This window comes from Ambystoma mexicanum, chromosome 4p (assembly GCF_040938575.1).
Source record: "Ambystoma mexicanum isolate Mex_15411 chromosome 4p, UKY_AmexF1_1, whole genome shotgun sequence".
In the NCBI taxonomy this organism is placed as follows: Eukaryota; Metazoa; Chordata; class Amphibia; order Caudata; family Ambystomatidae; genus Ambystoma; species Ambystoma mexicanum.
In genome coordinates, this window is record NC_090927.1 from 385,645,009 (window position 1) to 385,717,097 (window position 72,089).

The following is a 72,089-nucleotide window of genomic DNA, read 5'->3' on the forward strand; positions in this document are numbered from 1 at the left end:
ACGCAGAAGTGACAAAGCGTGTAATTGGAGGAAATGTCCCTACACGCAGAAGTGACAAAGCGTGTAATTGGAAATGGCCCTAGCGCGTACACGCCGTGTAAGTGACGCTGGACGTGTGGGCCTGTATAAAAGGTACGCGTAGAACACCACTTCCTTGTACGTGCTTTTCGTGGAGAGCGAGTGGGTGAATTCTGTACTTCTTGTCGTTTCACACGCGATTTACTTCACGGCGTTTCAAGTTCGTATTCCCTGTTACCTCTGACAGCTTTTTCTCTTCTTTCGCTTTTACTGGTTTACCTGGGCCTGTTCCCTCAAACAGTGTTCCCTTCTACTGTTGTCCTGTCTCCTCAGACAGCGTACAAATCTTCTTTTGGCGGGGGTGTTGCCAACCAAACGTGCTCCTTTTACACGCTTGTTTACCAGGCAGACGGTGAGTCACGCACGTATCTAACATCTTTGCTTGCCCCGTGTGTAGCCTACCCCTTCAGAGGTCATTCTAGGCTGCGTGTGACACGCATACGTTCATTCTTGTGTTTCTGGGTGCCACAGCGTAGTGCAGGTTTTTCTTTCTGCACACGTGGTCTAGGAGGGGTTGCGTGCACGTCATCTCCCTTTTTTGGGCCTCCTGTGCGTTGCGTGACCCGTCATCTTTCCCCAGGGGTTACATTCAGCCTTGCTAGAGCACTAGGGTACAATTACCATCTGGTACCCAACCCCTTTGACCCCCAATTGGCCAGGACAATAGTCTACATCCACTCCCATACGCACATTAACATCAGTGCCATGGCTGGGAGGCGAGGATTCCGTAAGGGTGGCAAAGGTGGAAGAGCCACAAGTGGTGGCCGTGGTGGATCCGGTAGGGGACGTGGTCGTAACTTGCAGGGTGAGCCTGTCCCCCCATGTGTGGAGGACCAGTCACGGGCACCCATAATCCCCCCTCCCTCCCCCCCTCCCATTGAGGCTGATGTGGCTGACACCATCCATGCTCAGCCCTTGTTGGACCAGCCCATTGTGGCACCAGACCTGGCTGACTCCATGGTTGACTTCCAGGTCAGCAGGGCTACGACACGTGCGCTGGTGCACGTTGATGCCATCATGCCACGTGGATCTGGGGCAGCAAGGTCATCTGCTGCACCAAGGAGGCAGGGCGGAGAGGCTGCAGGGGCAGCTGCGGCTCCATCCACCCCAGCCCTCACACACCCAGCCAGGACAGTGTCGGTCCTAGTCCATGCTGCTGACATTCCCCCTGACACCATCACACTAGAGCCAATGCCTGCACCAACTCCCATGCTGAGTGTGCAATCCCACACTCCTGATACAGAGTCCACCAGGGCTCCTGCCCCTAGTGTCCAGAGCGGCGCAGGACACTCAGGATCACCACCACCTTCCAAGCGGAAGAGGAAGAGTGCTCGTCCGGCACAGGCTGATGCCCCAGACACGGCTACACAGTCCGGCCCGTCCAGGAAGCCCAGCTTCACGGATGACGAACTGAATGCACTTGTCGAGTATGTGTCCGGACATGACAACGAGATGGTCATTGTTGCAGGATCCAAGACCACACCTGCACAACGCCAGGCACACTGGCAGACCGTTGCGGACATCGTAAGTGCCCTTGGAATTGTGAGGCGCACAGCCAATGATTGCTATAAGCGCTGGAATGACCTAAAGCGCAGGGCAAAGAGTAAGCTGGCCTCAAGTCATGTCGCAACTCTAGTGACTGGAGGTGGGTCTCCAGTAGTAGACATGGAACTCACTCCACATGAGTCAGTCGCTGGGACCTACGTCACGGAGGAACAGATCCAAGGCGTGGGAGATCTGGCTGATTACGAGGCATTGTCCGGTGAGTGCACATGCATGTGTGTGTCATCCATGTGCATGGTGTGTGTGTGAGGGCTTCTGTTTGTGTGCCAGGTGAGAGTGTGTGCGCCTGAGTCGTATGGGTCAGCCATGTGCTTCATGCAATACTTCCTGCGCAGCTGCATTTGGCCATAGCAGTATCCCTTCTGCCAACAGTAGACATCTAGCCCAACTGCACGCCAGTTGCCCTTGAAGTGTCACCTTGCCACAACATATTTGCTTATTTTTCACTGTTCATTCAGTCAGTTTGTTTGCATTCCACCACTTTCACTAGGCATGTCGCTGTCCACTAGTCACATGTCTGACATGGGTATGGTAAAGTGGAGTGACTTTGTTACCTGGATATCATTTGTACACACATGTCCCTGTGCAATTGGACCATTTCAGACTGGCAGCTCCAGGTGAAAAATCTGACCTGTTAGAATTAGAAAAGCAATTACATGGGGGAACTGGACTGAATGAATAGGTGCTGCCCTCCTCTCCATCTTCACTCAATAGCAATGGTACATGCCATCTGTGTGATGGCATGTGTGTTTCACCTGGCAATCACAGGCCAATGTGTGATGCCACTGCCAGGCAGCATGCAGAAAATGTGTTCATCTTCCATCTTGGTGTCATCAGTGTGTGCCATTTGCCTGCACTTCATACGCAGTGAGGGTGCATGCATGGGAGGGTTTTAGTCATGTGGGACATGTGTCAATCAAGTACTGGTTCTCTTGCTTCTCAGCCCTCATTGTGTGCCATGGTGCTAATGCCTGTTTCCATTTCTTTGTTTTCATGTCTTTGCAGGGGAAGACGCACCTGATACTGCTGGGGTTGTGGAGATGGTGCAGACCCAGGAGGGGTCCGAGGGCCGACCAACCACCAGTGAGGGACGTGGTGTGGTGGTGGGGGAGAACCCACAAGTGCTGCAGGTCGTGCTCTCAAGGGGTGTCTCTGGCTGCACCTCCCCCGAGCTGTACTCAGGTGTTGATTCGGATGAGACCTACGTGCCGTCGCAGGTGAGTGTTCCAGGGAGGGATTCTGTTCTGTCTCACCCACCTGCACCAGGGTCAGAACCCTCCATGGGGATGTCAGTGTTGGCAGCTACGCCTTCGGTGGTTACGGATGCAGGGTCACACTCCGCGACATCTGATCCTGTTCCTGGGCCAGCAGATCAGAGGGGGAATGCAGTCCTGCAGCCTCAGGCAGTGCCGGCACAGCAAGGCGCAGTTCGCCTTGCCCCAGACAGGTGTGGTGCCCGCCGACGTGGTGGCCGTACGCCACCCGGCAATACCGCATGGGAGCAATCCATTTACGGTATGTCAACCCAACAGGCTGCATCATCCGAGATGATGGCTCAGGCCATGGATAGGGTGGCCACTTCCATTGTCCCCCCAGAAAGGCTGATGGAGCGACTAGAGCAGGCAACCGACTCCATCTGCCAGTCACACAGGGAGGACATGTTGGGGTCCAACAGGGACAGGCGGGCGGCACTGGCGACTCTGCAGGAGGCCATCTCCATTGAGTCCCAGGGCCACAGGGAAGCCCTGAGGCAGGAGCTCCTTCACCTCAGGACGACTCTTGTTGAGCTTGAGGCTTCAACACACCAAAGGACAGAACAGCAGCTGGAGCGTCTCACCCGTACGCTCTCAGCTGAGATGCAGGCAACGAGGGCGGAGGTCCGGGCATCCCGTGAGTTGTTTCATGGGGACCTCCGCACACTCATCCTCCAGAACCAGACCTACCACACCCGCATGCTTGCAGCCATGGAGGAGCAGACTAGGGCCTTGCGTGGGCTGCCTCCCATAGTGCAACCACCTCCGGATGCAGCTGCACAGGGTGATAATAGCGACAGCAGTGATACTCCCACAATAGGGTAGCCGTGTGGGCCATGAGCCCATGGAGGTGTTTTATCTTCCCAGGATCCACGCAGGTGGGTTCTGGTGTGCATCCTGTCCTCGGACCTCCTGGGTGGCCTCCCCAACCCCCCCGGGCCCATCAATGGCCATTTTTGATTGTTTCTTATTTTTATTTTTATTTTGATTTCTTTTATTCCCAATTTTTTTGGGACGATCTGTTGGCTTCCGTGGTTCCTGTGGGCATACGCTGCATTGTGGCTGGGCACATGCAGGCTTGTAATGTATTTGGTTCAGATGCTTGGGTTTGAGTCACACACACCCCTCCTGCTTCCCGTTTCCATGGGCTTGCAAAGGGTGTGCCCAAGTGACAGTGAATTACACAGTGACGTTGGACTCCCATGAGCTGTGTGGGCAGTCTGTAGTCAATACTGTGTATACATTCCTAGTGCATATTGCTGTTGTGTTGTACACTGCATGTTGCATTGATGTGTAACTCTTCTTCTGTGTCTACCTCCCAATTTGCAGGTCCCTTCCTCATGTCCACACAAGGACCTCTAGTCTGGAGATGGGGTCCATGTTGGCAGCAGTGCACCTACAACTCTACATGGCGACAACACTGCACAGTTGGTAGTGGTGGGAGTGCAGGCATTTCCAGGTGGTGAGACTACTAATATGTAACATTTGTGATGTCATGTTAATGGTAGTACGTGCTCAAGTATGTTGTTGGTCCGGCATTGCTGTGAGCATTTCAGGTGTTGCAGGTTTCTAATAGTGCCACTGTACATAGTGAGACTGATGTCATGTTGTGGGGATTACTTTGTTTACCTGCAATTAGCATGACATGGCACGGTGTGTCGTGTGGCGGTGCTGGGGTTGGGTTGGCTGACATGGCACTGTCCTCTTGTTGCATTTTGCAAGTGGGTATTCATTTTAGCTGCTTCAATGTGTAACTTCACAAAACTGCATTGGTGGTGTCTGTGTGGGTAGGGATGCACACATTGTGACACTTCCAGGTGAACAATCTCAGGCTGACATGGTATTCCCGGTTCATTCTCCAGACATTCAGGATCAGTGTCAGGTTGAGTCATCATTGATTGTCAGATGGAATGTGCCAGGGCAGTGTGCACTGCACAGGGGTTTGATTTCTATGTGAAGTAATTAGCCACTAGCTGTGTACGGGCTGCCTCCCCCCGTGCCCTTTCCCCTCCCATGCGCAGCGGCTGTGCATGTGGTTGGGGATGTGGGGCCACCACCATGTCCACGGCCAGGCCCCGGCGTGTTGCAACGTTGTGCAGGACACATGCTGCCACTATGATCCTGCACACTACTGGGGGAGCGTATAACAGCTGCCCGCCAGAACGGTCAAGGGAGCGAAAGCGTGACTTTAGCACTCCGAATGTGCGCTCCACTATGCCCCTGGTTGTAATGTGGGCTGTGTTATATCTTACCTGGGGTGGCGTGGTGGGGTTCCGAATTGGCGTCATCATGTGTGGGCTGAGAGGGTAGGCACTGTCCCCTGTGGAGGTGGTGATTGGTATCATTGGTGGGGTTGTGACCTTGCTCAGTATCCAACATGCATGCATGTGCAGTGGCATACATACTCACCAAGCAGCCATGTATCGCCATGCCGCCCAGCTTCTAGGTCCCGGCTTAGGGTGGACATTCGGTAAATGAAGCTGTCGTGGGTGGAGCCGGGATAGTTGGCATATACTGAGGTGATGATTCCCTTGGCATTACATGCTACCTGCACGTTGATGGAATGCCAGTGCTTGCGGTTCCTATAGATGTGCTCAGATGCCCTGGGGGGACGTAGAGCTACATGGGTGCAGTCGATGGCACCTAGCACTTTGGGGAATCGTGCGACAGCGTAAAAATCCAGGGCGGCAGCATGCCTTTCTGCAGGTGTTCTGGGCAGGTATATGTGCCTGCGGACTGATGGGCGTGCAGTGATGATGTTCAAGACCTGGTGTAGGCAGCGTGACTGGGTGGCCTGTGACACCCCACCCACTATGGCACTTGTCCGCTGAAATGATCCAGTGGCTAAGAAGTGCAATACATTGAGGACCTTCTCCAGGGGGCTGAGTGCTTGGGAGCACAGGGTGGGTGATGTGAGGTCATCCTCCCACTCACTCACCAGGTCCAGTATAATGTGTGGTGGAAACCTGTACCTCCCATACACCTGGTCATCAGGCATCCCGAAAAGGCTGGTTCTGGGTGTGAATATTCTGGCCCTGACTATCCTCCTCCTCCTCCTTTGGTAGCCCACTGCCACTGCTGCTAGGAACGGTATGTTCATCCTGGCGTCTGAGCTTGTTATTGTTAAAGTCCGCAAATTTATGCTTTGCGCGTGTTCTAGGCGAGCGTGTGACCCGCGCACCCCTGGAATCCAGTTCCCAGTCCAATAGCGTGTGGAAATTCACACGCACCACGGGATACAGCGTGTGACCCGCGCACCCCTGGAATCCAGTTCCCAGTCCAATAGCGTGTGGAAATTCACACGCACCACGGGATACAGGTTCGCTGACGTACTTGCGTGTGTAAGTGCCCGCGCACCCATTAAATACACGTACATAGGCCAATCGCGTGTACGCGCACTTTTGTCCAATTACACGCGATGACACTCTGACGTGCAGTATTTCCACGTGTGCCCCGTCATCACGTGCTGAGTGGGGAACACCCGTGCGGGTCACGTCACAGACGCGCTTACGCGCTGAGGGACTCTGGTCCAATAGAATCGCGTATGCGTGCTGACGGGCTTACGCGCTAAGGGCCTTTCCTCGGATTTCACGCTGACGTGCAGGATTTTCACGTGCCAAGTCACTCCGTATCAAGCTGGCCACGCGAAAACACACGGAAGACCACGCTCCTGCCCAGAAGGCCGAGTTACTGCCCCCCAGTGCCCCGAGCAGCCTCCCACGTGCCATCTGCTGCTGCCTGCCTGCCTGCCTGCTGCCACCGTGCCCTGCCATTTGGTGCCTGCACATCAGCCATCTGCAGGGGTCCAGTTGCTGTGTCCACCCCTGCTGGAACTGAAGACTCCCGACTGGGATTACATCGCTCCACAGCCCAGCCCCAGGACCCAGTTGCCCACCCACACCTGCCTCTGGGGTTGCCATGTCGGGCACTTCCACATCTGGCACCAGTGGCAACCCCAGGCCAGAGGGGCAGAGGGGCACCAGCTTCACTGTCACCAAAGTTGGTGTCCTGGTGGAGCATGTCCTGGGGCAGTATGATGCCCTCTTTGGATCGTCCCGCGCCAGCAAGGAAGGACGGCAGAGGATCTGGGCCGACTGTGTGGTTGCCATCAACGCGGAGGGGGTGGCAACCCGCGACGTCCTGAAGATCAAGAAGCGCTGGGAGGACTTGAGGTCCAGGACCCTTGTGAAGGCCCGGCGCCTCGTGGAGGGGGGCCGGGGCCGCATGAGTTCCATCCAGATGAGGGTCCTGGAACGCGTACGCCCAGCGCTCCACGCCCAGATCCTTGAGAGGGAGGCCCGTCTGGAGTTGAGCGGTAAGTGTCCAAGCATTACTGTGTGAGACAGGGCATGTTGCGGTGTGCTGGTTCTATGATACTTGCCTGTATGTGTGCCATAGGCCATGTATGCATGTATGTGTGCAGGGACATCATGGTAATGCATGTGCGACCAGTGATGGTTGTTGCATGTGTTGAAATGCCGCATGGGGAGCCCTATGCAGATTTTGAACATGAGAGCATGCCAGTCTCTGTACCTGGACATGGGTGGGGGTGAGGGATGGGTGCTGATGCCAGGTACATATATGGTAGCCATGTCTGTGTGCCTGACCTGCGTGTCTGTGACTTGTGCATGCCATGGATGCATGACACATGTGTGTGACAATGCACAGATTCAGTGAAGCAGCCAAACTACCCTTGTATCCGCTGTGTTTGGTGTGTTTGGGGCCAGATGGATGTGACTGAGGTGAAGTGTGTGCATGTGATAGGCATGAGCCATGATGCATGTGAGTTACATATCATTGAATGTTTCAAGAGTCCATTGGACATGCATGGAAATGTCCATGGCATGCACCATGCCTGTTACTGTGTGTGATTTGCCTGGACTGACCCATGTGTTGTGGAGGGACATGATGGAAGTGTACTTTGACAGTGGTGCTCATCTGCTATTGCTTCCTGTCTAGGGGACCATTGTACAGTGCCCTGATGCTTGTGTTCTTTGTCTCCCTCTACGCAGCGGCTAGTGAAGAAGAGGGCGGAGACGGCGCTGTGGAGCAAGGCGGCGGGGATGCCCCCACGGCTGCAGCGGAAGGGGTGGGTGAGCCCCCACAGGGGCCTGCTACGGTGGGAGACGGTGAGGAGCCATCCAGGTTGGTGGTTTGCACAGAGGAGGAGGAGGCCGCCACTGGGGCACACATGGGGCCTGGTGGGGGCATCCCTGCTGGTGCAAGTGGTGCAGTCCAGGGCCAGGGGCAGGAGGCAGCACAGGTCACCGTGGAGGGGCCTGTGCATGTCGCTGTCCCTGACCCTGTGAGTGCACCACCATGCACCAGCAGGGATGCCCCGTCCCAGGCCTGTCCGCAGGTAGAGGGGATGTCCATGTCACCTGACTCCCCTCCACCTGCGGACGTGGGAACCCCTGGCCGTGCGGAGAAGGTCCTGATTGGGGTCGCGATGCGCACGGCTGTGATTCGTGATGCCGTGCGTGCTTCCCGGGAGGAGCACGCACGTCATCACGAAGTGCATCGTGCCGACGTGGCCCAATTGGGATCGGCCATGTTCGGGGGTTTCCTGCATGTGTTGGCCAATGTGGCGGCCCTCTCCTCCTCTGTGCAGGCTATCCACCAGTCGTTCCCCTTGCCGTCTTCCAGCCCAGATGCCACCAGGGCCCCCTGTGGACCTGCCCCGACCAATGCAGCCAGCTCGGTGGGGATCCCATCCCTGCCACAGTTGGGAGTCGGAGGTCCAGCAGGGGTGGACAACACAGCAACTGGACCCCAGCAGATGGAAGATGTGACAGCATCATCAGGCAGGGCACGTGCACGACGGCGTCGGTGGTTTCCATCAACCTGGATGCCGTTGTGCTGGCAGAGGCAGTGGCGTCGGAGGCAGCAGCGGGCTCGACGTGGGAGGCATCATGGCTCGGGGCCATCAAGATCAGAGGGGCAGGCATTGGCCGGAGGGCAGGGCAACCCTGGGATGGTGGTGTCTTCCGTGTGGGAGCAGTTGGTCCAGCGGATAGGTGCGGAGCGGCAGCGGGCGGAAGAGGAGCGGCTCGCCATGGTCAGGGCGGAGTTCTCCATGCGTCGGGCGTTGAGGCGGGCTGAGTGCCTCGAGGAAGCTCGCAGGGAGTTTGAGCTGAACATGGGGTTATCCCTGCGAGACCTCGGGGCCAGGACAGAGTCCCGCCTCCAGGACATCGACATGGAGTTCGATGATGCCCTGGCCAGCAACATCAACAAGTGAGCCGCAGGACTTGCCCGCTGCCTTTGTATATAGTTATATAGTTAGTTAGTGTTAGGTTTCCTTTATTTGTTTTTATTATTTTGGACCGCTCGGACAATGGCCACTTTTTTGTATATATTTTTTTCATTAGGTAGTAGTAGGTTTCCTTTATGGTGTTGGGCTCATGGACCCTGGTACATTCCTGTATTTAGTTAGTTTTTTGAAGGAAAATTTTCTTTTTTTCATTATTGTGTTCACCATGTGGAAATGGTTTTTCATTCTTTTGCTTCTACTTGATATTGCTTTGGTCAACATTTGTTTTTGTATTCCTTTTTCGTTTTTTGATTTTTACTTTTGTTCTCCAACATGGACCATTTATTTTATTATCCACATAGTTGTATGTTTGATTTGTTTACTTATTTTTAATCTTTAATACATTTTTTATTTTTACTTCCACTTGTCTTATTTTGTCTTTGGTTTCATACATGTCATGATATGGGTTTTGACATTCACTTGCAGCCATTGTGTATGTGTGTGTGACGGACATGTGTTCATTTACATACTTGCCATTGGGGTTGTGTCATGTAATTGCATTCACTATGTGGGTGGATGCAATCCTTGCCTGGGTGTTTGTGCTGGGTATGCTGCCCATTACTGCCATGATTGTGTATCGTCAGGACCTGGGGGCAGGGGGACATGGGTGGGGGCCTGGTGGAGGGTGACCCTGCACTGCTGGGGTGTGGGGGTGGTGGGTGACATGAGTGGGGGCCTGGTGGAGGGTGACCCTGCACTGCTGGGGTGTGGGGGTGGTGGGAGACATGAGTTGGACATGGGTGGGGGCCTGCTGGCAGGTGCCCCACAGTGCTGGGGGGTGGGGGTGGTGGGTGACATGAGTGGGGGCCTGGTGGAGGCTGCCCCTGCACTGCTGGGGTGTGGGGGTGGTGGGAGACATGAGTGGGGGCCTGGTGGAGGGTGCCCCTGGTGGCTGGGGTGTGGGGGTGGTGGGAGACATGAGTGGGGGCCTGGTGGAGGGTGCCCCTGGTGGCTGGGGGGTGGGGGTGGTGGGAGACATGAGTGGGGGCCTGGTGGAGGGTGCCCCTGGTGGCTGGGGTGTGGGGGTGGTGGGAGACATGAGTTGGACATGGGTGGGGGCCTGCTGGCAGGTGCCCCACAGTGCTGGGGGGTGGGGGTGGTGGGTGACATGAGTGGGGGCCTGGTGGAGGCTGCCCCTGCACTGCTGGGGTGTGGGGGTGGTGGGAGACATGAGTGGGGGCCTGGTGGAGGGTGACCCTGCACTGCTGGGGTGTGGGGGTGGTGGGAGACATGAGTTGGACATGGGTGGGGGCCTGCTGGCAGGTGCCCCACAGTGCTGGGGGGTGGGTGACATGAGTGGGGGCCTGGTGGAGGCTGCCCCTGCACTGCTGGGGTGTGGGGGTGGTGGGAGACATGAGTGGGGGCCTGGTGGAGGGTGACCCTGCACTGCTGGGGTGTGGGGGTGGTGGGAGACATGAGTGGGGGCCTGGTGGAGGGTGACCCTGCACTGCTGGGGTGTGGGGGTGGTGGGGGACATGAGTGGGGGCCTGGTGGAGGGTGCCCCTGCACTGCTGGGGTGTGGGGGTGGTGGGAGACATGAGTGGGGGCCTGGTGGAGGGTGCCCCTGGTGGCTGGGGTGTGGGGGTGGTGGGAGACATGAGTGGGGGCCTGGTGGAGGCTGCCCCTGCACTGCTGGGGTGTGGGGGTGGTGGGAGACATGAGTTGGACATGGGTGGGGGCCTGCTGGCAGGTGCCCCACAGTGCTGGGGGGTGGGGGTGGTGGGTGACATGAGTGGGGGCCTGGTGGAGGCTGCCCCTGCACTGCTGGGGTGTGGGGGTGGTGGGAGACATGAGTTGGACATGGGTGGGGGCCTGCTGGCAGGTGCCCCACAGTGCTGGGGGGTGGGGGTGGTGGGTGACATGAGTGGGGGCCTGGTGGAAGCTGCCCCTGCACTGCTGGGGTGTGGGGTGGTGGGAGACATGAGTGGGGGCCTGGTGGAGGGTGACCCTGCACTGCTGGGGTGTGGGGGTGGTGGGAGACATGAGTGGGGGCCTGGTGGAGGGTGACCCTGCACTGCTGGGGTGTGGGGGTGGTGGGAGACATGAGTGGGGGCCTGGTGGAGGGTGCCCCTGCACTGCTGGGGTGTGGGGGTGGTGGGAGACATGAGTGGGGGCCTGGTGGAGGGTGCCCCTGGTGGCTGGGGTGTGGGGGTGGTGGGAGACATGAGTGGGGGCCTGGTGGAGGGTCCCCCTGGTGGCTGGGGTGTGGGGGTGGTGGGAGACATGAGTGGGGGCCTGGTGGAGGGTGCCCCTGGTGGCTGGGGGTGGTGGGTGACATGAGTGGGGGCCTGGTGGAGGCTGCCCCTGCACTGCTGGGGTGTGGGGGTGGTGGGAGACATGAGTGGGGGCCTGGTGGAGGGTGACCCTGCACTGCTGGGGTGTGGGGGTGGTGGGAGACATGAGTGGGGGCCTGGTGGAGGGTGCCCCTGGTGGCTGGGGGGTGGGGGTGGTGGGTGACATGAGTGGGGGCCTGGTGGAGGGTGCCCCTGCACTGCTGGGGTGTGGGGGTGGTGGGAGACATGAGTGGGGGCCTGGTGGAGGGTGCCCCTGGTGGCTGGGGTGTGGGGGTGGTGGGAGACATGAGTTGGACATGGGTGGGGGCCTGCTGGCAGGTGCCCCACAGTGCTGGACGGTGGGGGTGGTGGGTGACATGAGTGGGGGCCTGGTGGAGGCTGCCCCTGCACTGCTGGGGTGTGGGGGTGGTGGGAGACATGAGTTGGACATGGGTGGGGGCCTGCTGGCAGGTGCCCCACAGTGCTGGGGGGTGGGGGTGGTGGGTGACATGAGTGGGGGCCTGGTGGAGGCTGCCCCTGCACTGCTGGGGTGTGGGGGTGGTGGGAGACATGAGTTGGACATGGGTGGGGGCCTGCTGGCAGGTGCCCCACAGTGCTGGGGGGTGGGGGTGGTGGGTGACATGAGTGGGGGCCTGGTGGAGGCTGCCCGTGCACTGCTGGGGTGTGGGGGTGGTGGGAGACATGAGTGGGGGCCTGGTGGAGGGTGACCCTGCACTGCTGGTGTGTGGGGGTGGTGGGAGACATGAGTGGGGGCCTGGTGGAGGGTGACCCTGCACTGCTGGGTTGTGGGGGTGGTGGGAGACATGAGTGGGGGCCTGGTGGACGGTGCCCCTGCACTGCTGGGGTGTGGGGGTGGTGGGAGACATGAGTGGGGGCCTGGTGGAGGGTGCCCCTGGTGGCTGGGGTGTGGGGGTGGTGGGAGACATGAGTGGGGGCCTGGTGGAGGGTGCCCCTGGTGGCTGGGGTGTGGGGGTGGTGGGAGACATGAGTGGGGGCCTGGTGGAGGGTGCCCCTGGTGGCTGGGGGGTGGGGGTGGTGGGTGACATGAGTGGGGGCCTGGTGGAGGCTGCCCCTGCACTGCTGGGGTGTGGGGGTGGTGGGAGACATGAGTGGGGGCCTGGTGGAGGGTGACCCTGCACTGCTGGGGTGTGGGGGTGGTGGGAGACATGAGTGGGGGCCTGGTGGAGGGTGCCCCTGGTGGCTGGGGGGTGGGGGTGGTGGGTGACATGAGTGGGGGCCTGGTGGAGGGTGCCCCTGCACTGCTGGGGTGTGGGGGTGGTGGGAGACATGAGTGGGGGCATGGTGTAGGGTGCCCCTGGTGGCTGGGGTGTGGGGGTGGTGGGAGACATGAGTTGGACATGGGTGGGGGCCTGCTGGCAGGTGCCCCACAGTGCTGGGGGGTGGGGGTGGTGGGTGACATGAGTGGGGGCCTGGTGGAGGCTGCCCCTGCAATGTTGGGGTGTGGGGGTGGTGGGAGACATGAGTTGGACATGGGTGGGGGCCTGCTGGCAGGTGCCCCACAGTGCTGGGGGGTGGGGGTGGTGGGTGACATGAGTGGGGGCCTGGTGGAGGCTGCCCCTGCACTGCTGGGGTGTGGGGGGGGTGGGGGCCTGCTGGCAGGTGCCCCACAGTGCTGGGGGGTGGGGGTGGTGGGTGACATGAGTGGGGGCCTGGTGGAGGCTGCCCCTGCACTGCTGGGGTGTGGGGGTGGTGGGAGACATGAGTGGGGGCCTGGTGGAGGGTGACCCTGCACTGCTGGGGTGTGGGGGTGGTGGGAGACATGAGTGGGGGCCTGGTGGAGGCTGCCCCTGCACTGCTGGGGTGTGGGGGTGGTGGGAGACATGAGTGGGGGCCTGGTGGAGGGTGCCCCTGGTGGCTGGGGTGTGGGGGTGGTGGGAGACATGAGTGGGGGCCTGGTGGAGGGTGACCCTGCACTGCTGGGGTGTGGGGGTGGTGGGAGACATGTGTGGGGGCCTGGTGGACGGTGCCCCTGCACTGCTGGGGTGTGGGGGTGGTGGGAGACATGAGTGGGGGCCTGGTGGAGGGTGCCCCTGGTGGCTGGGGTGTGGGGGTGGTGGGAGACATGAGTGGGGGCCTGGTGGAGGGTGCCCCTGGTGGCTGGGGGGTGGGGGTGGTGGGTGACATGAGTGGGGGCCTGGTGGAGGCTGCCCCTGCACTGCTGGGGTGTGGGGGTGGTGGGAGACATGAGTGGGGGCCTGGTGGAGGGTGACCCTGCACTGCTGGGGTGTGGGGGTGGTGGGAGACATGAGTGGGGGCCTGGTGGAGGGTGCCCCTGGTGGCTGGGGGGTGGGGGTGGTGGGTGACATGAGTGGGGGCCTAGTGGAGGGTGCCCCTGCACTGCTGGGGTGTGGGGGTGGTGGGAGACATGAGTGGGGGCCTGGTGGAGGGTGCCCCTGGTGGCTGGGGTGTGGGGGTGGTGGGAGACATGAGTTGGACATGGGTGGGGGCCTGCTGGCAGGTGCCCCACAGTGCTGGGGGGTGGGGGTGGTGGGTGACATGAGTGGGGGCCTGGTGGAGGCTGCCCCTGCACTGCTGGGGTGTGGGGGTGGTGGGAGACATGAGTTGGACATGGGTGGGGGCCTGCTGGCAGGTGCCCCACAGTGCTGGGGGGTGGGGGTGGTGGGTGACATGAGTGGGGGCCTGGTGGAGGCTGCCCCTGCACTGCTGGGGTGTGGGGGTGGTGGGAGACATGAGTTGGACATGGGTGGGGGCCTGCTGGCAGGTGCCCCACAGTGCTGGGGGGTGGGGGTGGTGGGTGACATGAGTGGGGGCCTGGTGGAGGCTGCCCCTGCACTGCTGGGGTGTGGGGGTGGTGGGAGACATGAGTGGGGGCCTGGTGGAGGGTGACCCTGCACTGCTGGGGTGTGGGGGTGGTGGGAGACATGAGTGGGGGCCTGGTGGAGGCTGCCCCTGCACTGCTGGGGTGTGGGGGTGGTGGGAGACATGAGTGGGGGCCTGGTGGAGGGTGCCCCTGGTGGCTGGGGTGTGGGGGTGGTGGGAGACATGAGTTGGACATGGGTGGGGGCCTGCTGGCAGGTGCCCCACAGTGCTGGGGTGTGGGGGTGGTGGGTGACATGAGTGGGGGCCTGGTGGAGGCTGCCCCTGCACTGCTGGGGTGTGGGGGTGGTGGGAGACATGAGTTGGACATGGGTGGGGGCCTGCTGGCAGGTGCCCCACTGTGCTGGGGGGTGGGGGTGGTGGGTGACATGAGTGGGGGCCTGGTGGAGGCTGCCCCTGCACTGCTGGGGTGTGGGGGTGGTGGGAGACATGAGTGGGGGCCTGGTGGAGGGTGACCCTGCACTGCTGGGGTGTGGGGGTGGTGGGAGACATGAGTTGGACATGGGTGGGGGCCTGCTGGCAGGTGCCCCACAGTGCTGGGGGGTGGGGGTGGTGGGTGACATGAGTGGGGGCCTGGTGGAGGCTGCCCCTGCACTGCTGGGGTGTGGGGGTGGTGGTAGACATGAGTGGGGGCCTGGTGGAGGGTGCCCCTGGTGGCTGGGGTGTGGGGGTGGTGGGAGACATGAGTGGGGGCCTGGTGGAGGGTGCCCCTGGTGGCTGGGGGGTGGGGGTGGTGGGAGACATGAGTGGGGGCCTGGTGGAGGGTGCCCCTGGTGGCTGGGGTGTGGGGGTGGTGGGAGACATGAGTTGGACATGGGTGGGGGCCTGCTGGCAGGTGCCCCAACAGTGCTGGGGGGTGGGGGTGGTGGGTGACATGAGTGGGGGCCTGGTGGAGGCTGCCCCTGCACTGCTGGGGTGTGGGGGTGGTGGGAGACATGAGTTGGACATGGGTGGGGGCCTGCTGGCAGGTGCCCCACAATGCTGGGGGGTGGGGGTGGTGGGTGACATGAGTGGGGGCCTGGTGGAGGCTGCCCCTGCACTGCTGGGGTGTGGGGGTGGTGGGAGACATGAGTGGGGGCCTGGTGGAGGGTGATCCTGCACTGCTGGGGTGTGGGGGTGGTGGGAGACATGAGTTGGACATGGGTGGGGGCCTGCTGGCAGGTGCCCCACAGTGCTGGGGGGTGGGGGTGGTGGGTGACATGAGTGGGGGCCTGGTGGAGGCTGCCCCTGCACTGCTGGGGTGTGGGGGTGGTGGGAGACATGAGTTGGACATGGGTGGGGGCCTGCTGGCAGGTGCCCCACAGTGCTGGGGGGTGGGGGTGGTGGGTGACATGAGTGGGGGCCTGGTGGAGGCTGCCCCTGCACTGCTGGGGTGTGGGGGTGGTGGGAGACATGAGTTGGACATGGGTGGGGGCCTGCTGGCAGGTGCCCCACAGTGCTGGTGGGTGGGGGTGGTGGGTGACATGAGTGGGGGCCTGGTGGAGGCTGCCCCTGCACTGCTGGGGTGTGGGGGTGGTGGGAGACATGAGTGGGGGCCTGGTGGAGGGTGACCCTGCACTGCTGGGGTGTGGGGGTGGTGGGAGACATGAGTGGGGGCCTGGTGGAGGGTGACCCTGCACTGCTGGGGTGTGGGGGTGGTGGGAGACATGAGTGGGGGCCTGGTGGACGGTGCCCCTGCACTGCTGGGGTGTGGGGGTGGTGGGAGACATGGGTGGGGGCCTGGTGGAGGGTGCCCCTGGTGGCTGGGGTGTGGGGGTGGTGGGAGACATGAGTGGGGGCCTGGTGGAGGGTGCCCCTGGTGGCTGGGGTGTGGGGGTGGTGGGAGACATGAGTGGGGGCCTGGTGGAGGGTGCCCCTGGTGGCTGGGGGGTGGGGGTGGTGGGTGACATGAGTGGGGGCCTGGTGGAGGCTGCCCCTGCACTGCTGGGGTGTGGGGGTGGTGGGAGACATGAGTGGGGGCCTGGTGGAGGGTGACCCTGCACTGCTGTGGTGTGGGGGTGGTGGGAGACATGAGTGGGGGCCTGGTGGAGGGTGCCCCTGGTGGCTGGGGTGTGGGGGTAGTGGGTGACATGAGTGGGGGCCTGGTGGAGGGTGCCCCTGCACTGCTGGGGTGTGGGGGTGGTGGGAGACATGAGTGGGGGCCTGGTGGAGGGTGCCCCTGGTGGCTGGGGTGTGGGGGTGGTGGGAGACATGAGTTGGACATGGGTGGGGGCCTGCTGGCAGGTGCCCCACAGTGCTGGGGGGTGGGGGTGGTGGGTGACATGAGTGGGGGCCTGGTGGAGGCTGCCCCTGCACTGCTGGGGTGTGGGGGTGGTGGGAGACATGAGTTGGACATGGGTGGGGGCCTGCTGGCAGGTGCCCCACAGTGCTGGGGGGTGGGGGTGGTGGGTGACATGAGTGGGGGCCTGGTGGAGGCTGCCCCTGCACTGCTGGGGTGTGGGGGTGGTGGGAGACATGAGTTGGACATGGGTGGGGGCCTGCTGGCAGGTGCCCCACAGTGCTGGGGGGTGGGGGTGGTGGGTGACATGAGTGGGGGCCTGGTGGAGGCTGCCCCTGGACTGCTGGGGTGTGGGGGTGGTGGGAGACATGAGTGGGGGCCTGGTGGAGGGTGACCCTGCACTGCTGGGGTGTGGGGGTGGTGGGAGACATGAGTGGGGGCCTGGTGGAGGGTGACCCTGCACTGCTGGGGTGTGGGGGTGGTGGGTGACATGAGTGGGGGCCTGGTGGACGGTGCCCCTGCACTGCTGGGGTGTGGGGGTGGTGGGAGACATGAGTGGGGGCCTGGTGGAGGGTGCCCCTGGTGGCTGGGGTGTGGGGGTGGTGGGAGACATGAGTGGGGGCCTGGTGGAGGGTGCCCCTGGTGGCTGGGGTGTGGGGGTGGTGGGAGACATGAGTGGGGGCCTGGTGGAGGGTTCCCCTGGTGGCTGGGGGTGGTGGGTGACATGAGTGGGGGCCTGGTGGAGGCTGCCCCTGCACTGCTGGGTTGTGGGGGTGGTGGGAGACATGAGTGGGGGCCTGGTGGAGGGTGACCCTGCACTGCTGGTGTGTGGGGGTGGTGGGAGACATGAGTGGGGGCCTGGTGGAGGGTGCCCCTGGTGGCTGGGGGGTGGGGGTGGTGGGTGACATGAGTGGGGGCCTGGTGGAGGGTGCCCCTGCACTGCTGGGGTGTGGGGGTGGTGGGAGACATGAGTGGGGGCCTGGTGGAGGGTGCCCCTGGTGGCTGGGGTGTGGGGGTGGTGGGAGACATGAGTTGGACATGGGTGGGGGCCTGCTGGCAGGTGCCCCACAGTGCTGGGGGGTGGGGGTGCAAGGGGACATGAGTTGGTGTTCATTAGTTCAAGGAGACATGTGCCTTTGCTGGGGGGCATGCCCATGTTGGGTGGGCTGCCTGCGGGACATGACCAGGGATGCAGGGTAGTCCCCTGTGGTGTGGGCTGCCTGCAGGGGCCGTGGAGGGTGTACAGGGTACACCTGGGAGGACCCACACTGTCAAATCACATGTGGAACTTCCCGCGCACCCCTGAAATACACGCGCCCAGGCTATTCGCGTGTGGAAATACACGCGCACCCAGGCTATTCGCGTGTGGAACTTCCCGCGCACCCCTGAGATACACGCGCCCAGGCTATTCGCGTGTGGAACTTCCCGCGCACCCCTGAAATACACGCACCCAGGCTATTCGCGTGTGGAACTCCCCGCGCACCCCTGAAATACACGCGCACCCAGGCTATTCGCGTGTGGAACTTCCCGTGCACCCCTGAAATACACGCGCCCAGGCTATTCGCGTGTGGAACTTCCCGCGCACCCCTGAAATACACGCGCCCAGGCTATTCGCGTGTGGAACTTCCCGCGCACCCCTGTAATACACGCGCCCAGGCTATTCGCGTGTGGAACTTCCCGCGCACCCCTGAAATACACGCACCCAGGCTATTCGCGTGTGGAACTCCCCGCGCACCCCTGAAATACACGCGCCCCCAGGCTATTCGCGTGTGGAACTCCCCGCGCACCCCTGAAATACACGCGCCCAGGCTATTCGCGTGTGGAACTTCCCGCGCACCCCTGAAATACACGCGCCCAGGCTATTCGCGTGTGGAACTTCACGCGAACCCCTGGAATACACGTAGCCCGCTCCCCCAGGCCCGATCGCGTGTGAAACTTCATGCGAACCCCTGAAATACACGTAGCACGCTCCCCCAGGCCCGATCGCGTGAGGGACTTCACGCGAACCCCTGTAATACACGTAGCCCGCTCCCCCAGACCCGATCGCGTGTGATACTTCACGCGAACCCCTGAAATACACGTAGCCCGCTCCCCCAGGCCCGATCGCGTGAATAACTTCACGCGAACCTCTGTGATGCACGTACCCTGCTGAAATCGCGTGTTAGACTTCCCGCGCACCCCGGTATACACGCACACGTATTTTTTGTCAGCGGGTGTCCGTGTTTGTGGGTACCCCTTTGCACGTCATTTTTCCTGGAGGGCCACAGTATGGGACATTCATCATGGCAGTATATAGGTGCTATTTGTTGGCGCACCTTTTGGCGCATATTTCTTACAGCCGCAGAGACGCTACCGCCTGCTTTCTTGTGGCGGTCGTGTTTGTGCCTGTGCGCTGGTTTGAGCGTGCGCTTTTTTCCCCTATTCTATTCCATGAATACGTGTTGTAGGCGAGCGTGTGGGCGTTCCGCGCACTTGTGCCCTGTACTTCCCCCGTGACGCCCACGTTTTGGCAAGTTGTTCCCCATTCCGAGTGTTACGCCCGTGTTCCGCCTACTTTTGTTGCGTGCGCCGCGCTATGTGCAAATTTCGCTGTGGCCTGTGCGATTTTCGCTGTGACCTGGCGCACGCTGTTAGATGGCCTGTGCGCCAACGTGCGCCGCGCACTTTTTTATCGCACATACGCTGGTTTGCTCGCGCACGGCCTTCCATGAATCGACGTGCGCTGCTTTTCGTGCGATTTTCGCAATTGCACTGCGATTTTCGCTATTCCACTGCGATTCGCACGTTTTTGCCCACTTGCGCCGCGCTAATTATTCCATGAGTCGGCCTGTCAGAGTGTAGGAACCATCACAATTGAAATATATAAGAGGGCAAAGGACCCTCTTTTTTGTGTAGGGGCCTGATTCCGGAGGGTGGGAGAGAACTATCAGAACAGTGTGTAGAGTCAACGGCTACCCCTTTTCCATAGGTGCACAGGAGGTACACCTATACTGCAGTGTGGCTAGGTTAAAATATACTAGCACAGAGATCACCAAAAAATTGAAACGACAATGATTACGTACTGCTACTTACACAGTAGTACATGAAATTGCACCTTGTTCTGCTACTAACCCACCAATGCATTTCTTGGTTTCACGTGTATGTTGTACCATTTACGCTACATAGGTTTCTGCCTTTTTTAAAAATGTTTTTCGAGTTAATAATTAAACTTGGTTTTATGATATTTCAATTTTTTTGTGACCTCTGTACTAGTATATGTTAACCTAGCCACACTGTAGTATAGGTGTACCTCCTGTGTAGTTGGTGCGTGGCTAGGAACTGGTGGCTGGCTGCTACTCTTATCCATCCTCGCACAGGTCTGGGACCCAGAGCAGGTGGGCCTGTGTCGCAGTGGCCTAAACTGGCAGCAACGTTTCTGCGAACTGGCAAGAGCAGACTATAAACTTGCTGATAGCTACTTGCCAGCAATGAATTCTAGGCTTGGTTTGTAACCTACATTAGGTAATGTGTTTGTTATGTGGCTGAGTCATTACAAATACTTTAAAAAAAGTTACATTTTTAACAAAATGTGATACAAATGTTACAGTCAAAAAATAGACCAGTACACCTCAAAATGCTTTTTTTTCAAGTTTTAAAATAAAAACATGTGTGCTCTCCTAGTGTAATGGTTTAATTGTCATTTGACAAAGCTGCTGGAAGGGCGGGAGGGCGAGGTGTGCATCACTGTTGTGAAAGCAGATTGTTAATTTCTCTTCAGTAATGCTGTCCCATATAAGGCTACTTACAGTAAAGCAAATTGGTGTATAGTAAGCCTTATTTGTGAAAAATGGCAAAATTAGGGCCACAAAGTTTATTCCTCCAACACTGTCCCTCTAGTCAACTCTCCCGGCTCAACCCTTTGTTATCCATCCTTCATGAAAACATAACATGGCTTAGAGTAAGAAAGCACCAGTGGCTTATCCCCTTCGTGGGGATGCAAATGAGCCCAGGCTGATTTCTGGAGCATGCCTGATAGGTTCTTGTCCGAGAAAGTAAAACACAAATGTAGCTACACAGCAGACGGGACTGTCAACAATCTGTCAGACATTATGAAATGGAAGCATTTCGATTTCTCTTCTAGAGAGCATCTAAAATAATAAGGATTAGCAAATCCACTAGGCCGTGTAGTGCATAATCCTTTTTTGTCCTGTGGGGACTTTACAGAAAACTCTTCGAGTAGTCTGTGACCGTTTAGTCAATCTCTGAACAGACGTGTCATATTGTAACCTACACATTGTTATGTGGGAGGCAGACTGGTGGGGCGGAGAGGAAGTGACGTTGCGAGGCAGGAAGCCTCAGTTAAGAAATAAACAGAGTTGAGACCGGGTGTACCTGTGTGGGCCGCCTCGGTTTGCTGCACGCATGGTGCCCGCCTTGTGGCTGCCAGTATAACATTGGCAACGAAGGTGATTCAAACCCCGGTGGGGTCACAGGCCGCGCATGCCCGTTTTTTTTCCTCCCTGAGGTGGACCGTAGGCATGGCCCTCATCTACAGCAGTGCCACGACCCAGGTTTGGTGGTGAGCTGATCGTGGCAGCAGGGGTGTCATCCCTTACTACATGGCTGAAAGATAAGCGGCACACGTGGATGCTATTTCGTCTGGGCAACATCACAGAGCCAACATGTCTGAAGAGGATATCCCGGCCCCAGTATCTGCCCGCTCCTCAGACATTTTTCAGAATGCACAAATCGATATCTCACCATGGCAGCAACCCCCAACATTTGACCTAACCGACACTGGAAATTGTGGTTCCTGATGGATTTAATGGGCAAAAGAACTTCAAGGTATATGTGAGGGAAATGCGCCCAATGGAGGACACATGTAAAAAGAACATCTTAACCGTTGCAGTGGGGGCAGCAGTGAGGGACATTCTATATGAACTTGTCGATGAAGAGAAAGCTACTTTCCAAGAGATTCAAGAGGCCCTTGCCACGTATTTTGCCCCACACACCAATGTGGACAATGAAAGGCCCATCATTCATACCACCATGCAGGAGAGGGGTGAGTCCCTAGACAACTACGTTATGAGACTTTGCATACACGTCAAACACTGTGCCTTTCATTGTTATTCAAATGAGGAAGCACTACGCTCCCAGGTCATCACCGGATGCAAATCCCCCACGTTCAAAAATAAGCTACTCCAGAAAAAAAGGTCCCTCAATGAGATCCTGGCAATGGTGTATACTGATTTGGCGATATCACAACAGGTGGTCAACCTGGGCCAAGTGAAGATATCTTTGAACCCCAGGGACCAGGAGACCGTCAAGAGACTGACACCAATGCCGCCTGACAAGATCAACCACACCAACAAAACTTCAGGGCTGCCTGTAGGAATGCCCCAGCGCCAACCAACCACAACAGCTCCCCAAGGAGCCGTAGGCGACATCCTACCTACAGCCCAGAGGAAAGAAAACCAGCTGAGAGTACAGGCGATATCACCCGGCTGAAGGAGAAGGCTGCAGGCAACAATCCCGGCGATCCCACATGTCCCAAGACAGGAAAGGTACATACAAACCACGACGGAGTGTATGTTAAGTGGAGGAACATTCTCTATCAGGGAGCGAGTCATCTTCCCAAGACAGACAGAGGAAAAGAGGTGATGGGCGCTGGGAAATGTGACTCTGAAAGAACACAGCCCCACGTTGATCCTCCAAGTCCACAACATCTCGACTGAGATTCTAACTGACACAGGAACAATGGTCAATGGGCCTCATTACAACCCTGGCGTTAGCCGTGCCTGTAAAACATTATATTTTTTCCGGCGCCCAGCAATGGGCAATTCCCAGGTCATTATGGCCTTGCCAGAGCCTGTATTTTCCCATTCCTGGGCGCCGGAAATAAATTCTTCCCCATTCCCATTTGAGCCCCATACGGCTCAATGGGAATGGGGAAGCCGGATGCACAGGCACAGTTGTCAACGGTGCCTGTGAATCAGAAATGCTGAGCTCGCGGGTGCCTTTCATTCAGTTTAAAAAATGGTGCCATATGCTGCGTGACGGCACCGCCTCTACGACCGCCCCTGCAGATGTACCCGCTCCCATGTGGGGTATGGAAGGAGCTGGCGGTTGACTTTTTTGGGACCCCCTGCGACATCACCTATGCCCTTGTTGTCATAGATGAATACTCGAGTCATCCGGAGGTTCAGATTGTGCCATCCACAGCGGCAACAGCTGTCATTCCGACCATGGACTGTATCCTTACGGCATATGGTGTCTCACAAGTAATCAAGTCTGATAATGGGCCGCCTTTCACCAGCACAGACTTTGCCACCTTTGCACAATATATGGAGTCAAACACTAAAAGTCATGCCCCTATGGCCTCAAGCCAATGGTATAGTTGAGCGTTTCACAGGGAACCTCAATAGAGCATTAGAAGTTGCCCACTTGTCCCACAAACCTTTTGAACAGACGTTATACCAAATTCTAGGGGACTACCGTCACGCACCTCACAGCAACACAGGCGAGTGTCCAGCTGGCCACCTGTTTGGCTGGAAACTACGGACCCAGCTGTCACAAGGGGCCCTGGAGGAAGGGTCCATGGCCGGAGGACTGGGAAATCCGCGCCAGAGATGCTGAGGGGAAACACAAAATGAAGAGAGCAGCACACGAGAGAATAACTTTGAGGAGGTTGATTAAGTTGTAGTACGCCAGACCCAACAGAGCAAAGAAGATCCCAGGTTTGCGCCAGGGCCCCTCACAGTCACAAGAATAAAGGGCACCATGATCATTGCAGCAGACAAAGAAGGTTGCGAGATCACTCGAAATGTGTCGCACTTCAAAGAGTGTCAACGAGACGCGACCTTCTGGAAAGGCACCTGGGGACCATCCAGACGATGTCCGGTCCAGAGAGGATTCAGAGGATGGGGAAGTCTCAGATGATGATGGTAGGGAAGCACTGAGTGCCTCTCCCCGCTGCAGTCTAGAGCGTTCACGGGAAAGACGGCCTGTCCAGGCTAGAAGAATTGTCAATAGTCAACATGCTAACACATTGAAGAAATGTGCTAGCATGTTGACTATTTAGTTAAAAAGGGGGAAGGTTGTCATGTTGTAACCTCCACATTGTTATGTGGGAGGTCGGCTAGGGTGGGGGGCGGTGGACGGGAAGGGACATTGCGGGTCAGGAAGCCACAGTTAATAAATAATATGGAGTTGAGACGGGGTGTTTTGTGTGGGCCTCCTCTGTTTGCTGCGTGCACTGCACACCGAAGCGGTCCCCGCATGGTGCCTGCTCACCCTGTGGCTGGCAGAATAACAAGACGCAAACCCAAAATGCTCACACTGATGTATTGCCATGAACATAGAATAAATAATAACGCAAGATGCTGAAACATTAGGCTAATCCTTGTGTTCCTTCTGCCCCACAGGAGACCCAGGGTTATTACATCAGTTAGCCAGTGCTTTAAGTGGGCCGGGGCCAGCCATGGCCAGGCTCTGGCAGTCTACAAAAAGTGAGGCTTTGCCGGGGCCCTGCCAGGGCCGCCTGGTCCCACCACATTGGCGTGACACATTATCCTGCCACAGCCACGGCGGGCGATGCACCCACCATTAAGTCAGGCAAGCTGACAGAAGTGCCAGCCAGCCACTGCGTCTGGCTCTTCTGTCAGTCACTGTAACTTCCTCTGGTGACCCCTCAAATGAGGGGTCACCAGAGGAAGTTACCGTCCCTTTGTTTCCCCATGTCACCGAGTCGTCTTTAACCCTCGGCGAACCTGGGGATACCTTGACATATTTCAAGGTTTATAAAAGATAGCTTGAAAAGTGCACAATTCAATTAATCTTTTATAAAGCTTTGCCGACGTACAAAGACTCGGGTTTTGTCCGTCAGGAAAGCTTTATAAAAGATTAATTGAATTGTGTACTTTTCAAGCCATCTTTTATAAACATAGAAATGGTTTTAAAAGATGGCTTGAAAAGTACGCAAACCGTACGGTTTGCACACAAGTATATATAAATGTTATATATTTTTGTGCGTACCTTACTATGGTTTGTGTACTTTTCAAACCATCTTGAAGTACACAAACCATGGTAACAAACCATGGTAAGGCACACAAACAAATATATAAATTACGGTTTGCGTATTTTTAGGCCACGCCCATCCCACAAGCCACACCCTCAAATGAGGGCCCCCCTCGATTTCTTGTCCCACTTAAAGCCCTGCAGTTAGCCGAGGGTGAACAGTTGCCAAGGGCTGGTGTATGCCAACATGCACTGCCCCAGGACCAGAGTCTGACAGGGCATAACTAAGGCGTTCTGATTTCAAACACTCGAGTAAAACGAAAGTCATTACTTAGCCTTGTAGAAGACTCTCCCCTTTCTACACGTGCACAGCTACCAGAGCTTGTCACAGCCCACTAAACTCTTCATGAACATGAACTTATTGACAACATATTTCTGGCTGAAGGCACAATTAATCTACAGCTTGAAATCACCAGGGAAGTGCATAACTTCGTATCAGTTGGTGCTCTGAGCAACCGGACACCGAATAACATCTTTGCAGTACACGTCAGAGTCCAAAGCATAACACGGAAAAGAAATCTGCTTCTACACTGGCCTTTCACATCATGCGCATTAATTGCCAGTAAACCCACAAGTTACATTGCATTCCATGCGCTCCATTCTGTTGCCTCAGACTACAGAGACCCTCTCTGGGCAGCTACGGGTTTCTGTGCTGTTTTTCACCCATCGACAGAAGCAATCAATAATGCCAGCCGCATGGACATGCAAGGCAGATAGTATTTTCATGAATCCCGGAGAATTTCACCTGGGTTTTGCAGATGCAAAAAACTGCGGGAAACCATTTTGATTCCAGCGTCTCCGTCCACATAACAATTAAATAAGGGTAGAAATGCATGCAGTTTTGGAGAATAGAGTGGTACGGGGAAGTGTAGTTAGAATGTATGCTCTGCCCCCCAACTCGGTGTATTACCTCTACGAAAATTGCAGGTCTCTGGCACTGCGAGTACATTTTAATCAGCTCCCCACCATAGCCACATACACATGAGAGCCCTTACTGTGCATTTACAAAGCCAGACCTTTTGACTTTGCAGATGCATGTTTCTTTAATTTCTCTAATAACCTCGCCACAATCAGGTGCCTTCCCTTTGAACGTTTAAACGATTTACCTTCTATGGAAAAAGTGTGTATTTACTTATAATAAGTTCAACTTTAAAAAATAATTGTTAACCTGATTTAAAATGAAATCTTTCTCAATTTATAAAACATAGGTCACGTTTAGATGATGTGGAATAGAATTAAATGGAAGTCTCTGTTGCCAAGGCATTCATTGTGTGAGAGCTATCTTGATAGATTCCAACATCTTCTGCCACTACCACCCAATATCCAACACACCTCTCATCACCAAAATCCTTGACAAAAACATCTTCCGACAGCTACAGGAATACAAAGTGTTAGGAAAGATTTCCCTTAGGTGCAATTTTCCCTCCATTTATGGATCCCGCAAACGTTTTGCTATTGTTTGGCTTACCTAACCTGACTTTTTCCAGTGGAGCACAGCCTTTTTCTCATCTGTTCTGGGGAAACTGACACCGTAAAAGTATTTTTATTTCTTTTTAATGACCCAAAATGCGTTTACCATGCCTGGCTCAAGACTGTGGCTATTGCCGAAAATGGCCAAACCACAAAGTCTTTTATTCTGTCCTTTGGCCATTTTGTCCCTTTGCCTTAACCCCTGTCGAACGACCTGGGTATTCCTTATTTGGGCCTGCAGCCTCCCGCGAAAACCGCATCTTTCACAGGCTCCTGCATGTCACGTGTGCTAATGCCCAGGAAGACGTTTGGGACTGTCTGGTCCCAATCCACAATACTGGTGCCAGTATGTCTGGTATCCTGAATGACTGGAACCATTGTGGCCCTTGATTGGCCCACGCCTGGCGTGTATGCAAGCAAGCAGATCTTCATTGGCTATCCCAGATTTGAGCACTAAATGAATCTTGGATAAGAGAAGGGGCTCTGCGTCCATTCCAGGTCGATCAACTGATGTTCACACTGAACTACAGAAGGAGACAAGTATCCTGAAACAAAAGAGCAGGCCTGTGGAACCGCCGGAGATGTGCTGGAAAGTTTGGCACCCTGACACTGCTGTTGTCCTGTCAGACCCCTGCTTCTTGTATCGGTCATAGAAGGCCTGTAAGGATGCTTCGCCCCATTGGAGTAGTGAGACCAACTACTCTCAGCACCTCTTGCTTACCCTCGAAAAGAGCCTCTTAGGAAGTGCTCCTGGGCCATCCAGTGAAATTACCAGCTCGAACCTGGGTTATCGTCTAGGGGTGCCGCCGTCCCAAGTTGGTACTCGAGACTTTGGGAATCGCTAACTTGTGTTGTTGGGCCCTCTCCCACCAAAACTCGTTGTCCTAGCTCCTCAGGGTTGCGATTTATGATAGTGCGCCTCTCCACAGGCATTTGCGGTCCCTGTGTCACCCTGCTGTGGTGACGGTCGTTGTAGGAGCCTTGCATACCTGCCCTCATGTGCCCTGAGATGTGCTGCACTGGAACTGTCTTCCTTTCTTCATCGAGAGCTAAGAAAAGGCTACTGTCCCACCACGGACGATTGTCCTGTCCCGGAGCCTTCTGAGAGACGGAACGATGTGTAACTGCAGGGGTTAAACCTGCCAGCGATTTGGACTAGATTGGCAAAGTTTGGCCTGGACTGTGTCTAGGGTCGGTGAGTACTTGCATCACTTACCAGTGGCCCCCTGTCACAGCCATTGTTCTTTTCGCACAAGAATCCCTGAAAAGATACTCGCCTTAGCTGGGCTAGCCTGCGATTCCTAGCTATTCCCGACACTGGAAAGTCGCTCTACCTGCAAGGGTAGACCCTCCTCGAATAATAGGACACTGTTCTTCATCGCCTCAAGCCCATTCCAGAACTGCTACAGCTCCCTTAAGAGGACACACTTTCGCTTTTACGCACAACCACGTGTTGGTAACGCACTGCTGTACTTTTCAGCATAAGGCTCCCCACTTCGTAGGGCTGGACTGCATCAGTTAGGGATCGACTATGAAGAACTTCCTAATGTGATATTTGTGTTAACTTATCTCTTCTGTTGCAGGTTGTGATTGTGTTCTCCCCTTATCCGCATTAGATGAAACACATTTGTATATATGGTAAATAGTGTAAGGCATGTGTGGTAACTGTTATTATTACTGTGGTTTATCTGTGTTCAGTTATAAGGCCTATAATAAATGTATTTTTGATATACACTTGTCTAAAAGTATTATGTGGAGTTTTACTGTGTGTGCTCATTGTGGGCTTCCGATCACTCTCACCCCTCCTGAGACTTAGTCTTGACTACCTGCCATGCTACCGTAGATTGTTCTGGTTTGTCCAAAAGGTTCCCCGTTTCCACTAAACTAGGATGGCCTCCTAAACTTCTGCCCACCAGGCCAGAGTTTAGAAATCCATCTTCACACATAGAAAACAATATCCTCCTCCATGCGTCAAAACACAGACTCAAGGCAGCAAGATGAACAAAATCCACACTATGTCCGACATGGGACATCCTAAATAACAATGCAGACACAAACACACAGTGAACTAATTCTACATGACAATTTGACTGCCTTCGACACCATTAGTCATGTGATCTTACTAGAACGATGAGAAGACACTGGAATTAAGTGAATTGCCCTATGCCGGAAGATCCCATTCCTGCAGGAGAGAATTAACCCAATACCCATGGGCCCGTTCAGCTCACGTCCTCGCAACCTGAAATGCACAGTACCCCAAAGAACCAGCCTCCCACCTCTTTTCCTCAACATATATATGGCCCCACTGCTGGATATTATTAACAACCTAGGCCTTGAATGTAATAAATGTGGAGATATACAACAGTTGACCCAACAACGAACACCACAGCATATGCCTTGCTCACGTGGACTCTTGGAAAACTTCAAACAGATTTAAGTTTAATCTGACCAAATCCAAGGTTATGATATTTGGCGCAACACTGCCAAGACCACACCAATCCGCCGGACGGATGTAATAGGCCCCTGTGTGCTTCAAATGTAAACCTTGGAATCACAGTGGATCTTGCTGGGTGATCCACAGGTTAAAGCCATCATAAGGTGCAGCTTTTACCAATTCCATAATATCCAGCACATCATGCCCTACCTAACCTTAACACACAGAAGCATTGCACTTATCGCACTGGTACTACCAAAACAAGATTATGACGACATACTGTACCTTGGGCATCTGGAATATCTACTCCCCAGACTACAGAGTCCAAAACACAGCAGCCAGATCGCTCCAAGGGCTGAAAAAGTACAAACACATCACTCCCACACTCTCCACTGGCTGCTGATCAAATGGAAGATTGACTTAAAAACTCTATGCATCCCCCACCCCCACCACAGCTAATATGGCAGGGGCATGTAATCCAGCACAAGGAACTTTACATACTACCTACCATTGAGAACACTTGGATACAGTGCCACGCTTTAACAGGAAACCATGAAAAAGATTCTCATTCTCTGTGCTAGCAACCAAACTCTGTAAAACTCTTCCCGAACATCTATGCACAGAAGAAGCCGATCTGACCAGGAAACAGCGGATATCCTGGATATTCAACTAGCACCAACATTAGACGAACACCGAAATCTGTTCAACTGCCACCACCACATGACCAGCAATAAACTTCAATCAACCAAACCCTTATCACAAGTAATAACAAACTTGTGTATGGCACCCCCAAATTCTCAACCCACCTACCATTACACTTTGGGCCTCATCACGAGTTTGCTGGTAACCCTTAAATGCGGCGGTAACGCTATCACCGCTGCATCTAAGGGTCCGCCAAATCACAGGCTTGGTGGATTTACCCCCAGCTCTGAGCTGGGGCCAAATCTGCTGCGCTTTTGCCGATTTTCGGTGCTATTACCGCTGCGCTAATACCGCCAGCGCTAGTAGTGCCAAAAATTCCCTATTGGGCCGAACAGGGAATGGGGAATTCCCGAATGGGCCCAATGGGGAATGGGGACTTACCGTTCCGCCAAACCTGTGATCCGGCGCTAGTAGCGCGGGCGGGGTGGCGGTAACGAGCAGGCCGGGGTGTTCTGCAATGGAATGCTAAATTCCATCTTAAGATGTGTGTGTGCGGTGGGGGGGTTCCAATGGAAACGGTTGAGGTGAAGGTGAGCAAGAGAGCTGGGCATGGAATGGAGGGGGTTACATGGAGAGCACCTGTATAATCAAATAGAAGGCTTTGGATATATTCAGCATAGTTTCCTAATCTTTATAAGACTGGCAATGAGCTGCAAGTATTGCCCTCCCCAGCAGCAGAAAACGTCATAGTTTCGTTTGCAGTATCAGGCGGGGACGCCACCGTTGTCTGCAATGATTAATAAGAGCTGGACCATCACAGCAAGAAGTGGAGGTTAGTTCACACTGCGGGCCGTCGTTATCACTGAGGAAAGAACGTTAGAGGAAAGGACCCGCTGGTGTGTGCACGCCCATCTTCAATGAAAAAGGAATAATTGTGCGCAGAAAGCCAATGCTTTAGCCATGAGCAACGCTGCTATGGGAGCGTGCTGCGGCCCATCAAAAACAAATACAAAAAAGCGACCATATAAGCATGGAAAGTGTTAGGTTTTGATCTGCCCCTGTCCATGGTATGTGTGCTTGCGTCATAGCTGGGGTGTTGATCTAGAATGTTTGAACTGGAACCAGCATGAATGTTCTACTGTGCTGTGAGTGTTCTTAGAGAAACAGTTGGGACCTGGCACTGAATGGAAGAGGGGGCCGGTGGATGTCTCTCCCTGCCTATGTACTTTATCTTATCTGTCCTCATGTACTTACCTGAAGTTTAAACCCAGTAAACATTTATCAAACCCACGCACGGCTCCGCCTACATATTTTACCCTAAAGCTAAGACGTAACATTGGCGACGAGGATTTAGCTTTCGGGAGGTCGGCTGGAAATGGAGTGCAGATGAAGGCACATCAGAGGTGATATGGAGACAAGGGGCGCATGCAGCAGGGAGAAGCAAGCAGAACACCAGAGGAGACATCCACCGGCCACCCCAAGCTGTCCCCTGGACCTAAGGTGAGCGTGCCCCGTGTGCCAGAGCTGGGAGTGAACTGTGCAAGTGTTAATTATATCGGAGCCGGCGCTTGCATCTCAGGGGGCAGTGAACTGTGGCGGTCCCAGAGGCCAGCTGGTGTAGAGGTCCGGCGCAGCTGGTGCTATCCTAACGGGGAGAAAGACTGTATTATGCAGGCACTTACCTCTTCATTGCTGGCTGCTCTTCTTCTGGGCCGTGGTGCGTGCGGCCCGGGCGGCTGCGTTCTTGGGATGGCCTGTGCAGTGCCGGGTGGGTCTTGGAGACTGGGTCCACTGCGGCGGTTCAGGACGACGGTTGGAGCGAAGAACTCCTTCCGTGGTCGCCCCTGCCACCATAATGGTGACGTCAGCTGGATGCTGGGGGAGTTGGCGATTGTGTCTCAGGTGGAATGGTCCCTCCGGCATTCCAGGACCGGCAGCGCAGTGATCGCGCAAAGCAGGAAGCATTGAAGGTTAGAAAAGAGGACCTTCCAACGTGGGCGCAGCGTGCCCTGGTTCCGGGTTTCACACAGAAGTGAAAGTTGGACATTGAACGCTCTGCCAGCCAGAGGCTGCATGATTGGTTAATATACTGCATTCATGAGGAACTTTGCCTACCGGAGTTTCCAGGCTATTTAGTGAGGCGCAGGATGTTGTCTTTAATTTCTTTCTTCGGTGGATTTTGCCGACGACAAAAAAAAAAAGTGAAAAAGAAGAAAGGACATTTTTTTAACACTCGTGTCGGTGCAGAGATCAACTCAAGGACACGTTGCAGAGTCGTGGGGAAGTTTCGGCGAACACAACGTCTAAAATGGAAGTAAAGTAACGAATCCGGACATGCAGTGATGTGCACAAACTGTTGGAGGAACTGCATTCTGTACTTAAGCATTGGGAGTTATTTATGGGGGTCGCAGTGATTTGAACATGGTTATGTCAATCCATTTATGGAATGTGTATTTGGCACTGTTGTTGGCAAGTCTGTCAATTGCAGACTGAATAATCATATGTGTTAATTTTGCATTATTTCCACTTTTGGGTCTAAATCGTTCCACTGATAAGTTATGGGAAGGGCAGACTAATATGACAATTTGAAGTGGCATTATGATTTGTGAGAGAGAGTATGGTTTGGGAGATATGTGACATGGTTTGGCACATCAGGTGTCAGCAGTCTGGCATAGTAGGTGCCATTGGTTTGGCATAGGTTGTGCCATGGTTGGCATGTTAGATGCTATTCGTTTGGCATAGGTTCTGTATTAGTGCACAAGAAGTGCCATTTGTTCGGCATACCTGTGCCACAGCTTGCTTTGGTGATGCCATTGTTTTAGGATAGTATATAGGATAGTCTGGCATAGGATGTGCATTAGAGGTGCATGTGAGTTGTCATTGGTTAGTAGCTATTTGGGCATACTAGATGCCATCATGGTTATGTGGTTAGGTGTAAAATTTTAGTTGCACACAACAATGTTAAAATGTTGGGTGTTGAGCAAAACAACTACTGTATTACTTAAAGTAAAGTAAATGCAATTCTGGTTACATCTGATGCACTATATGTTCAACTAATTTTTCTTCCACAGGTACACACAAATGTAATGTATGTTTAAACAAATACTTGGTGCAGCCATCGTGTTTGGCGTGAGTTTAAAGGTGCAATGGTTGAGGTGAACCGTTGAGCGGACTACTGTCCATTACATGTGTTGCATGTGTGAGAAGGTGCAATGGTTGAGGTGAACCGTTGAGCGGACTACTGTCCATTACATGTGTTGCATGTGTGAAAAGGTGCAATGGTTGAGGTGAACCGTTGAGCGGACTACTGTCCAATACATGTCTTGCATGTGTGAAAAGGTGCAATGGTTGAGGTGAACCGTTGAGCAGACTACTGTCCATTACATGTGTTGCATGTAATGTGTTGCACTAGGTGCATCCTGATATTTGCTGTTTTGGTGGGATGCATGGTCCCGGTAAAAAGGTTCTGGTTCTGGTTGAACTGGTGTCCTTCGCACTAGGTGCATTTGGTGTGATAGTGTATTGGGATGTGTGTCCTACTCACGCTACTTTGGGAGCGTGAAACATGCTGATGTTGTTATTTGTAGAAATTTGTATCTTGTGTTGGTGGAAACAGTTGGAAGTGTTTAGCTTCTTATGGTGTCTTTGTACACCTTGTTAAGGGTTTATGGATGATGATAGTTTGGTATCTGAGTTGTTTGGTTTGGTTTGGTTTTGAGAATGAGGGCTGGTTCCCTAGTAATAGACGTCTGTGGTGGGGCCCGCTGCAGAGTTGATGAATGTCCCTGGTTGGTGCTTAGCTATTTATAGGTATAATGAACTTAGCAAATGTTTGCTCTGAGCAGTCGCTTGGCTGGTAGAGTTGTATTGAGGAGGTTTTGACCCCTGTGGTCATTATCGAATTTTGTTCGGAGCAAGTGTGCATCTTTCCCTTGTGCTTTTATCCTGTTGTTGTCTGCTTATATAGGGGGAAGATGTGTTAGGTTTTGATCTGCCCCTGTCTATGGTATGTGTGCTTGTGTCATAGCTGGAGTGTTGATCTAGAATGTTTGAACTGGAACCAGCATGAATGTTCTACTGTGCTGTGAGTGTTCTTAGAGAAACAGTTGGGACCTGGCACTGAATGGAAGAGGGGGCCGGTGGATGTCTCTCCCTGCCTATGTACTTTATCTTATCTGTCCTCATGTACTTAACTGAAGTTTAAACCCAGTAAACATTTATCAAACCCACGCACGGCTCCGCCTACATATTTTACCCTAAAGCTAAGACGTAACAGAAAGCCGTTGCAGCAATGCACAACGCTGCTCTGGGGCTAAGAAGGAGGGTGGTGAAGATTATCTCAACAGTGCTGGCATTTTAACGCAAACAGGTTATTTTGAAAGGAGAGTCAGCATAGCCTCAGGATAGAGAAGGAAAGGCTTTTCAAAATGTGCCTGGCCCTATGTTTTTTTTTTTAAATAGAAAAGCAGGTGTCCTGTGACCCAAAGACAGCACAGGACATTAAAGTATATGCAGAAAAAAAGTGTGTCTATGGGAAAATAGAAAATATACTATGCAATAATATATATTGAAACAAGTTCATAATATAAATAACACAGTAGGTATAAAGTACAGGAATTATTAAGATTAGAAAAACATGAACGCTGTGAAGGCTACAAATGTCACATTAACATGAACCTGAAGTGAATACAATTGCATTAAAAAAGCAGAAATAAGCAATACATCTGAAGCAATCATTTCAACAGACTTAACAGTTTAATGAGGAAAAACTGCACGCAGCCACTGAAGTGCATGAAAGGATAGTGGACATCAAGAGCTGTAACTAGTTTATAGATAACATCTTTTGCTGGAAATCACTCGACTTCAATACCACCTCTCCAACAGAGATGTGAAGTGTTAGGGAGAATTCTCTGTTTAGGCTGAATTTCCTAACCTAGTGAGTCCCCCAGCAGCTTTGCTGGATTTCTGGAGTTTGTTTTTTTCTCCTGCCAAGAGTGAGACTCTTTTTCTCCCACTCTTGGACATGATTTGTGGTGTTCCTTTGACTGTTAATGTATTTTATGGGCTATGGGGTCCTTTACTCCATAGGGTCTCATGTGTTTTTACTATGTGTGTTACACAGCACCCTCCGTGCAGTGACACAGGGGTGTCATAGTGACACCCCACCATAGACTCCATACCCTGGGACTGACTACTGTCTCCCAGGGCATGTAAAGTCACCATTGGCTTTACGAGTCCCAAATTATGAACAGAAATCAGTACAAACCATCATATTGAGGACGTACTGGTCGAATTGCCCCGGGGTCTGTTAGTCGAGGGGGCACGAGCCCGTCCCCCCTGATCGAGTTTTGGCTGGTGGCAGTGGATACTACTTTTTATATTCGACTGCGAATATATCTCTATGGGATTTTCCCATTGTTCGAGGCTACCAACTTTATTTAATTCTTATAGCCTCGAACATACCGCCGGTTTATTTATTTAATATTAATTCGCCGGTTGGTATTTTTTGCCAGGACTCGATTCTAAAATGGCATTTGTGTTCTCTTCTGCGACTCCAACCCAAGTCGAGCCCTTTGTTCCACTTTTTGGCAGGCTTCTCCACAGAAGCCTCCCAAAGTGGTGCCACTCTGTCTAGGTACCACAGGGGGTGCCGGAGGGGGTTTAGGCCCCCTGGACTGTGTTACCTTGGTAACTCAAGTCGCACTCTTGTGTGATTGGCCCAAGTAGTGAGCCGGCCGGTTCACTACTTAGCATGTTTGATTGACAGCTAGGCTGAGTGAATGGGGGTGTGCTGCATAAAAGCAGGGCTTTTGGGACTGGAACTTCAGAAGTCGCCACAGGACCTGAGAATCCGACGAGTGAGAAGCTGAGCTGACCTGCTACGACGACACCACCGGTGGATCCCTGCGGAACCGACTCACCACTTCCCGACGACAGAGAAGATCTCCCGGCTGGAGAGTCTTCTTCCCCTGACTGGTGGGCACAACCAGTTTACCTTCTTTTCCTCGCACCCCAGGACGTCTTGTGGTCGAATTGCCCGTGCCAAGCACCCCAGCAACCGGATAGCCACTTACCACTGGACCGCAAATAAAAGGACCGCTCCTTTTTGACCTGATAACTCTGCGGCTGGTTTCTTCCCTGGCAGTGCAACAGACTCCTGTCTTCCTCCCCGACGAGATCCTCTCTTCCCCCGGACGAAGCACCGACTTGCATCCGCTGCCAGGAACAACTGCCCCCGCTGGAGTATTCTCACCACTTTAAGGTACTGTGTCCGCCAGGCCTCCCTTTCTAAAGATTGCTATAAGATAATAATAATCCCTTAACCTTCTGGACTGGGCTGGCTGCCTTGACCATCTAACTGGTCCCTTTCTTTTGGTCCAACTCTTTCTGAACCTTTTCGAGACTTTTGTGCACTTTTCAACCGTGTGACCTTGGACACATTTCGTTCTGAACCTCTTAAAGTGGATCCGGCTTTCTGAACTCTAACTTCACGGTTTGACTCTGCCTTCCTCTCTTGCTGTGTTCTTTTGAAAGTGTTGGGATCTGTTTCAATTTATGCTCTGCCTTTCTCTCCCTTTTAAACCGAATTATTAGAGTGCCATCTATGTTAAGCGCTCACCGCTGTCTGAAAATAAGTGGGGCTTTACTTAAGACTTGTATAATATTCTTTTAAGGGAGTGTATATCTTTTAGTGACAGTGTTTTTGAACTGCTTAATATTAGTGCCTGTGTGTTTTATTAGATGTAGTTTTAAATACATAATTATATCTCTTTTACACCAAGCCCTGGTCAGTGTTTGCTTGTTCTACTGGGTTCTTTTGACCTATTGTGAATACTCTGTATACTGCCTAACTCTTCTTGAGGGAAGTCTGACTGCTCAGCCACAGCTACCAAGTGAATCTGTGTGGTGCAGACTGCTACCAAGTGGGTTTACTGCCAAACACCTGTAGTCTTAAATCTTTTGCAGTGGTCCCAGAGGGAACTGCACAGGTTTCTGCCTAACATGAAGGACATTATTTTATACATCCTAAAGTGAACAGCAAAACCACTGACCGGTTTCGATGTGTGTTGCAGATGGTCACAAGGTGAACAACCACTATACATGGAAAAAATCAAGGATTCCTTAAGGACCAGTGCAATTCAGTGTGACAGCATGGCCGCAGGCTGGCGCTTGGAACAAGTTATGAATGCAGCATTGCAGCTCAATGTCGCTTGAACAAATGAAGTGCGGTAAAGTGTGTGGCGCTCTGCACACGCTTAGGGAAGTGCAGTATGCACACCAGTTACTACATTAACTGTCCCCACCATTGGAATGTATAGATGTAGTGGACCCTGAGATACATGGAGGTTCTACGGGAGGCAGATGAAAGGGAGAGCTAAGCTGGTTGGATGCCAACACTACTGCCCTCCTATTTCATGCTTATTTTTAACCGGTAATTGAATAAAAGAAGTTTCCTTTTAGACGTCACGCCTCCTGCCTCATCATTACCTACAGTGTGACTTACCTGATGTATGAGGACACTTCGGGAACCCATCGCGAAAGGATCTGCTTTTGAATAAAGAGAGGTGCAGGAAGCTGCCGCACACCGGAGAATTCGGTGCACAATGTGCAGTTCCAAATGTGATCAGGGAGACGTGGTGCGTGTTTGTGCCTTCTGCAGGCCGAGACAAAATAAATTAGGCACAATGGAAACAATGATTTTTGCACTATTTGAGGGCCACATGTGGAAATGGAGTTGCAGTTGATAGAAAAGTATAATTGTTAATGCATTTTCTAGGGAATTAAGACAACACATATGGGAGGCATTGGCATATTTTTCAAAACGATGACCCTGTATTGGAAAATTTGCATGAACTAGAGATAGCGTTTTGGAAGTTGGACATCGAATTTAACCCTAAGACGAGTAGCCATGTGGGTCCAAGAGCAAGGGTAGCCGTGCAGGACTAGGTCACAACGCTTATATATTTGGTGCTAACATGTCATTTTAGTCACTCCCTCTATGAGCATTGTCACAATTCTATGAATGGCGTCACTTCTCCCGGGAGAGAACCCTCACCTGTCAGGCTGGGGGCTGTGAAACCAGGGAGGATCTGGCAGAGGAGGACATTGTCCTTTGGGATAATGACGCCCATTCTAGCATCTCACTCTCTTCTCCCATTACACCCCCCTGTCCCCTATGCACAACATAACCCCGACTTCACACATACTGTACTGTGACTGTAAGGTCGTCCCTGATACTAAGTAAGATCCAAGAAGGTATGAAGATCTCATTCGGGAAACCGACAAGAGAATCTGAGCCTCACTTTCAACCAGTGAGCCCTATAAAAGGTGAAAGCAAACCAGGATTGCCGTCCACCTGGCCCAGCCAGAAGCCGAAAGACAGCAGAGGGAGCGCTGGTCGAGACTGGAGAGAGAAAAGCCAAAGTGTCCAAAGGGTGGCTGACCCTCACTGGAAGAACAGAAGGTTGGCTTGGCGTCCACTGAACCAGGTCGAGAGGAACCAAGGCGAGACAGTGGTATAACCTCAAACCAGAGGTGGACCGCGTGGTCCAGTGTCGAGACTACAGGGAACCTGGGGAGAGATTCGTCGAGGCAGTGGTACACCTACAAGCTGGAGGGGAGCCATACGGCCCTGTACCAAGACTGCAAGGAGCCTGACACCAAATCACTGGTGCGGCAGTGACATAACCTCCAAGCTGGGGTGGACCGCTCAGTCCTCTAAGTACAGTGAAACTGTAGGGAGTCTTGAGACGCGGGACCGCCATGGAAGTAACGAGCAAGAGAGATCTTGAGTGAAACCTGACGGCCACACTTACCGAGCCCAGACAGAGAGAACGCTGTACACAAAGAGGTTCCCAGAGGTAACGGGGTACGCACTGTGCAACCAGGGTGCGAGTGGGAGAGGCGGGGGCTAGGCCCAATTGAACCCAAAGGCAGATATAAGACCTCAGGCCTTAAGCAACAGATAGTTGTTTAATAACAGAATATTTTTTGGAGTGAGAGACCTTCCCCTCAGTGGCAGGCATAAGTCCACTGAACTGTGTAAAACCATGAACAATGTAAAACCATGAACTGTCCATTGAAAGGAGAAAGAAAGTTCAAAGTTCCCTTAGAGGAAACCAAGAGGGATTTATATCAGTTGATAGAGAAAGTGAATGCAAACTGGGAGAAGGAAGTCCGTCTCTCAGTGCAACTCCACCATCTCAATAGGAAGAGGCTTTCAATTCAAGCTACCTAAGCAAGGAAGAGGGAGTCATACTCTGAGTGGAAAATTCCTTTTATTTTTGACTTTTCCTTTGGGTCAACTTGGAAGAGGAAGTCATCCTCCTAAGAAGAACCTTGTAGGTGAAACAACACAAAGCCAACAAGTGTTTTATAAGAGCAGGTTACCGGCTAAACCATCAACATGCAAATCAGCCTAAACTGTCATCCACGACAGCCGGTAACAAGGGGGCTGCACTATACAATCCGTTGTATCTGAAAGCAGCCCTAGAATAGTGAGGTCTGAACCCGCTTATGCTCTCCTTCTATGTCCAAATATACTTGAAGGGGGGAAAACAACCTTCATAAAGGGAGCAGCCCAGCCATGTCCCAGGAAACCTCATCACGAGCGAAAGGGAAAGAGAAAGAGGGTAGTTAAAGAACTTTCCACCCCACGAGTGAATCGTGAACTCTTGAGCCCAACCTGTTTGGATTATTTATTTCCCATCAAACTATCTAGGAGGAGGGGGTCATCCTCCTAGGCGAGACCTGTGCTTGTTAGAATGTTACACTCAGTGCTAGGCTTAGAATAGGAGTTACGGCCGGAGGACTTGAATATTTATTTGGACTTTCTGACGACGTGCACCCGAGGTTTCTTTTCCTTTTAGGGACAACGCTTTCAGAAATAGGGAAATGTAGGCATTTTCTTTTTGCTAATAAAACTCTAGTATACATCATCCTCTGTGTCTGACTCCTCCTTCTGGGACTGTGTGTGACAGCATATAAGAGATCAATTCATGGTCCACTGTGAAACTACACATTCGGGAGGTGCTGTGATTAAAGGATGACCCTTCATTGGACAACATTTTTCTGATAGAGAAGAACATGGAGTATTTAATGGCTTGTGTCACTAAGCTTAATCAAGTGACAAAGAGGTGAACAATGAGATACTGTAAGTAGATGACAAGGTGCCAAGAAGAGAAAAAAGCAATAGTAGCACCAACAGTGGCGCACACACATGGATCGCAGAAGAGGTCAAAGGAGGCAAGTTCCTCAGACCGTGTTTCCAATACAGGAGAAAGGGACACCTAACATGTTCCAATGTTTGTCTGGGCACAAAGGTGATGGGCAGTAAATGCAAGCAATGAGGGCATTTTTCCAAGTACTGCGGAAATTACCAGGCAAAGGAGGGACCTCTTCGAAAGAGCATACAGCTAGTTGAAGGAGCCAAATGAATGTCTTCAGATGAGGACGGTGATGGGGGATCTGGACATGCTGATGAAAAATGTGATTGGTAATGAAAACTTCGAGAACCCAATGGCCGACGTTAGCGTGAATAGTAACAGTGTGCGAATGCTGGAAGATTCGGATGCTGCTATCCAGGAGTATGTTTGAGAACAAAATAATGTGTATAAGGAAGAAGTAAAGGGAATAGTGTGTGAGCTGCGGTTGCTGGACATAAATCATGGAGGATACAATATGCATATAACCACATTATTAGGGTATTTTGAAAGGAGTTTAGAAATTAAGGGGAGAAGGACAACTGGAAAAGTATATGCAACGAAGAAGGGTGCATTGTTGCTGGGTTGGAGAGAACAAAAGAAACTACACATTCTACTAAATCCAAACACGAAGGATCAGGGGTTGCAGGTAAACAGGGGAGAAAAGAAGGATATACATGACTATCACAAGATACCCCACTAAGATCGAGAAGCTCAGATGTTTTGTGCATAATATAGATCTGAAGGAAAACCGTGTGCCGGTAGCATTATGTTTGTAACCTGTTCTGTTAGTATTGAGAAAGAAGGTGAAGACAAAATTGGGAAAACACTGTGAGAAGGGAGTGATTGAAAGGACAGGCACGGTATAATGGGTTTCAACTTTGGTGATTGCGCATAAGCAAAATGGAGGGATCAGGTTGTGTGTGGATTTGAGGGAGTTGAATAAGAATGTAGTGTTGGAAAGGCACATGTTGCCCAACTTCCAGAAATGTAATGTTTGATAGGGAAAATGTAGGTATTCAGAAAACTGGACTTAGCATCAGCATATCACCAAGTCGAATTCGATTAGGAATCCCAACCCCATGACAGCCTTTGTGTCCCAAGAATCCATTTTTTACTGTATAAAGTGCCGTTTGGCTTATTGTTGGCTGTGTCATTAATGTAGAGGGTGATGTTTAAAATATTTGGAGGGATGAAGAATGTTAATTGGTTTCAGAATTATATTTTGGTGTGTGGAATGAGTATAGAAGAGCAAGGCAAGATGCTGTGTAAGGTTTTGGAGGTACTGGCAGGAAGGGGGCTAACATTGAAGAAGGAGAAGTGTGAGTTCATGAAGGAGATGGTTGAGTACATAGGGCATGATATATCAGAATGAGGAGTGAGTCAAAAAGGGAATTGGTGGAAGGAATTAACAGGATAGAGACCCCCCTGATCCAAACCAGAATGACAGCCATTTCTGGGTATGGTGGAATTGTATCAGAAGTTTGTAAACGGATTTGTGCAGAGGGTATATGAGATGAGACACCTTCTAAAGAAGGGATTGCAATATGAATGGTGTGTGACATGCCAGCTAGAATTTAAAAGCATAAAGGGAGATTTGAATCTGTCAGTGGTACTGGGGCAATTTGAACCTTTGCAAAAGATTTTGATCACAGTGGATGCAAGTGATGTCGGGTTGGGTGCTGTGCTGTCCCAGAAGGGGGGACAAGGTTGACAGTGGCAGGTTGAGTGGCATTGATACAGTTCCATAGCCTCACGGTAGAAGTGGTGCCTGGACGTGAGAATGGGTTTTCTGATCATATGTCCCATTGCTTGAGTACAGAGGGGCGTAAGGAAAGGGCGAATGGGTAGAACAGGTAATTGCAACATGTGACAGCATGATAGGGTGAGAGGAATGGAAGAGAACAGCTGAGTCTGTAGAGCGCATGATTAATACAATGTATTTGTGGAATCAGGTTAGCCTAGTAAGGGGACTAAGGGGGGGGGGCAGAAGGTGTTGTATTGGGAAGTCAGGTATGTGCTGAGCGTGGAGGATGGAATGCTGTATTGTTCAAGATGCATAGTGGTGCAGTGTGGCCTGCGCAATAAATTAATTGATATCGCGCACATGGGGAACGTTGGAATATCAAAAACAAAGGAACTCTTGAGGGAGGATTACTAGTGGCCTCATTTTGAGAGGTTGGTGGAGAGGAGATTAAGACAATCTATGGAATGTGAACGTTTTTGGAATGGGTTAACAGTGAGTCTGTGACCTTTAGTGGTGACCAGCGCATCACATGGAGTGTGGGATGATTTATCAATCAACATCATGGGAGCAGTGGATATAGGTGAGGAACAAATGCAATTCATAGTGATGATGCTTATTTTGTTTACAGGTTGGATAGAAGTGAAATTCAAACGGGAGACAAGTGTCTGTCGAATTTTGGTTTTCCTAGAGGAGATATTTTGTAGTGAAGGATACCCGAGTAGTATTTTCATGGATAGTGGTAATCAATTTGTGGGGAAAGTGATGGAGAAACACTGGAATGTGCAAAAGGGGACAGAAAAGCACATTCCAGAGTCAAATGAAGCAGTGGAAAGGTTCAACAGGGTGTTAGGTGTCTGCAGGTTAGAAAAGAAAGAAGTGGTTGTGGATATGGAGCAAGCTTTAGGGCCTCCTTGCATTTCATTAGGAGAAAGGTGCCTTTTGAGTTAATGAGAGGTATAAAGGGACATCTGGGTGCATCCGCTGTGGATGATGCATGCGTAGGGCATGAGTGTGGAAGTGGAAAAAGTAAGGCATAGTAGGCAGCAGAGCGTGACAGCTGCCAAGATGATAAGAATGGAGCTAAAGAACTGGAAATGGTAATGAGGAGATTGGAGATGCCACAGCCTGTGGTCTACAACCTTCCTTAAACTCTCTCCTCTCAGCCTGTGACATTGCTGCAGTGCCTATTTTAATATTACTTCCTCAACGTTCCTTATTTTGGGTTCGTTCATTCTTAGTTCACCACTAGGAGCAAAATACTCCCAGGGTACACTGTTTGTGAGTTTTGAAGTCATGTGTTGGGAAGGGGACACAATCTTTCTGTACCCCCAAGTGTTCAGAATAAGGCGAAGGCCACCACAGGTACTATGAGAGACTAGGGGTGTGGAGGATGCCCTTAAAGGCTCCTACACAATTACATTATTGCATGTTTTCTAGCTGCAGTGCACATGTGGTAATAGCAGCCATCTTAGGTACTAGCAGCCATACTGTAGCACACAGCTTTAATGCCGCGCGGCAGTCAGCTCCCCAGACCTAGGCTGCAAACATTTTTTTTTATTTAATAACTCTGTTTATTTGGATTTAAACAGCAAACAACAACATAGATATAAACATAGGCATTCCTCAGAAAAAACACGGCGGTATTGTCAGTGACAAAGGCAACACAGGACAAAAAAGCAATGATACAGTCGCGAAGCAGGTAATAGCTGGCAATACTGGTTACGTCTCGTGACTTTGAGTTAGGGGTAGTGAAGGGGAGAGCAAGGAGGGGGGAGGAGGAGGAGAGGAGGGAAGTAGGGAGGGGATAAGTCTCAGTGATCATCGAGCCATTTGCCCCATATCTTTTCAAATTTTCGGGGGCAGCCCCTGGCATTGTAGATTCGGCATTCCAGAGCTGCGCATCTGCTTAGTTCATTGCTCCAACGGTTCAGGTTTAGTGGGTCCGCTGAGCCCCAGTTTGCGGCAATGAGTCTTTTCCCCGCACCCAGCACCACCGCCAGGAACATTTCTTCGTACTATGTCAGGTCCACCTCCCCCGAGATGCCCAGGTGGGTCATTTTGTGGTCTTTAGGAATTGGCGTTCCTAGGATAGTGGAGATTGTATTAGTACACTCCCCCCAGAAGACTTGTAATACTTGACAGTCCCAGATCATGTGATAGAAGGTAGCCGCCTCCCGTTTGCATCGAATGCATGTCTCATCTTTGGTCCCTCCCCATCTGGCCAGGGCTGTACGAGAGTAGTATGAGCGGTGGAGTATTCTTAGTTGTATCAGTCTGAGTTTGGCCTCGATCCCAATCTCTCGGGGGGGGGCATTAGTGCGTCTATCCAGTCCTCTGGTCCCAGATCGCCCAGATCTCTTTCCCACCTTTCCTTCAGCCTATCAAGTTGTTTAGTCCCGAAGGAGTTAAGGGCCTGGTCGAGGGTGGAGGTGACTTTGGAGGGGATTCGTTGTGGGAGAACGTTGGTCTCTATGGGGGAGCAGGGGGGTATGGTTGTTATGTCTGGTAACTGGGTGTGTATGGCGTGAGCTAGCAGAGCGTGTCGAAACCGGTCCATAGGTGCCAAGCTGAATTTGTCTTGCAGTGTATCAAAGCTTATGGAGGCGACCTTCTTGTATCACGTGTGCTAGTGTGGTTATCCCTCTTGTTCCACAGTTCTCAAAAGAGCCCATTTTCATTATTTCTGGGAGATGTGCATTGTGCCATATGGGTTGGGCCAGTGTTGGTTTTGCCTTCCAGCCAACCAGTTTGTGTGCATCCCTCCAGGCATGACAGATATGGTGTGTCATTCTTGTTATTGTCGGGAATTGGTTGTTGGTGGTGTATAAGATCTGTAGTGGCGGCACCGGGAGTATGGTCTCTATTTCAATGCAGATGTGTGGTAGTGTGGGGTCTACGTGTAGCCAATCATTTACCACCCCTATCTGTGTCGCTAGGTAGTATGTGCATATGCAGGGTAGACCAATGCCTCCCTCCCACACTGATCTTTGGAGTGTAGTGAGGGCGATTCTGGGTTGTTTCCCTCCCCATAGCAGCGTACAGAGATTCCTATCAATGAGTGTGAAGGTTTCATGGGGGATGGAAAGCGGGGGGTTTTGGAGAATGTATAGAAGTCTTGGGAGTGTCATATTTTTAAGCAGCGCCGCCCTGCCCATTAGTGATAGGGGGGTGATTGGCAGTGCGAGACATCTCTGTTAAACCTATCTAGTACGGGTTGTAGGTTGAGTTGGAGGAATCGGTCTAGGGTCGGGCCAATGCGTATGCACAGGTATTTAAACTCCCTGATACAGACGTGGTAGGGGCAAGCTCAGGGATCGTGGATTCGCCTCCCTGGATCGGGAAGTAATTAGTATTGGCCTCGTTCACCTTTAGGCCAGCGAAGATTTGGTATTCCTTCAGGATGCAGGATACGGTCGGGCATGAGGTGATCGGATTACTAAGATATAGAAGGAGGTCATCTGCATACAGCGAGAGCCGATCCTCCCCTCCCCCTGGCCAGGCGAATCCGTACCAATTTTTGTCTGATCTAAGTTCGATTGCTAGTGGCTCAATAGCGAGCAGGAAGAGGAGCGGAGAAAGGGGGCACCCCTGTCTGGATCCCCGGCCCAGAAGGAATGGTCTGGAGGTCTTGCCGTTCACCCTCACAGTGGCCTCTGGGGATGCATACAGGAGTTTAATCCAAGTGATGAAGCTTTGCCCAAAGTTAATTCGGGCCATGATTGCCCATAGGGCGTCCTACCCCACAGAGTCAAAAGCCTTCTCAAAGTCCACTGCCAGGAGGGCCAGTGGCGACGGTATTTCTGAGGCTCTGCTTAAGGCAAGTTGGATTCTGCATAAGTTCATGCGGGTGGATTTGTTGGGCATAAATCCACATTGATCTGGGTGGACGAGTGTCTCTTTCACCTTGAGCAGTCTGTTAGCTAGTGCCCTGGCGAGGACCTTGGCTTCTCCGTTGATCAACGAGATAGGGCGGTCGGAGGCACATTCTTCTGGAGGCTTTCCGGTTTTATGTATGACTACAATGCTCGCCCTCCTGAGGTCCGGAGGGAGTGCACCTTGTTCTTTTCTACGTAGGAACATGCAGTGCATGTGAGCCATTAGTGTGCTGCCAAGGCATTTCCAGGTCTCCGTTGGGAACCCATTGGGGCCCGAAGTTTTCCCAGCGCCTCTTGGATTTCATTCTCGGGGATTTCGGCGTCGAGGAGATCTTTTGTGTTGACAGTTTCGGGATCTCAATCCGGTCGAGGAAGCAAGAGGGCTCTGGTGCGGGGTACTCGGTTGGTGGAGTGTAGAGTTTCTTGTAGTAGGCGGCAAATGTTTCTACTATGTCAGAGTCTTCCATCAACAGCAGCCCCTCCGGAGATCTGATAGCTCGCACATGCCCTTTGCTTTGTTCGCGTTTCTCCAACCAGGCCATGGTTTTATTTGCATTGTCTCCTTTCTTGTAGATTTGGCTCCGGACCTGCCAGTGGGCCGCCTGCGCATTATCCAGAGCTATGTTTCTGAGGGCTTCTTGTGCTGCTACCAGGGCTTCCTTTGTGCTTTGGGTGTTGTGTGCAAGGAGTTATTGCTCACATTCCTGTACTTGCGTTTGGCCTACCTGATCTTTTGAGCTTTTCGTTTCCGGTGGGCAGATACCGCAGAGATGGCCTCTCTGCAGAGGACCGTTTTATATGCCTCCCATATAGAGATTGGACATTCCACTGAGCATTCATTCATTTCAAAGTATTCTGTGGTCTTTTTGTCAAGTTCTTCCGCGATTTTGGGAAGCCGCAGGTGGTATGTATTGAGGCGCCAGGTGATATCTGGGTGCTGGCGAGCATTTTTCATAGTTATAAGGAGCAGAGAGTGGTCCGAGATGCCTCTTGCCAGGAACTCAGCGGATAGAAGCCTATGGGATGTGTTGCGGGGGATGAAGGTATAGTCGATTCTAGAAAGAGTTTTGTGCACACTGGAGAAAAAGGAGAAGCCGGCCTCGCCGTTGTGCAGTGATTGCCAAGTGTCCGATACCCCAGTGTCTCGGTGAACGTGAACAGCGGTGCCGGGGCGAGTCGGATTCCAGCCCTCCTGTGGGACCTGTCGGCCATGACATCCATAACTTCGTTAAAGTCCCCTCCTATGACCCACAAGTTGGCGTCCTCCTCCAGGAGTAATTTCTGCAGTTCACCACGTAGTTCCTTTGTGAGCGTGGGGGGGGGCCTAGACCGCGACAAGACCCCATTTCTCACCCCAGATGTCCGCGAGCAGTATCACGTAATGGCCCTGAGGGTCGGTCCGTATTTTCCTGACCTGTAGGGGTACTTGTTTATGGATGAGTATCATTGTACCCTGGCGCCCTATGTGAACCCAGCTTGGTAGGAATGTGGGTAGTTGGATCTTCGAAAGAAGCTGTTGCCAGTGCCGATCAGATGTGTTTTGGTAAGGAGCGCTATATCTGGTGCGTACCGATTGAGATACTGGAGCACCAATCTTTGTTTCACAATCGAGCCGAGGCCATTGACATACCAGGACAATATGGAGAGCTTGTTGGTGTTTGCTCTATCTGAGTGGGTCTCGTTGTGAGGCGTCGGGAAGGATTAATGGGGGTTTGGTGTGGAATCAGAGTACCCAGGTGTGTCCACAGGAGGGAGACATCCAGAGGTTGCCATGTGACTGTGTAGCTGGTAGCTGGATAGTGCGGATGTCATCGGCCCAGCAGGTGGGCAGTGTATGGTTCCTGTACCGGTGTGAATAGGTGTCTTGCCTTCTTATCCTGTGATTCCGATTGCCTACACCCATAGAACTCCCCCCACCCTGTACTCCCCCCCACCCTGTACTTCCCCCCCAACTGGGAGCACCTGTCGCCAAAACATTTAACTTTTAACTGGAAAACTTCTTCGGGATAACCCAGACTGGGATAGTGATTACACCGCATAGTGAGTGGCGGCCGCTTGATTAAGGTTCCCATGGTGTTACGCTGCAGGTCGGACCCTTTGGTGTAGAGGCCTCATCCATTCTATGTGGTGCTGTTGGCAAGATGCTGTGTTTTTTCGGCTTCCGGGGGCCACCAGGGTTAATTGAGGACTTGCGTTTCGAGCCAATCCCATGCATCTTTGGGGTTGTAGAACAGGTGAGTGTTGCCCTTATGATGGACTTTGAGCATTGCCGGAAAGAACAGAGCATACTTGATTGACAGCGACTGGAGTTTCTTCTTAACAGAATCGAATGACTGGCAGGCCTTTTGGACTTCCTTGGTGTAATCTGGGTAAAACCCCACTCTGTAACCGTTGTATGTGACAGGGCCCGAGGCCCGTGCCATTTGGAGGATAGCGTCGCGGTCTCGACAATTTAGCACGCGTTCAACTATCGTTCTTGGCGGGGCTCCAGGGGGTAGGTCGTCCAGTGGGCACCCGATGTGCTCTTTCAATGGGGAAGAAGTTGGATAGTTTTTTGGGAGCTAAGATATTCCAGGAAAAGTTTGGCGCTGGGGCCTTCTTCTTTCTCCGGGATCCCTATAATCCTGAGATTGTTGTGTCGCGCCCTTTCTTCGCTGTCCTCAGCACGGTATTCAAGTTGGTTACATTTTTGGGTGATTACGGCTAATTGCTGTTCCAGTCGGCGGACAGTGTCCTCTGTGTCTGATACTCTTTGTTCCGCTTCGCCGACTCTAGCCGACAGGTTGCGTGAGTCTTGGCGAATGAGGGACACTTCTGTGGATAGCACTCCGATTTTGAGTTCCATAGATGATCTCGAGTCCCCAATCGCTTTCATTAGGTCGGTCAGTGAGATAGGAGGGTCGTGGGCCTCCCTGGTACCTTCCTCTTCTGGAGTCAGTGTCTCCCAGCGGGGAGGGGCCCCTACAGTGTAAAGGTCCATTCTACTTTAGAGGGTTTGTTTTTTGATCTTTTCTTTTCCCATAGCGTAGTCGGTGCTCCCGGTATGGTGTCCGGTCTAGGTAGGTTGTGTTGACGTCACAAAGAAGGTTGGTGTTGAAATTAGGGGATCTTGCGTGTGTCTACCCTCCGCACCTCCAACCAGTGAAGGGTGTCCACAGCTGTGTCTGCACAAAGGCGGTATCCGAGACTGTAGACTGTGTTCCTCTTGGGTGTGGATCCTTTCTCCGTGGCTGTCCGTCTCGTCGGGACTGTGATTTGTGCATTCGGGGTATCCGTCCCCTTAGTGATATTGGCCCACAGGTGTTGCTCCACCGCCAGTCCCCCACAGCCACCAGCAAGCCGCGTGGTGAAGGAGGGGGAGTCTAAGTCTCCACCGTGGGCGCATGGTGCTTATGTTGGTTGGGGGGAGGGGTGCCCACAGTCACTGCCACTCCGCCACACCTTAAGTATATGTGGTCTCTGAGGAGGGGGGTCTCCCCCACTGTTTTAGGGTGATGCACCCTCGTCCCTCACAAGATTGGTGCTGTCCAATGTCTTTCCATCATCCCTTAGTTCTTTTAAAGGGGGTGGGCCGAATTCGCCCGGCGGGTCTCATGCACGGAGCTGTGGGGGGCCCCCACTCCCCTTGCACGTACCTTGTTGGTGCTGGGTCTGACAGGGGAGCGCGGCACCCAGATCCCTTTATCGTGCTGCGTCTCGACACCGGGTGTTGCAGTCTCACTGGCGGGGGGGAGCCGGCGCTGCAGTCCAAACATGGCCCGGGCCTCGGGCGCACACGTGGGTTCAGTCCGCGGCTTCCGTCAAGGGCAGGCTGCATCTTAGTTGCGGAAAAGGGGTCGCAGCAGCACCAGGCCGCGGCCTCCGCGAGAAAAGCGTGATTTTTTGGAAGGCGCTCGTCGGTGTCGGATGTTCTGGTGTTTGTGCAGGCGCCGGGACCAGGCGGGTTGAGGGACCCTGGATGGTGGTCCGTCGGTGCTGGTGGGGTGCAGTCGCCTCTCGCCTTCAGGCACACCAGCGCGTCGCTGGCTCGTCTTCCCTCTCGGGAGCCTCAGTGCTCGTAACAGCTCAGGGGGGGAGGCCTGTACAGCAATGGCGGCAGGCCAAATGCTGGTGGTCGCTGGGAGGAATCTGGTGTTCCCGGGTCCGATTTTTCCCCCGAATGCAGTGCCAGCTGCCTTAGTGGGTCCGCCTCTGTTTTGGAGCGTTTGAGGCTGGATGGATTTTCAGAAAGGGGAGTATTTTCACGATAATTGTTGCGGCCGCCGGGAGCCGGTGTAGTTAGCTATGCATACTCGGCTCGCGCATGCGCTGTCTAGGCTTCAAACATGAGTAAAGGAATTGGTTGTATCCCAGGCACAGAGGAGAAAGGCCAGAGATACACAGATCTAAAAACCCTTAATTGTCCAAAAAGTTTGCCAACCTTCACGCCCTCGGAAGAATGTGCCTTGCAAGGCCATGGGAGAAGGGCTGAATTTGTCCTGATGCCTACCACCGGGCATCTGGACCAAGCCCATCAGCCCCGGGAGCAGGCATCCGGGTGCTTACTAAAAGCCCAGCAGCCCCGGCTAGGGGCTGTCTGGGTACAGTCCTGGCACCATTGGCACCAGGCTCATAGAGGAAATCAGTCCTGGCGCCATAGGCGCCAGGCTCATGTACATTACTTACCTCATGCAGACCATGCTGCAATGGAGTCAAGCCAACGTGAGGCCTGAATGGGGCTACTTTACTTCAGGGACTATTTTTTTACTCGGGGGTGGTTCTGGGGGAACTTCTTACCTGGGACTAGTTTGAAGGCTATTTAAACCACGCCCGAACAGCAGCACATGCTTTGTGTTATTCTGCATCCAGCAGCATAATGCTCACCGTGCCTGCAGTCAGCATCCACTCTTCTGCCACGCCCGCCTCGAATCCAGAGCTCCTAGAAAAAAAGGAAAGAAGAAGGAAAGGTTAGAACACGGACATTATTTTTATTCCTTACCTGATTCCGGATCCATCACGTCTTCGAACTTGGAAAGGACATTATTTCTGCACGCGTCGCATCGCCAGCTGCAGCGCCGCGCCATACTCACCAGTCCTCACAGCATTTTTCGATTCGGCGCTGCCTCCATCATTTTCCTCGCCGAACTCCAGCATCTAGGGGACAAAAGAAATATAAGGTGAGCCGAGAGAGCCAACAAATACAATCTCTTTTTTACCACCATAGACTTACCTGATTTACCACCGGAGGTATTATTCTTTAACATCCCGCAACTTCTTATGCCGCACCTGTAAGGAGAGAGAAAACAACAAGTTAAATACACGCATCTTTTACCGGACAGTTTTGGGTAATACAGACTCTTACCTGAACGCCATCAGCTGCCACAAGACAATCTTCTCTTGGACCCAGCTGCAACACAAGAAGGGAATGGGACAAGAGTGAACATCGGACATATTGAACTCTTTGGACTTTATACTTACGGGTTCTCGCCAGGAACCTCGGAGTCAATATTCATCCGGAACTCTTCCAACGCCTTCGAACCAGTGAAGTAACTGGTATCTACGCGCCTCTGCATTTCACGCAGGATGGAGGGCTCATCATTCAAAAACATAAGGTGAGATTACTGAAAGGGAATATCGGAGGTGATTAGTGGGGAGAACAGTGGGGTGCCATTACTAGAATCCACGGGTGGCTAAATCCCTTTCTCCACTTGCAGGAGAATACTTCTACGGGTCAAGCAGACGAGATTAGGCGGGCCAGTCCAGTCTGTCATCTCTGCACTATGCTTCACGTTGGAGGAGACCGCAGCTGTCCGGGTCCGATCGACGCCCCTGTGGGAGCCAGGTGAGCGTAACAGAATGTCTGCTCAGAATATTATCCCACGTGAAGGAGGGCATGGGCCTCCGGCCCCCACCAGACCAGTTATAGCACCCAAATGCACAAGTTCTGGGACCTCTGAATTCCAAGGTAGCAGCCAGTCCCAGACCACTGATCATAAACCTTTTAGACCCCTGATTAATCAAAAAATATCAGAAAGCAGGACTTTCCTGCTTTCACTTCTGGGTCACATGATTTGTGTTGTGAGGTGCAGGGAGGGATGAAATTATATCCCAGAATGAGAGTGAAAGACCTTAGGGAGATGCCGGCCTGTCTGGGAGTAAGTGAAGTGTGTGAGTTAGTATTACCTTAACTTCCCCTAGGGCCCCTGTCTGCGTGTACCAGGCTCACTTTTACATTGATAGAGATCTGTTTTTTAGTTTGCAACATGATTGCCACTTGACCGCCTTCTGACCGATGACGACTGCAGCATCACCCAAATGGAAGAAGATGGTACGACAGGTTGAGACCAATGGGCTGGCATCCCCTATGGAACAGGTAACCTATGTGTATATGTGTAGGGTCGCACCAGCCAGCCACGTGGGTTTCTACTGTATGTAATGATGTCACTGATGATTTTGTGTACCTTTATAATGTACCGATCATGCAGATGTTTCCAGAACATTCGGTGGCAGCAGAGTTCTTTGTTGGTGCTTCTATTTTTATGTGGAAATAAACTTGTTATCCTTGCAAGAGGTGGATTTGGCCTTTTCCCCCAGCGGTTGTATTTTTTCCTACAGTTTTTGACTCTGACGTGATCCCAGTGACCCCAACGACAACTGAGGCTTCCAGGCCACTTCTCTGAAGTGGCAGCGTCCACCTACAGTGACCAGTCCCAAGCACGCAACCCGCAGACGTGTGCAGGAGCCATTTTTTACAGAATTCCTGTCTGCTCTTTGGAGCGGGGTACAGCTCCTGGGAGAGTTGTAACGCTCACCTGGTATCCACAGGGACGTCACTCAGCCTGTTCTGACCTCTTACGACCTCAAATCCTTCCCTGGAGTCTACTCGACTGGAGACTGGGCCTTGTTTTCTTGGAAAGTGTGCTCTCCGTCCTGCTTTCAGCAGATTGATGCGGGCTCGTTGCTGCCTAGTTACTTCACTGGCAACAGGTAAGTATAATGAGTCTGTTGAACAGTTCTCTAACTTCGTTCCTTTCCTTCCTTAGATGATGGCTGGCGTCCGGGGATGGTGACGTGCTGCTGAGATGAGTAGCGCTGAAAGTGAGTGAGAGCGCGATGCGCGATGCGACCCTTTCGTATTTGTATTGAACTGAGTTCTTTTTCTGTGTCTTTTAGGTGCCGCGACGTTTTCAGCGTGGATGCCGGTTATGAAGAAGAAATACGGTGAGTAAGTGCGGTATGCGGCGCCTCTAGATGTTTTCACGCTTACCTGGAGTGTCTTTTCCTTCTTGCAGATGGATGAGATGTTCCGGAGACAGGGTTCCCCCAGAGCGCCTGGATTCAGGTAAGCGTTTGAAACTTGTACATTCTTTAAAAATAAGCGAAGATTTGCTGAATGCTTACTAATGCCTTTTTTCTATTCTTTTCCCTTTTTCTTAGGAAGCGGCGTGCTGGGATGGGAATGACACCGCAGAAGATGCCAGCAGAACAGAAGGAGCGATGAATGATGGGCAGAAGCGCCGCAAGGTAAGGCTGTTCCCAACGGTGTTCTTGTTCTTGCAGGAGTTGAGCGCAGAAGAAAGATGCAGGCCTACTGGAGACTGATCCGAACACGGTGAGTGTCATGCTGCAGGTGCACAAAACACAAAGCATGTTTCTCAGCCTGGGCGTGGCTTAAATAGTCTCTGGGTATCCCAGGTGTCTCTGGGCTGAACCACACCCAAAAGACTAGACTGCACATGCAGTTCTGGGAACCAAAATATGTGGGGGCATCCATCTTGTCCCCATCAATGCACTACAAGTCCAATTCCCCAATGTTATCCTATGGGAGTGAGTGAGTCTGGTGCCACAAGCGCCAAGTCTGACTCCAAGTGGGTCTTTGGAGGGATGGAGAGGCCCTTAAGGGCCATGTAGGTGATCGTGGCTTGGCTTCAGCCTGACATCTTGGAGGGCTGGGGACATGAGGGACAGAAATCATGACAAGAGTGCTGGCCGTTATTGAGACCCTGTGACAGAGGAGCTCTGGTGAACACACAGACGTGAGTACACCCCTTGTGAGGGATAAAAAAGAGGGGTAGAATGTGTGGGGGAGTATGGTATGCATGAGTAGAGAAGAAGAGTGGTGAGGCCACGTGGTGAGATATCATTTTTTATTATTATTTCATGGTAACTTAAGAGAATTTTACAGAGGAAAAACGGGAGTGCAGGGAGCCTTTTCCGAGTGAGGGAAGATGATGGTGCCATTTGTTTTGTGACAAGGAATAAGGAGGCAAAAAAGTAGGAGCTCCATATAATTAAAGGGCTGCGTGACAGTACTGGTTGTTGTTTTAGTTTGTTATTTTAGTTTTTTACGATTTATTTGCAAAAGGTGGAGGCCAGAGGTGGGCCGGAGTTGATAATTAGTTTGAGAGAGTGTAGTGTGATAGTTTGTGTGTGCGTGTGAAAGGGGGGAGGCGAAAGTGATCACAGGAGGTGATGGGGAGGCAGGGACAGTGGACTGGTAGTGACTTTTGTGATAAAAGTGTACGCAGCGCATATTTGTAAAGTTTGGGATTATGGGCGTGCATATTACAAAGATGAGAGCGGGGACACCATTGGTATATATGTATAGTGCATTACCATTGTACAGAGACAAAATTGAGAAGTATCACAAACAATGGGTGGTAGAGACACAGGGGGGGATGCCATGCTCCTGGTCAGAGCAGGACACACACAATAAAGGGATATTAGATCACATGAGCAAGCTCTTAGCATAAAGGTAAAAAAACCCAAAAGAGAGAAGAGATATTGGAACTCTGGAAAATGATAGACGATGTGGAGGACCCTGATGGGGGTGGGACTCAGAATACTGAAGGGGCAATGTCCGTCACAATACAGGGTAATGGGGCTGTGCACCTGCACACAGGGATTTACCCACTCACCACTCGCCCAGCCACAGGGTATACATACCTGACATATGTGCCCACCTCAGCGACTGCCCCACCTTCCTACATACAAACATTGAGTGATATCCACCCCAGGACAGTAAGGTACAGAAGGAGCTAGAAGAAGCACTGGAGGTTACGCAGGTAGAATTGGTACAATTGAGAGCATCTCAGGTGGGAGGAGGAAAGAAGGGGAGTGGGTTGGATAAATGGCGAGCAGGAGACATTCTGTTTAGGTAAGATAGTACGGCTATAAAAGATGTACATATTGAGAAGGAGGGAGGTGGAGACGGGCGAGCAGGAAGCACGGGATACGGGACTGTGAGGTCCGATAGGGATGCAGACTGAGAGATGAGAGAAGATGAATGGGATACTGTGGATGAGATGGAGGATGTTGAGGGGGATGCACAGCAGGGGCTGGAAATAATGCAGCGATTGGAAAGTTTGTGGGGACCAGTTAAGGAATAGGTTTGGTCAGTGGCAGTAGCAAGGAAATGGGGAAGTGTTGGACGTAAAGAATGGAGAAGTGCAGGTACCCAGATGCTGTTGTTGCATAAAGGCCTAGGTAGAACACACTCTGGTTCCCTGGGTGCAAATGGATAAGAATAATCTGATCAAACTGCTCCCACCCCTTACTTCTGATGTTGGAAAATGGATCTATATTCCCGTAAAACAGACAGCAGGGATTCCCTTAGCTGTGGGGGATATGAAAAGTCTGCTTGTCACAATAGTGGGGGACCAAGCCGGAGAGGTGTGGGTTAAGGCAGGGTATCTGGGGGCTCATTGTACTACCCTGAGCTGCGCTGCCCTGGCTGCACTTACTGAGAGCATTGCTGCCCTGTTTTTTCCTCCTTCCCTCTCCCTTGCACTCCCCTCTTCCTTTCCCCTTGCACTTCTCATTCTCACACTTGCACAATCGGAATGAGACAAGGCCTACAAAGATTGCTTGTCTTATCCTCCCTCTGTCTTCCCTCCCTTGTCTCCCTTTAACAATATCAGAGTGCAAGTGTGGGACGCGCTGCAGCGATCGTGCTCCGCCATGTCTGACCTGCAATCTATCATCCAGTGCACCATGGGGGACGATGAGGACCCTGCACAATGCATTATTAAGGTTCAGGAGATGTGGCATGCGGACACAAGGACCAGTGGGACCAGTCAGTTCCTCTTTCTTATTTCATCATCAAAGGGTTTTGCCGGGTTCCAGGATGGCCACTGGGGTATAAAGACATGTTCCCTGAGCTCCAGTGTGGCCAATTTAAAGCGGGCCTGCAGGCCGACAAAAAAAAGTGACAATACCCTGCTGCAGACTCCAAAACAGTGGACGAGTTGGAGGTGCGATGAAAGAAACTCGAGCAGCCCCCCGATATGGAATAAACAGAGAGGAGGACTTCGATAATAAATGTTGGGGTGTGGAGGTAAGAGGCAAGGCCCCTGATCCGGTGGATGAGAACTGAGCAGTCAGTGTAGTGAAGGGGTAGGATGGCTCGTTTGTCTAGGCTGGTGCAGCTGGAAAAGTGTCTGAAGGAGGAGGAGCGAGGATGGTGAGCGGGCCACACCTGGAGCGGATGGGTGTTTGGAGAAGGTACCAGGTGGTACCACTGGTGCAAGTGGTGCAGACCAGGGGCAGGGGCAGGAGACAGCACAGGTCGCCACGGAGGTGCCTGTGCATGTCTCTGTCCCTGACACTGTGACTGCATCACCATGCACCAGCAGGGATGCCCCGTCCCAGGCCCGTCCGTAGGTCGGGGGGAGGTCCACGTCATCAGGCACTCCTCTACCTGCGGACGAGGGGACCCGTGACCGTGCATGACGGCACCGGGGGATTCCATCACCCGGATGCCGTTGTGGTGGCAGAGGCAGTTGCGTTGGATGCAGCAGCAGGCTCAGTGTGGGAGGCATCATGGCTCGGGGCCATCAACACCCCGGGAGCAGGCGTCGGCCGAGGGGCAGGAGGACCCCGCACTGGGAGTGTCTTCCGTGTGGCAGCGGTTGGGCTGGCAAATAGATGCGTAGAGGCGGCAGGCGGAGAGGGCACGGCTCACGATGGTCATGGTGAAGAACTCCATGCACCGGGCTTTGAGGCGGGCGGAGGGCCACGAGGAAACTCGCAGGGAGTTGAGGGATTCCATGGCTGCATCCCTGCAAGACCTCGAGGCCAGGGAACAGGCCTGCCTCCGGAACATCGACGTGGCGTTCGTTGATGCCCTGGTCGGAACAACAAACAGTGAGCCGTGGGACTAGCCCGCCGCCTTTGTAAATAGTTATGTAGTTGTAGGTTTCCTTTATTTATTTTTTCCTTTGGGGCGCATGGACTATGCCCCGCCTTTTTGTTAATAGTTATTTATTAGGTAGGTTTTTCCTTAGGTTTCCTTTGGATTGTTGGGCACATGGACCCTTGATTTTTACATTGTATATAGTTATGGACCTGATTTTACATATTATTTTTTACCATGGAGGAATGGTTTTGTTTTTATTTTGACTTTGGATTTGGTGTTATGGACGGACACTTTGGAGGCATTTTTCTTTGCATTTTATTGATTTCACCATTAATATTTTTTCCTTCATTTCGGACATCCTTTTTTTAATCATTTATTTTTTGCGTCTTTTCGTTTCATTCATTCATTTTTGTATAAAATACATTTTTATTTTTTACTTCATTTGTGTATTCCGAGGGGTGCACGGGGAGTTTTACACGCGATTTCGCTGGCGCGAGCGGGTTACATGTATTCCGAAGGGTGCGCAGGGAGTTTTACACGTGATTTCGCTGGCACAAGCGGGGTACGTATATTCCGAGGGTGCGCAGGGAGTTTTACACGCATTTTCGCTGGCGTGAGCGGGGTACGTGTATTCCGAGGGGTGCGTGGGGAGTTTTACACGCGTTTTCGTGGTTGGGGTGCTGTATGCTGGTCCAGTGGCCTTTGCGCCATGTACTGGATTTGTGCGATGTTTTTGGCGCACAGGGCGGGGTTGGGGGCTTAACTGGAGCTGCTGCAGGGTCGCTGCACCACTCTGCACCACGGCTGCTTATGGATGTATGAATCCATGAATACGCTGTGCGCCTAAATGGGTTTTGCCATACGCGGCTGGCGCAGGCTGCCGCACGCGCCCTGTGTGCACCAGCCGCGTGTGCCACTTGTGTGCCAAATTCTATGAATTACCCCTTAAATGTTAGAATGGGGCCCTCAGAACTTGAGAATATTGGACATCATGTAGAGGACGGGATGTTCCGCAATCATGTGGACGATACCTGGAAATGCAAAAATGATATTCCAGCAAGCCTTGCCTTGGGGGGTGAGGAGATAGGGATGGGTTGGGGTAAGTGCTCTTTTCTTTTTGTGTTGTGTTCAGTTGTGTAAAATTTGGAAATACCAATAAAAAAAGTGAAAGGGTGGGCTGAGAATCAAACAATAATAATACACCATCGTAAGAGAATAAAAGAGCCAGAAAAGTAAATGGCCCAGAGGCTGCAGGCTGAGGAAGCGAAACCTGTACAGAAAAAGTTAGCAAAAATAGCAGTTGAAGGGGCAGTATGAGCGAGTGCACAAATGGGGGAGGCAGAGAGGATCTCGGCATCCCCAGAGGTAAGGATGGTGGCATTTTGGCCAGAAGGAGGACAAGGACAAGGGGGAGGAGGACCACAGTACCTTTAGCCAGAGTAATAGTAAGGAGGTCAGCACTGTGGGAGGGGAGGGTTCAGAGGGGGAAGAGGGGGATTTGGAGGCATGGGACCTTGGGAAGCAGGCATGGGTCCTTCACAATGTGGGAAGTGGGGACATTTTGCAAGGGAGTGTAGGAGCAGGCAGGGGGGCTGGATACAAACCATATCAAATCTATTGCCCACCGTACCAGCCCCAACCACAGGCACAGCTCCCGATGCCAACCTCCATACCCTATGAAATACATCAGGCCTTACCCCCAACTGCCCCCATGACAACAAGGTGTACAAGTACAACATCCACATGCAACACAGCCATTAATGCCCCAACATAATACCATGTACGTGAGCAGCATGCCAATCACTGACGCAGTGCTGAATGGCACTGTTGTATCCTATCGAGGGGGGAGCGTGGTGCTAAACAACCCTTTCACGTTCCCTGGCACCAACACATACCATGACTAGGACAGCCCACAGAGAACTCTCGCGTGTCCAGTCCTGTCCATGACAGTCCACCCTGACAAGGAACCCTTGGTGGGCGCTGAGCTAGGTAACAAGCAATTCATCTTCATGGTTGACACTGGTGCCACTAAAGCATACATCAGTGAGGGAAACCTCCTATTATCAGGTGAAACGCTTGACACTCATTCCCTACACAAAAGAACTTGATATCAAAATAAGAGGAAAAATGGTGCGCACACCTCTGTTGTATTCTGAGAGTTCCCCTATAAATTTGTTGGGTGGAGACCTGTTAAATAAGTTAAATATGGCGATAACCTCAAGGAGCAGTGTGTGCCACCCCGGGCATGTGTGTCATACGGGCAATGATCATCATAGATGCAAGGGGAGGAGAGGGTTCCATGTGTTAATATCCCAGCATAAAAAATCGCCATACAAGAATGGTGCCGTATTTTTGTGGCAATATGAACCCATTGAACCTGCAGGGATCACCCCTGCACCCCCCATATTGTTTTAAAGGGAACGGGTACACCCCTACAACCCCTGCTCCCATTTACCCCAAAAATGATCCCCATTAATAATATCGCCTATGGCCGTTCCCAACGACCATATATATGGCGATATTATTGGTGGGGCTAATGTTACCTGATACCAAGGAGAGGCAGTGGTTTGCGGTATTCCTATTTACCCGGACATATTTGTGTATGGCATAACAGTGCTTCTCAAGACAGTTCCCCAAATTGGCAGGGCTTGTTGGTGAGTGCCATCAGACTTCATTTTTTCAGCCGGTGGTAACTCCTGAATTGGTGGCAGGGATGATACTGTGCCTGGATTTACAGGTTCTAGTAATGTCAGCTAAGAGGATTGTGGTAATCGGAACCGATTTGGAAAGGTGTGAATGCGCACAGTGTTGTGTATCAACCCTACAATGCCTCTTAGAGATATGACGGATACAGATATGTTGGAGGACCAACCAGATGATGGAGAGATTGTTGCTAGCGATTTCTATCCCTTGCGATATTTTGGTGCAGTATCGGAAAGTGCAATGTCCTTTGATGGCTCTCGTGGCCCTGCCCCCCTTCACTGTGGCAGACTTAGAGCAGGTCCCTGAGAGGCTATGGACAACAAATGCCCATGATGTTGGGCTCCTACAAGGAGCGATCCCAGTTCGAATAACACTCAAGGCAGGCGCTATGTTGCCCTGAGTAAGGCAGTACCCTTTATCAAGAGAAGCATAGGAGGGGATACGGGACACCGTTGTTGCCCTACTAAGTCAGGGGATAATTATGCTATCTACCTTCCCATGCAACACAGCCATATACCTGATAAAAAAGGCAAAAGGGGGAAGTTGGAGAATGATTCAGGATTTGCGTCCTCTTCACAGCATTGTACAGGCAGAATTTCCAGTGGTCCCGAACCCTGCGACAATCCTTTGTAACATCCCCAAAGAGGCAACCAACTTTACTGTGGTAGATCTCAAAAACGCCTTCTTTTCTGTTCCTTTGCATCCCAATGCACAATATCTCACAGCGTTTATGCATGGGGATATGCTTCGAACATACCAGACTTCCTCAAGGGTACTGTGAATCCCCCAGCATTTGTATCAGGATATTAAATGCTGACATTCAGTATGTTGATGATTTACTAGTGTGCAATATCAGTGAGCACCAGTGCATAAAAGACTAAACAACACTCCTACAGCTCTTGGCCCACAAGGGATACAAGGTTGATAAGGCTAAATTACAGTTCTGTCTCCAGGACGTGCTCTACTTGGGTCAGCTGATTTCTATGAATGGCAAAAGAATCATCCCAGATCACGCCACCTCTGTGCGTGCCACCCCGCAGCCCACAACAGTGAAGGAAATGCAAACATTCTTGGGACTCTGAAATTATTGCAGGGAATGGATATTTGACTATGCAGCATACTTTAGGCCACTTCTATAGGCCCTCAAGGAAGCACAAAAGGGGGACAACTAAATAGTGTGGACGGAGTGTTAGACAAAGTTTGTATGCAGTACCCTCTGGGACCACTAAACACAACTATGACTACAGGTGTAAGCAAAACCAACCTTTGGTATAAGTCTGTACCACACAGTTTTTGGTAGCTAGCTGAGCAGCCAGGCTTATCTCAAGAGGGAATGTGAGCTTGTAAGGGTGTTACACAGAGGTCTAAAATTACAAGTATTCAGATAGACACTTATACGCAAGGTTTCTTGGTAAAACACTTATTAATTTATTACACTGTCAGTTAGAAAACATTCACTAAAAGGAGGCAATCAGTATCACATAAAAATATACTACAGTACTTCACACTATCCGGTCCTGTGACATCTAAACTACTTTGAAGGAGAAGCAAAATGGCATTCACAGCATTTGAAGTAGGAGCAAAAAGGCATAAAATAATAAAACGAATAATACAATTACTCTTAAACAGTGCAAATAGTTTGAGTTCACCAGAGGAGTTGATTCAATGCAATAGGTAGGCCACAGTCAATGGACTAGAGTCTTGTATAGGTAAAAACGGTTCTGGGAGTTTAACGAAAAGTCTTTGCCACGGTTCTCAGAAGTAGTTCATAGAAGAAAGATTCAGATGTCGGGTCACATACTGACTAGGCCTGCAAGTTGAAAAAGTTGTACGCACTTTCGCAGTGAGAGGTAAGTTCTTTTGGTCAGGTGTTCACAGTACCTTATATTGAAGAAAAAGATGCAGCTGAAGACTTCTGCTCCTGGCAGTTCCTGCAGATCTCGCTGTTCCAGAGCCTCAGTCGTGGGGACAAGAGGGAGGACATCGGGGGTCTACTGCACTGCACGGGGACTGGTCACAAAGCTGGCAAACTGGCAAATCTTTGATTCCGGTAGCTGTCTTCAAGCACACAAATGGGTGCCCTTCTCCCTGGCTATTTGGTTTCCTGCAGCACTCTGAGGGAAGTACAACCAGCTGCGAGAATGGTGTCCAGTTGGCTTTCGAGTTGATTGGTCCCACCAACTCAAAGGGAGAAGTCATCCTTGAAGGGCTTCTCTGTCAAGATGAAGTAGGCGATTCGGTACCTGCAGTAGGGCTCCACTGGGCAAACCAACGGACCAGGAGTTGCAGCAGCCGTCCTCTTCCAGCTCGTCTTCGCTTCTTTCATACCAGTGGTCGACTCTGCCTTCCAAGCCAAGAGACTCACCTTTTAAACAGTTTTCTCCCATTCATTCCAGCCTAGCTGCCACTCACCCAGCATGGTGACTGTCCTTGCCGGACAGTCAGCCAGCCAATCACACCAGAGTGCATTTGGGTCTACTGGGAGACTGAGCACAGGGAGTTTTGGGCACCTCTCTCACCTCCTGCCCACTCCAGACACTCGGGTGCCAGAGGCGGTCTTCAGTAATGAAGCCTGCCAAAGGAGTAAGAACAAAGGGACCAAACCTGGTTTGGCGCACAGAGACAAACTCTAGAAGGACTTTTCCAAAAAGAAATGGAGAAAAAAGAAGACCGGGACCTGTTTTAACAAAGGGGGCTCAGACACCATCTTGAAAAACATGGCTCCTGCGATTTTTAGCTGCCGGTGTTCGCGGTAGGAAAAATCATGGTAGTTTGTTGTAAAACCACTGCCACCAGCCATTTCGATAGGAAAGGGTAGCATTTGACTGCTACATGAGTTTCTAGACATAGGGGGTACTAGATAACCCCTCCAGCACTCTATTGGAAGATAGTGTGGGCTGGGTCTAGGAATTTAAAAAGACAATTTAAATTTACATTCTCTGGGAAACAGTAGTTTATCCCAGAGAAGGTGTTTAAACCTTGGGAGAGCCTAAAAGGCTTACCTGTGGCACTGCACTGAGGGTGCTGTGTGACACACATGAAAAGATGATGCCTATGGAGTTGTCTAAAACTCCATAATCAAAGAACACAAGAGTAAAACACACATCAAAATACATGAGAGAGTGGGAAAAAGGCTCACACTCTCTCCAGGCAAAAACATCAAGGGCCTCATTACAGGGAAGGCGGTAAGGGTTAACGGTCACCGGTAATGGTACCGGTGACCGTTAACCCTTACCGCCTTACTACGAGGTCCCTTTGCGGGTTGGTACTTTAACGCTGCAGGCGTTAAAAACCAACCCGCAAAGGGACCAGGGTGCTAATTATGGTACCGCAATTTGTGGTACCGTAATTAGCACCTTCCCCATTCCCATTATGCCATATGGGGCAAAAATGGGAATGGGGAAGGGAAAAGGGGGAAGGGGGAATTACCGCCCCGCCAACTTTGGAATAGGGCGGTAATTCCCCTTTCCTCCAAGGCGGTGCCGGTATTTTACCGGCATGGACCAAGGTGCTAATAGCACCTTGGTCCACCGCCTACCGTGTAATGAGGCCCCGAGTCCTCAAAATCCAACAAAGTTGCTGGGGGTCTCTAAGGTGAAGGGAATTAGCACATTTTCTGAGAATTCTCCCTAACACTCAACCCCCCAGACTAAGGGACAGGAGGATTTAATCCACCCCTAGATGAATCTCCAATGTGAAAATCAAACCCCTTTAGGCAAATTGACCATCTTAACAATTTAGGATTTTCCCCTTTCATCTGCATTAACCATCTCACGGGTTGGTGGTCTGTCTGAATCACAAAAGTAGATCCATGCAAGTATGGTCTAAACTCCTTCAGAGACCACACAATGCCCCCCACCTTTCTCATCCAGCTGACTCAAAACTGCACCTATACCTGTATTGGAAGCATCTGTTTGCACAATGAAGGTTTGGTTATAGTCAGGAGCTCTTAAGACCGGAGCTTGACAGAGGGCTTTCTTAAATCAAAGGCATTATTGCATTCCTCATTCCACCTGACCTTTTTAGGGAATTTGGTTGAGCACACCACATTCAAGGGAGAAGCTGTGTAGCCATAGTTCTCTATGAAGTTCCTATAATAACCAGTGAGACCTAAGAAGGCTCTCACTTGGGTTTGGGTAGTAGGGGTTGCCCATTCTTGTACAGCTTGTACTTTACTAGGCAATGGCCTTATTTGACCCCTTCCTACCTCATGTCCAAGGTAGACCAGTTTGCTCTGACCAATTTGATATTTACTTGCCTTTATGGTCAGATGGGCCTTCTCAAGAGCCTACAAAACATATCCTAAGTGGTCAACATGTTCTTTCCAAATAGGGCTGAACACTGCAATGTCATCCAAGTATGCCATCAAACAGAAAAACGGTGTATCATTAGAACATCGGACCCCTCCAACAGGTCTATTGTGAAACTCTACTATTCTCTACTGCCTAGGGCCATCAAGACAGTGGGCCTCATTACAAGTTCCGCGGTAACCGAGCCTGGAAAACCATCAGGTTACCGCCAGACTCGTATTACCATTCTGCCTCCATGATTCCCTTAATTACTGGGGCATTAAGACCCCGGTGACCCGGGAATTTCGGAGGCAGAATTGTGCAAGTCCCCATTCCCATGGAGCCCCATAGGACTCCATGGGGATGGGGACAATGGAAACACTGGTTCCGTCTATGACAGAGCCGGTGTTTTCATGTCTGCCTGGAGGCGGGTGGTGTTAAACCCGCCAGGTCAGACCTGGCGGGAGTGACACCTCCCACCTGCAGGACTCTCAATCAGCCGGTCTGAAAAGAACGGTGGTGGCGGTTTTACTACAACTATTCTTTCCGGACCGGCAGGGTCGTAATGAGGCCCATTATCTTGTAGTATATAAAGAGAACAGAATTATTGAGAAAACAAATAGCAGGAAAAGCATACTGTTGCCCCCTCAGAAAAATTAATGTATACAGAAAGTACATATTTTGTTGAAAATACACATCTAATGTTAAAAAAGTCGATTCTTTAGACAAACCGAAAACCAGGTCATACAAAAAACAATTACGTAAAACATACAAATATCCAAATTCATATATATGACATAACCTAATCCAAATGCCATGAGGCCCCAAAGCGTCACATTCGCCGTCCTCTTAGTGCTGGACATGCGGTTTCTACTGCTTTCAATAGCTTTGCACCCAGCAAGATCTACAAATAAGGGAGTTGAGACAGAAATGGTAAAAATACCATCTCCACAACCACTGAATATGTAATACATTGTACCACAAAAGTACGCTCCATAGACACTAAGGATTCATGATCCACATTAGATGATTCGAGAAATACCTCCAGAATCTAACCCACAAAATGTGTGTTTGGCATCCAACAGGTCATAGTATTTACAAAAGACATGTAACATGTCCCAACTTTCACTTTTAATGTATCTACACTTACCAGCACCGTGCTCCGACCAACAAAACCTCGTACTTCACCCCAAACCACAGGGAAAACCCTCCACCGCGCCGCGGTACATACATACTCCATTTAACCCCACACACTCCTGGAAAGAAATAGAGAAAGGACCCGGAAATGACATTACGGCTGTGCACCATTACGGCAAAGCATCTCGAAGTGGACACAAACAACAGACCATAAATGTCAAAAATATCAAAGTGAGGTGAAACACAAAGAACTGCTGGCCCGAAAAACGAGTCCAAAAACCGCCTCCAATGTCACGCTAAGCATTCTACACAATCATGCAAGAAACTTCATTGTAGTGGAATCTAAACCCTAGGTGCCACATCTCGGCAATTACCAGAGTGCAGTAACATAAAACAGAACAGACATCTTAGTAAATAGAACACGCATCAGGAAGAGCTTCACCATAATCCACAGAAAAACTACACCTATAGTCTCAAAGGCTATATTTCTAATATCACACATTTTTTCAAAAAAAGATTTTCTCAAACAATTTTTTTCCTTGTACAATTGTACATAAATTTGGAGACTCCCTCATTAGATTGTTAAATATCAAAAGCCTGGACATAGGGAGTACATACAAAGCACTGTCAAACATAAACATGTCCTAGAACTGCAACGGCTAAAAAAAGATCCAGCACAGGAGCTGTAAAAGATTTAACCAAGGGGATACATGTTTCTAAAGGGCCACCACGATTGACAAAGGTGTATGTATACATCTATTTCTGTACATGAACGTTGTGCCACTCAATTCCCTCATTCAAACCAATTTCTTGGCTCCTGATATTAAATATTAATTATTGTTCCAAAGTAACTGGTTTTTCGTCAGTGATTTCCTTAGTAGTGCCATGTCCCCATTTCGGGATTACCCATTGTAGGTCTTTGTATGTGTTACCCTTCCCGATGAAATGTTTCACCATGGGGGCATGCAACACTTTGGCCTTAATGTAGCTCCTGTGCTCGATCATTCGGGCTTACATTTGCAGTTGGTTTTTCCAACATAATTCAACCCACACGGACACGTAATCGTGTAGACTACGTTTATGAATCAATGGCAAAACTGAAAACAGTTCAGAAAATGATGGGAAAACCACAAGAAATCAAATCATTAACAACGCAGAAAAATAATAGAGCGAAAAGAAATAGAAAAAATATGTGGCAGCAACTGCCAACGAATCATCAACAATTAGAACATGGATCAAAAGCAATATCATTGGAAAAACAAACAAAGCAACATATTGAGAATCCAACTCAACAGACGGGAACGTTAAGCTCACATCAGAGAAAAACAAACACAATAGAGGCAGAAATAAATATGCAAGTGTAATATGGAGTGTGTACATCTGAAATTCCATATAGTCTGCTTCTGTGTCGCACTCAGTCACAAAGGATGCATGGGGAACATCCTTATCAGTGGCAGATCTCAATGTGGAGATTTGGCCTTTCTGCTTTGTTGGTGCTTCTGTAATGAAATTCAAAGTAGACTGAAATATCCTCTCTCCCCTTCCTTCTCGAGCTCTGCATGCACTGACCTAACATATAAGAATAATACATGTTTTATATAGCGCTACACACCCATAGGTCTCAGATCACTGAAATAACAGAAGACATTATTATCCACACACAGTGGTACTCATTTTATCGACCTTGGAAGGATGAAAGGCTGAGTTGAGCCTGCTGGGGTTTGAACCTGCCACAGCAGGCTGCACACAGATATCGGGCAAGTGCTTAGCTCGCTGTGCTATCTGACTGGCTATCACCTGAAGTGGGTTTAAAACAAGTAGGGTGGCCAGAGACAAATTTGATCCTTAATAAATAGGGTTATCTGGGCCAGAGGCCTTTCCTGATTTCTGAGCATTTAATGCAGCAATAACCTCTTCTAAGATTAACAGACTCTGGGGAATTTTAATGAGATTGTCTAAGTCACTTTCGGTGTCCAACGCTAAAATAATAAAGGACAATCTCTGATGTCTAAATAAGTAAGTCACTCTTGTTCTGGTATACATACGTCCATTATTTCATTCATTGGCATGAGGTGGAGGACACCAACTCCCAGAATTTCTTATAATTCTAACTGGAAGCTGCCTCCTTTATTTCCCGCTATTTGTCCTCTTCATGCTACCCTCTTTTAACTCTCTGTAATCTTCAATATCATCTATGAATTTTTCCAAGGATCTGTGGACTTCAGAATTGCATTTAGTGCGCGTCAGTGCCAGGCACAATCTCATAGGATGCAAGGAGCTCATCCTTAATAGTGGCTGATGTGAATGTGGAGAGTTGTCCTCTCTGCCTTATTGGTGATTCTGTAATAAAATTCAATTCAGACTGAATTAGCCTCAAAGCTCTGCATGCACTAATCTAGCCTATCACCTGAAGAGTGTCGTAGGTTCCCCCACTTTTAATGTATTGGATTCGGGACTTGGAAGGATGCCATTTTTAGCCAAATTAGAGAGCACGTCCTGTATTTCTAAAATGAGGGTTTTTGATTCGGTAAGTGGTGCTAATATTTGTAATGTTTTCCTTGTTGCAGGATTGGGTGAGATCTTATCCAAAGCTTTTCACTGGCCCATGCTTTAACATGCATCCAATATTAATGTCAAAGAGCTAAGAACTGCAATCAAAATTCAATATCTGAACAAATCAAAAACTGCTAAACTTAAAAAACCCATGCTTCAAAAAATGTATCCAACACATATATTTGCAAACAGTAGATTATACATAGACAAGTCTAAAATCCAAAGGTGCAATATCATAAAGGCAAACGGTCTATTTTCCTAATATAATAACCAAAGTTGGTGCCCCAAAACCCTATACATGATTTGAAATAGAGCTAAGTAGAGTCAAAATTCTCAGTTACAAAGTATCGACCAAGTGTTAAATAAAAAAGGGGAAGAAAACGTGTATAGATGTCCAAAAAATGTGAAAAAAGGAATAAGCACCCGTCCAGATGGAAGATAAGAGTCACAGTGAAGCTGTATTGTGTCAATTGGGAACGTTAGACTGGCTCAGAGAGTGACCAAAGTCTGACATTCTCCTCCCACTTCTGGTAATACATCAAAGATAAGGAGCACAGAGTGCCACAATATCAGTATGTAACATAGGCTTTTTTGGCAGCAGTAATTACAAAAGTTCAAATGTCATTGTCCAGTAAAATAGAGTAATGAAGAGACACACAAATCATGCCCAATAAAGCAGGCTGGAATGGCTGTATCAAATAATTCATGCAAGGTTGAATGTTACCAGTGCTATTCCTCTCACATAACGGTCGCCATTATCCCCATTACTAAAAGTATAGTCCCATTAGAGTAGCGAAGTACTGAGATTTTGTTAATTTAATGCCTCCTACAAAGTAAAATGGCAGACAGGCAAAACGACAAGAGGTCGAAACAATTCCTCGGGTGAGGAAAGCAAAGAATTGTATTTGTTATGACATACAGAATTCCAGAATTATGTAGTCCAAAAAAGTGCAAAAAGGATGCAAGCGTCAAACTCCTAATGGCCTCATAAGACCCTTTTCTGGCCCATCATGGCCACTTTGTGGAACGTGCTGTAATTCAGGATGCTGCGCATAGCCGCAAGACCGCACCAGCTTGTCAATGTAGCATCTTCCCCTCAGGTCCTAAAGGGAGTCGCCTGCCACTGCCGCAAACTAGCCTTTTTCCGCCCTTTATGGATGCTTTGCAAAAGTGCTGTACCTCAAGCTGCTGTGCGTAGCCGCGTCATCATGCCAGCCGAACAATGTAACATTGTCCTTCCAGGCCCCAAAGGCAGCCGTCTCAGCATAGTCAGTTGTGAAGGATCATAGGAGTTGTAGTCCAAAACATCTGGGGGGTGCCACATAATGAGTAACCATAGTCTACGTCATTGCTGTTGTGACCTTTGTGGGCCTTCAATGAGGGACACAGAGCCACGTCTCAGTTGCAACCTCTTTATTCCCCTCCCTTCCATCATCTCTGTCTTCTTCCCTGGTCCCCTCCCCTTCCTCCCTCCTGCAGCTCCCCTCCATGGATCCCCAGTCCTTCCTCCTTAAAGGAGCCATCTCCAGTTTCCAGTTCCTCGTGCCAACACCTGTCATGATCCATGCCCCTGAGCCCCTCAGGTATAACAGCCCCCTGGCAGCAGTGGGGCTAAAGCCCTTCACACTGGTCCCAAGGGTCTTAAACCTCCATCAGAAACATACATGGAGTCAGTCCTGGCACCTATGGCGCCAGGCTCATTATCAGGAATAAAGCAATGCCAGTTTTGTACCTTAATCCAACATGGAGACCTATTACACAGCTCAGTTCTTTAGAACCAAGCCATGCGGTCTAGTGTTTTGGGTGTGGCTGGGCCTGGAACTACTTGGCCTGGAACTACTTTACCTGGGCTATTTAAACCACACCCAAACAGCAGAACATGCTTCACGTTATTCTGCACTCCTGCAAGGTAACGCTCACCGTGTCCAGCTCCTGCTCATCTGCTTCTCCAGCAGCCCGATCCTGAAGCCCCTAGATCTGGATTCCATTAATAACCTGGAAGAACAAGAACAGCATTAGCGAGCAAGAACACTTATCTTTGAAGTAACGGGTCTTGAATCCATCCTGCACTTCGCTTACCTCGCCCATCTCCAGAGTTCGCCGCAACCTTCAAGGGAGAAGGAACAAGGTGTCAGCATTAACAAGGCACTTACCTGGGCAAGCAGTGCTTCGATCGCTCATCACTCCGGAACATCACTGCAACCTGTGCAAAGAAGGGAAGAGAACACAGGTTAGCAATTAACACCAATAAATAGTGCAGCGCTCCGCGCATCAATAACTCACTGTGGTCTTCGCCATCAGCGCGGCAACTCCGAGACCGCAACCATCCCTGTGAAAACAAAGAGACATTGTTAGGGCACAGTGAAGTCGAGCAAGACGCCGAGAAGATAGAGAAAACGGAGGGAAAGAAAGAGACAGAATAAAGACGGAAAAGACATTATAACTCACCTGCAAGACAGCAAGCAGAGTCAGAGTCACAGCCGGTCTGGACCCCGACATAAGGGCACACGGACCAGTGAAGCAACTAGGTCCACGGAATGCCTGCACCAACCACGTGCCCCTGAACAGAGACCCAGGATGGAAAGTTCAATGCACAAAAACGTAAGGTGAGTAATAACCCAGAGGGAGAGGATTTGGATCCAGAGGGAGGTGTCATGACCCACACTCTGAAGACCCCCAGGGATGGGCCAGGGAGAGTCTTGATTCCAGTCCCCACTAAACCCAAGAAATTGCAGCCTAGGCCTTCTTGGGGCCAGTCCTGGCGCCTTTGGCACCAGGCTCATGTTTGAATATAGACTTGTGCTTGGGAACTACTTTTCATTAATGCCAGTCATGTGGAGGCGTCCTCATAACCTGGCTCCTTGAAACCAGGCTTGCAGTGTAGTGTTTTTGGGTGTGGTACCATGGGGATTATTTTATCTGGACTTCTTTCTTGAAGCTATTTAAACCACAGCCGAATAGACTGACACGCTTCGCGTTAGTTTGCATTTCTGCAACGTAACGCTCACCGTGTTCAGCTTCAGCCACGGACCTCGGAAGAACAGCACCTGCAAAGGAAAGGAGAAGACATTGTAAGAAAAGGCAGCAGCTTACCTGAACTTCATCGCCAGCGGTCTGCAGCTCTCCCGACCATCATCCTGAAACCAGTGCTCCTTCGGATCGACGGACCTGTAAAATGGAAGAAACAAGGCATTAGACATTGTACAATTAACGAACTGTGCCGAAAGGCTTACCTCGCCAGCCGCTCCTCAATCAGCATCACTACGGAAATTCCATACTCCGGCCGAGTACTGCGACCTGTGGAGAGGAAAAGATAACAGGTTAGCAAAGGCAAGGCATCTTAAGCGCAGCGCATAGCACCTACTCACCGCATCAAGGTGCTCCAAAAACGCCCATAGTTACTGGCGAAACACAGATTCAGCCTTGCCACATATTGGACTTCCGCGTACCTAGGAAGAAAAAGACATTGTTAAAAGGCATGCAAGAACAGCAATATTCACAGCAATAAGACCTACCTGAAAGACTCAAGACGGGCCGGCATCAGTGAAGCAACTTGATCGCCATTGCGCACCAAGCACAACGCGCCCCTGCCAAGACAGCAGGACGGAGAACCCGCCAACATCTAAAACAAGGAATAACTCTTCCGCTGGTCGCATCTGGGCATCGCAAGGAGGGACATCTGAACCCCAACTGCTGGGTGGCGCCCCTGTGGAACCAAGTGAGCGTAACAGAACGCGAAGCCTCCAAAACTAAATCCACCTGAGCGCCATGGAAACCTTAGAATTAGACCAATTGGCCCAACTAATAGGAGAACTGCGCGCCGAGGTTCATTCTGCCCGTCAGGAGACTAATGCTCTCCGAAGAGATTTAATAGTGACCAAGGAGTTCACTGAAGACATTAGCAGACAATACTTGCAATCACAAGCGGGCCAGACCCCCCTACCGGGAAGCAACCCAACGATGCAGAATCCTACCCTGCCATCCACTTCTTCTACTCTGGTGCAAGTCATGCTACCAGGAACAGTTCCTTTGGCCCCACCGGAGCGATTTACTGGTGATCCACGGAAATATGCCACACTCATGAATCAATGCCGCCTTCACTTTCTTTGCAGGCCCGGAGCATTTCCAAATGACCAGGCTCGGGTGGCCTTTGTCTTGTCATACCTGAGCGGTAGCGCAGCAGACTGGTCAGTTCCATTGGTAACACATGATGATCCTTTGTTACATGACTTTGGGGGATTTCAGAGGGAAATGGAGAAACTTTTTACTCGTCATACCCGAGAACAAGCAGTGGACAATGAACTCCTTTCCCTCCGACATGGAAATCAGGACCTGTTAACGTACATTGCTACTTTCAACAGATTGGTCACTGAAGCTAGGTGGCCTGAAAACAAAAGAACAATGTTGTTTCATCGGGGTTTACGAGGCAAATTAAAAGATGTTCTAGCTCAAGTAGTGGACCCTCCTCGAGACTGTTCGGAGTTCATAAATTTGGTTGTACAATTAGATCACCAGCTGCAAGACCGAAAAGCAGATCGCCCCAAAATGGATCCACAGGTGGTGTATGTTCAGTATAGAGACAATGTAACTCATGCACAAGAACACCCTGCTGAGCCCATGCAACTTGGAGGAGTGCGACCCCCATTAACAAAACAAGAGCGAGATAAAAGAAGGCAACAACAACTGTGTCTGTATTGTGGAAAATCTGGGCACTTCCTGAAGGACTGCCCGGTGAAACCCCCTAGGAAGGTCGTTGGGGCCACAGAAAAAGACCAAGAGAAAGAATATCTATCGGAAAACTACCCAGCTCTGCAAACGTAGAGGTCAGTTTGTCGAGTGAGGGAAAGGAGCCACCGACCTCACACTTTCAAATACCAGTGATCTTGATCAATAACCAACGGTCGTCCAGAACGCATGCCATAGAAGCTTACATCGACAGTGGGGCAGTCAGGAATTATATTGATCAAGATCTGGCTGCATAGATGGGACTTCCCTTATATTCCAAGCCGATTACAGATAAGGTGACTACAGTGGATGGGACTGAAATCGCTTCCGGACCAATAACCCAATGCACAGCTGAGACAACAATGCTGTGCCAGGACAGGCATAGGGAACTCATTTCGTTCGACCTCATCAAGGCACCTGGATTTCGGCTTATACTAGGGATGCCATGGTTAGTCACTCATAATCCTTCGATTAACTGGCGGGCCAGGAAATAAACCTTCCCCAGTGACTGCTCTCCAGCCTGTTACTATCAAGAACAGAAGACTGCTTTCAGTAATTCTACG